This window comes from Lactuca virosa, chromosome 8 (assembly GCF_052849685.1).
Source record: "Lactuca virosa cultivar CGN04683 chromosome 8, Lactuca_virosa_CGN04683_v6, whole genome shotgun sequence".
Lineage (NCBI taxonomy): Eukaryota > Viridiplantae > Streptophyta > Magnoliopsida > Asterales > Asteraceae > Lactuca > Lactuca virosa.
This window is the reverse complement of record NC_136433.1, coordinates 248014911-248086999: the sequence shown is the minus strand read 5'-3', so window position 1 is coordinate 248086999 and position 72089 is coordinate 248014911. Positions and strand designations below refer to the sequence as shown.

The 72089-nt window shown below is 36.8% G+C and overlaps 2 protein-coding genes and 1 long non-coding RNA gene across 5 annotated transcripts; 2 read left to right on the top strand and 1 right to left on the bottom strand.

Moving 5' to 3' along the window:
- The first annotated feature begins 56353 nt into the window (after window positions 1-56353).
- Window positions 56354-57654, top strand: LOC145131401 (uncharacterized). The gene is made up of 3 exons (XM_079066090.1): window positions 56354-56518; window positions 56635-56966; window positions 57066-57654. The coding sequence occupies exons 1-3, from the start codon at window positions 56354-56356 to the stop codon at window positions 57652-57654; spliced, it is 1086 nt and encodes a 361-aa protein (XP_078922216.1).
- A 7224-nt stretch (window positions 57655-64878) lies between these two features.
- LOC145129024 (uncharacterized) lies at window positions 64879-67818 on the top strand. Of its 3 annotated transcripts, none has more exons than XR_013717242.1 (4): window positions 64879-65013; window positions 65266-65307; window positions 66637-66788; window positions 66897-67818. It is a non-coding gene; the product is annotated as an uncharacterized LOC145129024 (long non-coding RNA). The 3 variants fall into 3 exon arrangements; XR_013717243.1 differs by having other exon boundaries at window positions 64879-65163; XR_013717244.1 differs by lacking the exon at window positions 65266-65307.
- Window positions 67819-67925: 107 nt separating this feature from the next.
- On the bottom strand, window positions 67926-70067 carry LOC145131400 (putative late blight resistance protein homolog R1B-16). Its single transcript, XM_079066089.1, has 4 exons — window positions 70011-70067; window positions 69708-69948; window positions 68953-69591; window positions 67926-68818 (listed from the first exon to the last, which is right to left on the bottom strand). The coding sequence occupies exons 1-4, from the start codon at window positions 70065-70067 to the stop codon at window positions 67926-67928; spliced, it is 1830 nt and encodes a 609-aa protein (XP_078922215.1).
- Window positions 70068-72089: the final 2022 nt, after the last annotated feature.

Genomic DNA, 72089 nt, shown 5'->3' with positions numbered 1-72089 from the left:
TTGCCCTAACAAGCTCCTTGAAGAGACCTTCGAATTTGAGAAGTTCACTAGTGTGTAACTTGAAGTGATTTTTGGATAAAAACCTTCTTGATGCTCTGATGATTCTCGAAAATTTGGAGGAAGGAAGAAGATGTTCTTGAGAGAGTTGGAAGAGAAAATTTTCAAGTAGATTGTGTGTGTTTGTGTATTCGGTCGAAGATAAGAAGAAGGAGAGGGGAGAGAAAGCTTGAAGTGATAGTTTTATGGAGGCATGAGAAGTTACATGGATATATGTTGAGTATAATGCTTGGTTATCCTTCTTGTAAAAATGAGGTGGCATGGATAAATCTTTCATTATTTTTTTTTACTTGGGCCGAAATGGGCTAACAAAGGAAAGAAGGAATGGATTAGTTTGGCCCACTTAAATCCTTGGTTCGAGATTATGATGTTTATAGACAAGATTTTCGGCCCATTGGGCCTTTAGGGTAGTTCACGGCCCAATTTTTGTATAATAGAATGGATTTATGGCTCATTAGGGCTAATTAGATTTGTTATGGCCCAACAAGGCCCATTAAAGGTAAACTAATTCATTTTAGGCCCATTATAGCCCAACATGTTAAGTGTCATGCAAGTGGGTCTAATTAGAGCCCATTTAAGGGTCCTAAGCCCAAAATAGTCAAATTGGAGGCTTATTGGTCCATTAGGCCCAATAAGAAAATCCTAGTCCATAATAGACTTAAACCGGGATTTTTTTTTAGGGTTTCCAATCTGTAGTTGACTATTTAAAGTGTTTGTATAGAGTGTTTGATGGAATTTTGAACACCACACATGTTTTCAAATTTTTTATTACAAATGTTATCATCATTATTGTTACAAAGGCATATAATTCCTAGTTGTGACATTCTTAACCTATCAATGTGTGACTTCATCTCTAAGACGTGTGCACACACTGACTTTCCTTCTTCATGTTTACTTGCCAAAAGGGCTTAAGCGAGCTTGAAATTTTCAAGCCTTTGAACTTGTGGGTTAGGGAGAACAGTAGGAGGAGGTGGAGGAAGTGAAGCATGATCTTTTGTTCCTCGATCGAATCGTGGAATATCATCTTCATATGGTAGGCTTGTTCCATGGGATTTGGGAAGACCATAGTTGTCATACTTTGACATCTACAAAACGGGAGAAAATTCAAGTTAGTTAATTGATTGAGTCCTTAATAACACACTCAAATGAGATATTAAGGCTATGACCTAACACAATACTCTACAACTTGGGAGAGGGATGCCGTAACCCAAATTGCAGAACATTTGAAGGTAAGTGAATGACGATTCACTAATTTTCCACCATGAAAAACAAAAAAGAGATTAAGTTTTAAATGTATTGAAAACTCCTAGATCCTTTGAGATTCATTGAACTTTTCAATGGCATGTTTAAATCTCGATATGCCCCTCGATTTGTGACTGGGATGCCGAGGATCACAAAACAGGGTGTGAATAACCATGCAAATTTATATGGTGCCCATAATGTTACAGTCACCTATTCGATGTGCCAGTTAACCACAAACGCTCCACCGAACTATGACAAACATCGAGTCACCCTTCGCTACCTTTGCTTAGAACCCATTTAGTATGCCGATTAACTACACACGCTCCACTAACGTCTTAGCAAGGGTACAAAGTGTAATTTCATGGAATTGCATCAAATTCACTTTTTCCTAAAGTAACTAAGATTGGGAAATTTAAAAACATTTAGTTACTTTATAATTCATTATACTTTTAATGGAAAGGTTTTGCCCTATCCTACCCGTTCGGCTAACGACCCTCCACCAATCAAGGAAGCAGTGGGTGAGAGTGGACACCTATTAAACGGCCATTTTATAGGCCATAACCTTATACCCCCTTATAGATCGGCTTTGTGAATGAGGCCTACTAACGGTAAGACTAGCAGTTTAAGTTATACATATATAATATTTGACTTTTAATGTTATATATAGTATAAGGGTGTATTTTACACTTTTAAATACTATATGGTCTAATTTAACAAATTACACTTTTAATTTAATTAAATGTAAACCATATCATTATGGATTTATTAACTCTCTTTTAATTATACACTTAATTAATTTTAATAAAACCATAAGGGTGCACTTTGAACTTTTTCAAAAAATTAGGGTTTTAGAATTTAACATTTTAAAGTTAAACTTTTAATTAAAATTTAAATTCCAAAACTTGAGGGCAAGTTTTGAAACATTTCAAATCATTAGGGTTTAGAATTTAAATATTTCAAAATTAAACTTTTTAATCAAAAAATTTTAATTCCAAAACTTGAGGGCCAATTTTGAAACTTTTCAAAACTATCAGGATCAAAAATACAAATAAAACAATTAAACAATTAATTGGTGATTATCTGGTTTTTGACCTAATCCAATTTCATGCAAGATATTTGACCAAATAATTCAAATAATTCAACATTTATCAAATAAGTTAACAATTATCTAATTAGATGACCAAAATCTTTTATTTTGACAAAGATAATCATAAGGAATCAATAAAATTCGTATTTTATTAATTTGAAACAATTATGGCAATTATCCTAAGTCAAAATAGGCAGAAATCTCGAAAATCCGTCTGTTTGACAGCCAGACTCGCCGAGTCACCATATAGACTCGTCGAGTTCATCCTACTCGACGAGTGCACATTGGGACTCGACGAGTTTGTCAGGAAGATGTCCAAAAAACTCGAATTTGCAATCAATAATGAAACACTAAGCATCAATACAATAGAAACCAATCAAGGCTCTGATACCATTGATGGGTTTTAGCAGTACATCAGTCCTATGGTGCACATGCAAAACCCTAAACTTTGGATCTAGGTTTATCTAATTGTACATGCAATAATCATCCAAAGCTCTCAAACCCTAGATCTAGCATACTATGAACGAAATTAGGGTTTAGATATTACCTTTGATTGTTATGTAGAAATAACAATCTATTCCTTCTTGTAATTGGCTTTAGAAAGCTTAGTGCCTCAAGTGTTGCATATCTAATGGAGTCACAAACACCATAAGCAATAAGGATGAAGAGGGAGAAGAGAAGAGGCCCCCAAAACGTCTATAAACCCTAAGGAATCAGTTGGCTATGTTTTTGGGGCTTAGGGGTCCTTATTTATAGTTAGGCTATTATGGTTTGCAACGAGGAAACCCTAATCTGACTGCATAAGCCCTAAGCAGCCCATGGACTCCTTTTAGAACATCCCTTGGACGAATTCCTTATGGGCTTCCCATAGAATTCGTCCAACCTATATTCCAAGGTGATCCATAGCCCAATTGCAACTATCTTATAATTACAATTCCAGTCCCCTAAGTTTAATTAATGTCTTTTAGTCACAAAACTAATTCTTAATTAATTCTTGACTAATACTAATTAAACAAGATGATTTCTCCTTTAATATATTATTCATATAATATATTAATAAATCATAATTAATCCTCCTTCTCCATAAATCATCCTATCAAGTTGCTTTGGTGAAGGCAACCCAAAAGGACCATGCACAACCGGGTCAAGTACATACCAAATATAGTTACGGGCTTAGACACTAATCCAACAAATTTCACGGCCCCACTTTCTAATATTTTCGGGGTAAAACGCATGCTAAATATTGTATACACGATAATATTATGTCAATATGATAGTGTATTGATATCAACATAGACAGTTATATTAACCGGGATATAGTTGTTGTAAATATAATATTTTGAATATATACAACTATTATCAACTTATTAGCATGTTATTATACAAATGTAGATCTTGAGTTATACTTAGGATTCTATATATATGTTGTGTGCGATATAGTTCCGAACTTATATTCGGAAGTTCTATATGTTAATTTATAAACTATGTTGATATTAATGGTTTTATGTCAAGATAAAATTTAGTATGATATATGTTGTTATTGTTAGTTTTATGATAAGATAAAACTTGACATGTTATATGTTGTTATTATTGATTTTATGTCAAGATAAAACCTGGTTTTACTTCAAGTTATAGCTGTTATACTGCCTAAATGATATATGAAGTTAGGAGTAATGTTTAAAAGCATAGTCTAGTAACTTAGGGTTTTAGACATGAAAATGCTTTTGTTGTTAGAGCTATAGGAAGCCGTCGAAGTCCACATGAGTAATTGTATTCATCAACTAAGATTGGGGATCTTAGTGGAAATCCTCTGAACTGTAACCGTTAATGTAACATCCGGATTCCCAGGTATCTTATTTTAAGTATTTATTTTGAATTTTAAGGAGGGACTCGGCGAGTAGGCGCTCAGACTCGCCGAGTAGGATCACGCATTTCTTGTCTGATTTAATGAAGGACTCAACGAGTCGATGCGTGGACTCGGCGAGTCCGCGCTGTTAAGTGAAACCCTAATTCTCGGGGCCTGTGCCCTATTTAAAGGCGTTTATAGCCTCCATTGCGGCCACTTCACCCCTGAGAAACCCTAGAGAGAGAGAGAGAGAGAGAGAGAGAGAGAGAGAGAGAGAGAGAGAGAGAGAGAGAGAGAGAGAGAGAGAGAGAGAGAGAGAGAGCGTTTGTGGTGCTAGAGGAAGGCTAATTTACCATTTCTTGAGTGTTTTAGCCAAAGAGAAGTGGTTTCCAACAAGAGGAGGTCAAGGGAGCTGTGGATCCAAGGTTCTCAAGTTCAGATCTACACTATTGAGGTATCAAATCGAACTTCCTTTCTGTTTTGGGTTAAGATCTATGATTTAGGGTTTTCTATAACCTTTGAAGGCTTGAAGAGTTGAGTTTATGGTCCCTTGCTGGGTTAGGCCTCAGATCTGGACCCATAGAGGTCCAGAGAACCTTCCCCATTCTGCTTTTTGTTTGTTCATGGAGGATTGGAGACTAGGTTGCCATATTTAGAGTTATTTCTCCATTTATGACTTGTTGTGGGTTGCATGCACGTAAAGGTTGCACCTTTACGCGACATTTGAGCATTTGAAGGGTAGATCTGATAGTTAGGGAAGCAGATCTGACCTTAGAGGGTCATTTGAGTAAGAACATGGAAGCAACTCGCCGAGTACATAAGTGGACTCGACGAGTCGAGTCGGGGTTGCCCCGCGATTCGTGACAGTAGAAACCCGTCGAGTGGAAGGATGAATCGACGAGCCAAGAGAGGCTGAAAGGATTCAGAGGACCCGCATGGACTCGCCGAGTCGCCCTTGTGCACTCGACGAGCCGGGTCAAAAGTTTGACCGTTGACTTTCGTTGACTTTAGGGTTCTGGTCAAGACTGATTCAAGAGAGTTCAGGGAAGGGTAGAATGGCCTTCTACCCAATCTGTAGAGATGAGGCTATAAGAGAATATTGATCGGGAATGCTATTTGAGTAATAGGAGGAGGCTAGGTCGGGACGTTGAGCACGAGAGCTTATCCGACTTCATTGAGGTGAGTCTTCTCACTATACTGTACCTGGAAGGGTACCTATGTGTGACCGGAAGGTCTTGTATGCTATGATGTGTGTGCTATATGCGGTTATGTGATATATATGTGCTATGTATGTTATGTATGATAAGGACCGAAAGGTCAGGATGATATGGACCGGAAGGTCAAGAGGTTACAGACCGGAAGGTCGATACGGGTAGGACCGGAAGGTCTACCGGGATTTGGGACGGAAGCCCCTGAGACACATGGATCGGAAGATCCTATAGAGTTATGGCCTGGAAAGGCGTATGTGTGGTATGTGGTATTTTGGGGAACTCACTAAGCATTTATGCTTACAGTTGTTATGATATGTGTTTCAGGTACTAGCGAGGATCGCAGGAAGGCGCCGGCATGATCCGTACACACTTATGGAGTTTATGTTATTGAGATTCTGGGACATGTTTTGTTATGACACAGTGAATACATTATGTTTTATGATTATCGTGTGATTGAAAGTATGATTTAAAAATGAAAAATTGTTTTGAAAATTTACGTCGTTACAGTTAATCCCGTGTGAGCGAGGAAGTCGTGTATAATTAGTATACAGGTTGACCACCCCACTTGTGATTGTTAGCTACACTCAACCATAAGCAAGTGACGAACTATCCTTTTACTTGTTATTGTTTCGGCGTCGATGAAGCGTACGATGTTGTTCTCATGGAAATCATGAGTGTATTGTTTCTCATGGAAATCATGAGTCTATTGTTTCTCATGGAAATCATGAGTGTGTTTTATCAGATGTATTGTGTCGTAGCAGCGGTTACAGGCTCATGGTAGCAAATTGTTAGAAACATTATACTTTGTCGTATACAAGTATTAATGTTAAGTATAAGTTTCCCCCTACTTATACCTTAGGCTCAAGAAATGTTTAGGTATAACACTTAATTGATAAGTAAACTATTATACCTAATATATATACTAAATGTTGGAGAGTCAAAATGATACTTTCAAAACTATAGTTTTGAACTTGGAAATTGTATTATTTTTATATGGATTCAAAACATGTGGACTCACCAACTTTATGTTGACGTATTTTAAAATGCATGTGTTTTCAGGAACTTGAAAAGCTGGTATGTATTCGAACAGGAGAAGTTTTACTATTACCTTTCTGTTCATTAAGAAGTATGCTATAGTCGGATATTATGTAATAGGTTCTAGAAAAACAGTTATGTAACTTTCAATTATCAATAAAGGTATGTATTTTCTTTAGTACTGTTCAAGGTATGTTATATAACTGTGATACGAATAATGACGTTACACCACCCGGTGTTTCCGCCGACGGCTGGGGTGTGACAGACTAAAATCAACTAACTTGAATGTAATTTCTCCCTTGTAGATGTCTAGTTCAGACAACTATGGTTTTCCTAAATCTTTAGGAACAAGCTTTCCTAATGAAGATGATATCCCACATGGCAATCAAGGTGAAAGATTAATCCCTTTGTTGTGCATTAATGGGGCTGGAAATCATACTTCACTTCCTCCACCTCCTCTAATTATTCTCCCTATCCCACAAGTTTCAAGACTTGAAAAGTTCAAGGTCACTCAATCCCTATTGGTAAGCAAAGTCTATATGTGCTCGGGTCTTGGAGATCAAGTCACATATTGACAGGCTGGGAGAGTTGGGTGTCGAAGTCTCGAGGAAGCTGGCTGTTGACTTGGTTCTTCAGTCACTCACTGATGACAGATCACGACATGACCCTTATCGATCTTACCTATTTTCTTGTTGCTGCTGAATCAGCAATGATTTGGAGCACTAGTAAAGCAAATTTAAGTGGAAGATCTACTTCCCAAACTTCCATGGACATTGACAATGGTACCATTAGAAGTTCAGAAAAGCTTTCTCTTCCCAATGGAAAAGGGATCAGCCATGGTCAATTCGTTTGACCCAATGGTAAAGAGAAAGGCTAAGTCTGAGATAGTCTCGTGTACCATTTCCAAAGAGTCCATATGCCAAGAGAAGGGGCATTGATTGCGAAGCTGCCGTGGTTACCTGAGAGATGTAAGATATGGTAAAATAAAAAAAAAATGTTTTGACTCTAGTTCAAGTTAACTCCATCATCTAACTCTATTACATTCCTATTCGTAGATTCTTAATACATCATGTAATGTAATTACATTTTGATGTTTTTAAGAATCAAGGAAAAAGCAAGGAAGCTTAAAGAAAGAGTAAGCTGATTCTGGCCGCGGATAGATGGATTTCGATCGCATGGTTCGATGATCAGAATTTTGAGTTGCTTCTTAAGAGTTATGATAGATTGCTTAGGAATAGATAACAACATAGTTTTCACTTGTATTTGCATTGTAAGGACAAGTTTTCCGCAAATTTTTATAAATAAAGAAAAGTTTTTTTTATCTTATTTTAAGTATCCTTACAATGGTATTTGTGAAAATTGTTGTTTATATGTTTCCATTGATAGCAATATTGGAAAATATATATTTGTTTCTTTCGTTTGTGGTAGTGTCATAATTTACCAAATGAGGAAAGATTTTCATCAATCAAGTTTCAGTTGGATAAAAACTTGGAATCATGCAACTTGTAGTGTATGATGAATGAGAATTTTCATCTTTGGGAAATTAAGACTAATTCTTTGTTCACATGTATATGTGAGTCAAGTGAAGGACTAAAGGATTGGGTACGCTTGGTTGTGCACTGGTCAGGTCCACCACAAAAATAGATAAGACTATTCGTCATTATTTACTAAAGTTTAGTAAATATGGTTATGCTTACAAGTTTAAGTGTAATTCTGAAACATTGTAAAAGTTTCAATGTATGGCAGAACGAATGAGAAGAATAAAATTAGGCAGAAAGATAAAAGTTTCTCCAATCTGAAGAGATGGGAGAGTACTTGAGTATCTTGTTTTATGATTATCTTAGTGATTATGAAACCATATCACAATTGATCCTCTAAGGACACCTTAGTGCATTTGTTTCGCTAAGGAGAGGAATCATGAATTGCTGAAATGGTTAGATCAAAAGATAAATCATACTTCGTTCCAAAATCAAGTCATAGAGTCATACTCCAAGATTAAGCCTTGAGTGACATAATCTTAAAGGGTCTATAACACTTATCAAATGTAGAGTAAAATGTTTTCTACTCTTGTACATTTGAAGTTGGTAAGTTGTGATGTCTTGGATAAGACAAAGACCAACTAAGACCAATTGTGTTAAGTGTTTATCTTGATAAGAATCCGCACTAACTCTTGAATATTTGTTTTGTCAAGGAATGGTTCTTGACAAGGGAATCTTATATGTCAAGAGGTCAATGGGAGTCTTAGAAAGATCTTGAGATAGTTTCAAGAACTAACCAAGAGTATTGTTAATCACTAGCTCACGACTTGAGGTTTGTAACCTATCGTGTTGACATATTCTTGTTTCTGTGCCCATTCCAGTTGCAGTTGACTATGCATGTGAGTTCTATGAGTCCTCAATTGTTTGCATGACAACCTGGAAGCAATGGTAGGCCCTTGTGCTACCAAGTGGCAAGAAATTAAGTTCAGTCCATATGAGTTTGGATTTGTCACTAACCTTGTCTTATGATTATGGTTTTGAAAAATTCGCATGAATAGGAACACATACACCATAAAATCTAAGTGCCATAAGGTTCCTCTCCGATTCATGAAAATGATGGTGAGGAAACTCTTTCACTAAGTAGATTTTAAGTAGATAGCAATTGTGATATTTGCATTCTCATAGTAGTTAGTGGAGCGTGTGTGGTTAACCGGCACACTAACACGGACTAGTGGGAATGGAAAAAGGTCTAAACAATTGAGACTATGATTACAGCATACCTCTTCATAGTCCTAAAATTGTTTAGACACACATGTGAGCTATCTAAGGAAAGGTGTATGATTTTGATAAAGTCTTATCAAAGCATCTCGTATCATAAATCTGAACTTTGGTAAGAAAGTCAATAAAGTATTGATTTCTAGAAGTCCAGCTGATCTCTGGGTACTTGTCAAAGCTAGTGGGAGCATAAAGTGTTATGCTAGTTAAATTATAATTATCATGTTAGTGGGAGCATGATTATTATGTTAAGTGTTGGAAGTTAGCAATGTTAATTATAGAAAACACAAGTTTCAATTAGCTTTGAAAAGTTGTTTTGTTATAATTAAGGGAGAGGATTTTATACTTCATTCCAATTCTACAAGCTTAGATTGAGATTTCAATCAACTTTAGTCAAGGATATATATGAATGCTTTGTTAGAATGGTTCAACATAAGGAAATTCTATATATGTTGCGTTCTCAAAATTCGATTATGATTACGACATCCCTCTTCATAGTTCGAATTGTGAAAACATGTCGAATAAAAATATTTTAGCAAAAGACTGGTCAAGTATCACGTCTTTATGTGAGACATCATGAATCGTGTCCCATATGCTTCGGGTATAGGATCGATTACATGTGTTATAATATTCATCCATTCTAAATTTTCCAAATGCCTAGGTCATTAAGAGGGAAAAGGGATTAGAACTGGATATGACTAAAATGATTAAGCAATTGTCGAGGACAATCTGAGGTTTACCAAAGATTGGTTGCTCATGGTCAATTGGAAGTATAGAGTTAGGACCATATTGACATATTCTGAAAAAAGGCAACTCTTGTTCAGAAGTGATAGTCAAAATGGGAATATGGAAATTTTTCCATAGGTAGAAATCATTCTTTGAATCTGTGTAAGATTAGAAAACTTAATGCAAAGAAGGATGTTCAAAGGAATGTACTTTGAATATGAGACTTCTTTTCCATGGAATTCCTCTCCATTGGAATACTTTTTAATGTATGTTGCCAAGTCTTTGTGACTTTTGTGCATAGTCATTACAAGAGGATCATTGCATATAAGTTTAGAATCTAACAGATTGCAGTAAATGGCAAGAGTTTGGTATTCTTAAATTTACAATAAGGATTGGGATTGTGAAATGAGCATCATTGAAATGTTGTCAATTGATCTATTTCACAAAGGAAGGACCATATGTAAACATAGTGTGTATGTTTGGAGCATGGCATAACTATTGTTTTTAATTCAAGTATTAAGTTGATTATCCGAAACATTATACATGAATAATGAGTAATCAATATGGTGCTTAGATAAAAGGTGGTTTATTTACACTCAAAACGTTTTGGGGATGTATAGGATTAGTATTATTCTTGTGTTTCACTTTGCATGTTTTGACTTCCCGAATAACTAGGTTTTTAAAACCATCCATAGTCGATCATACTTTGGAGGTAGGTATTGAGGCAAGACTGTCATGAATGGGTCTGTAGTTTGTCGGGGTGACATAGCTGCAGTGTTCATGAGTGCTCCTGGAATAAGATTCGAGTATTGGATTAAACCCACGCTCATTTGTATCACTTCATGGATTTTATCACGAGTGATCATGAGACGATAATATCTTATATTCTTCAAACTAAAAGATATGAGTTGTAGTCTACAAGTCGGTTGCACATTGATTATGTGAAAACGTACCAGTAACTTGGTGTTATAAAGCGCATTTTTGTGTGTGATTTGATGAGTAAATAGAGCAAGCATATGAGTCGATGTTTATCCATTACTTTTACCCTTAGGGGGGGTAAAAGCGATATCTATGGGCCCCTCGATGATTTAGTGATGACACCCCTAAGTGTTTGGCCAAGCCTAGACTGATTTGATTTGTTCAATTAGTCAGTCGTCATAAATCGGAAATCGGGAAACAACAAATGGACAGAGAGAATGATTATAATCCATGTCTCAGTCCATATGATATCTTGTAGAATGGAGGAATATATGATCCATTATCTAATGGATGCGTCATTGATTTGTTCAGAGTTCGACAACGACTTTAAGAGCTACGATTGCTAGTCGGGTTATGAAGTCGTACTTGCAATAATAGTTATTAGAATTATCCAAGTAGGAGACTGTTGGATTAGTGTCTAAGTCCATAACTATAATTGGTATGTACTTGACCCGAGCCGGCATGGTCCATTTGGGTTGCACTTCCCCGGAACAATTTGTATGGATAGACTTATGAGAAAAGGATATTTATGATTTATTAATATATTATAAGTTCTAATATATTAATATGAAATCATATTATTTAATTAGTATTGATCAAGAATTAATTTGGAATTAATTTAATGATCAAAAAGAGACTAGTTAAATATGGAGTCATATAGTATGGGCTAATATTATTTAGGATGGGTTAAGCCTACATGGAAGTCCATGGAGCTTTTAACCCATGGATATTAAGTAATGTGGAAAGTCATGGGTATTAGGGTTTACCCTAATCATGCATACTATATAAAGGAGTCCTTGGCTCATAAAATTGGCACTAGTGTGTGAGATATGAAGGTGTGGCTGATTTTAGTGAGCTCCATATTCTCTCAAGTTCTTCCAAGTTGTTTTGGTGATTTGTGATTCCACTTGAGGCATTCACATTATTAGTGCTAGGCTCTTAAAGCTCCAAGGAATCAGCCACAAGAAAAAGGTATGTAATTCTATCTAGTTTTGTTATACAAGTACCTATGATTATATGCTAGTTAGGGTAATACCTTGGAAACTTCAAGTTTGCATGTATAATAGAGAAAACATAGATCCAAGGTATTTAGGGTTGCATGTACACCTTAGGAGTGTTAGAATGCTCAAAACCCATCACACATATCATCAGACGATAAATTAGGATACAATCCAAAGGGCCGACCTTGGTGCCTTAGACCCTGTTGGTATAATGAAGAAAACTCACCTCGAGTGCAGAAGCTTCTCGAAATAAATCCCTAGTTGCTGCCCTGCCGATTTCCCGAGCTATCAATACCAAACAACACACCCAATTAGCAATTGCGTTCCATACCAAAATCCATAATTCTTACTTGGTGTAAAATGACCATTCTACCCCTGACCCAACCTACACCAACATTGCGGCCCAAAACCAAAAGATCCACAAAGGCCCACTAATGGCCCAATTTTCCAAATTGGGCCCAACCCTATATGGCTCTTATCCTAAGCCCATATTTCCCTTAAATCCAAATCAGGTTACCACAAACACCCCTTAGGACAAACTTGGTCAAAGACATAAGTCAAAAGTCAAAGTCAACGGTCCAGGTTAACCCAACTCACCGAGTTGTCCTTCAACTCGTCGAATTTCTCCATCAATCAGCACAGGTCGAGAAAACCCAAGTCAGCTAGCCGAGTTTACCCACTAACTCGTCGAGTTCCTCTATTCATCTGAAAATATCAGGGAAAACCGAGCCAACTTGTTGTAACGATGTAAAATTTCAAAACAAATTTTTCAATTTAAAAACACATTTGTCTCAATAAATAACATGCAAAATATCACAATGTCCAATCATCAAATCTTATATCAACTATTCACAACTCAAAACTCCTGGATCCTCTAAATCATAACTTAATTGCTGACGTGTGTACAATCAGGCCGACGTTAGCCACTCGAAATACCATGGCAAGCAAAAACCTTAGTGAGTTCCCCAAAATACCACACATATCGCGTTAGCCACTCGAAGCTAACTCAATACGACCCTCTGGTCAATGTGTTCCAGGGGAGACCCTCCAGTCCCACTACTCGGGAGGACTCTCCGGCCCTAACTCAATAAATTCATAACAATAAGCATAAACCACAAGGACAAAATACAAAGCAATAGTAATACACACATATGCACATAAGACATCTCAGTCACACAAAGATACCACTCATGGTAAGTATAGTGAGAAGACTCACCTCGTAAGCTAGTAGTAAAAGTCTCATGCCCGGAAATCTTGAACTAGCCTCTGACTAATACATAGGATAACCATCCCTAATTAATACTCTATGTCTACTCAATTACACCAAAGGTTGCTCTCTCTTCTCTCAAATCCTTAGAATGGATAAAAGACCATTTTACCCCTCCATGGTCCTCATTACTTCATGTTGACCAATCCTAAAGTCAACAGATGTCAAGCTCGAGTCATCAGTTCAAGTTTGACCTGACTCGCCGAGTGCACCCATGTGACTCGTCGAGTCCATTCGTTCCTCAGAAGTGTTTGTGAAGGTACAGCTCGTCGAGTTAACCCCTAACTCGCCGAGCTATAGCATGGCCAACACATTAGAACAAACCCTAACTGACTCGTCGAGTCGGCTCATCGACTCAGCGAGTCCATTCAGACTCTTTTCTCATTCAGACGATTTCAAGGCATAAAACTTTCCCAAACTCTAGATCTAAACTCCTAAGGCTCGTGTATCACGTAAATCCACGAGCTTTACGTCCATGCATGGCATTTAGGGATTAAAATGCCAAAAACATAATCCATCAAGGTTTTTCACTTAAGAGCCTTATTATGTCTGAATAAACCAGGGACTTTTGGACTTTAGGGACCTCACATGGTCCAGATCTGAAGTCCAAACTTCTATATGAACTCAAAACACTCAAAGTCCTCATATTAGATGGTAAGAGCCCAAAACTCCCAAAATCATGAGATCTAGTCAACAAAATGAGAAAGATGTGAGCTTTATACCTCTCACAGAAGCTCTAAGGTGAAATAACCACATATCTAATAGCCCCCTTCTCGTTCCTTGGCTTGGAATCCTTCCCTTCTCTTCAAAAGATGCACCAAACACTCAAAGTTAGCTCAAATACTCTCTTCTTAGCTCAATGGCCGATAAGGGTTTTCTCTCAGTGAAGGTGACAGTTGGTGAGCCGCAAATGAGGATATAAGTGTCCTTAAATAGGCCCTAAACCCGGGGATTTAGGGTTTCCTTACCCAACGACAACTCGGAGAGTCGGCATACTGACTCGTCGAATCCACTCATTAACCCACGCAGTGATTCTCGACTCTACTCGCCGAGTCGAGGCACCAACTCGTCGAGTCAATCAATAGATCTCAAATAAGCAATTAATATAGTATACCTGAGAGCCCGGATGTTACAATTCTCCCCCACTAGAATCATACTTCGCCGTCGAAGTCATGCCCTGGAAATAGCTCCGGGTACTGCTCTCGCATCTCAGATTCCGGCTCCTAGGTCAGCTCGGACCCCTTTCGATGTTGCCACTGCACCTGAACCAGGAGCACCTCTTTGTTCCTTAGAACCTTCACTTTTCGATCCAAAATCGCAATCGGCCTCTCAATATATGATGAAACAAAGAATCGAGTATTGTATTAATCAGAGTATGAATTGAAGTATGAATGCGAGATTTGAACACAGAAGTAAATATGATCTTGTTTCAGCTCTATTACGCTCACAAGTTTTACAGAGTACAAGTGAATATTCTGTAAAGACTTCGTCCTTATGACTCTAGTAAACACTCCTATTTATAGGAGAGGAAAGCGTACAAAAAATATACTAAGGACTAAACGTTAAGCTTCGAATATAATGCCTTAGTAAAATAGATTACAAAATGTTCGAAGACACCAAAACATACTTCGACTAATTACAATACTTTGACTCTAACAATCTCCCCCTTTGTAATCATAGTCGAAGTCTTCAGTTTGTAAGAAGTGTGATGGAGTACAGCAAAACTCTTCGAACCTCTGTATACCATGAGATAATTTTCTTCAACTCTTTCTTGTCTCCTTCATTATTCTTCTTGCAGTGATTCATACGAACAATCAAGTTCGTATATTGAGACGTTGAGTACCTCTCCACTTCACTTGCCTGGAACAAAAATCGCTTCGCTTTCCCAGCTTTGTCTTTTCCCGCGAAGACTAAACCAAAAGGCTTTAGACAAATTTCTCCATCAGCATATTTCTTCAATTCAGCCTGAGTCTTCGAAGGAGCCATTGGGGCTTTTATCTCCATTCCCTTGGCAGTAGCCAACTCCACATCAGTTAGTGCTAAGCACTCATAGTAGTTTTCAATAAAGATCTTGATGTGTGCAACTCCAAGCTTGAATTCCTCTGGTTCTATGTTTTGGAGATAAGAGAATGATTTGTCTTTCAAGAGTAATGCAACTTGTATAAGGTCATACAAGTTCATCAATGGAAAATCTACAATCGTAAATTCACATGTCTTTCCATTCTCCCTGGAAACCACATACTTAATGTTTTGGACTGTGTTTTCAAAAACCACATCCTTTTTCATACTGATCACTTTCTTGATTTTAATCAGTGACCATAATTCCTTAGGGGCTTTTCCAAGTACAGCATGAAAACGAATTTTCATGTGTGTGCCTTCATCTTTTTCCTTGAAATTCCCTTCAGCTTTGAACTGTGGCATGATAAACATCATTTCGTTTATCGGGAAATCCAACTGGCATACATCAGTATGCGTGATCACATAACTCTACTTTGGCTTCTTTTCGAATGTGTACATGGGATTGAAAGCAACCTTGGCTTCGATTGTATCGTAGTTTTAGTGTTTTGCTGGATCACCTTTATCCATTCCCTTCGGATCACTATCCCTCTGAGTCATAATGCTTTGTATGATCCTTATTTTTTCCAATTCAGCCTCTGCTTCAACTTTCTTTTCTTCTTTTCATTTTTCAACAAGTATTGATTTCCCTTTATCTTTTGAAGCAGGTTTTTCAATAACCTCTTTTGGCTTCGAACCACTACCACTAGTTTCCAAGGGTTTACCAATTACAATCTCTTTCGAAATAGGTCTTGCAATTGGCATTGTTGTTAGAATAGTTGAGGTCACTGGTTCAGCAGAAACAATCACCGGTTTTGTTGTTGGAATTTTCGAAGAAAATACTTTGCCTACCACTTTCGCATCTTCTTCTCCTGACTTCCTTTCTCCCCCTTGCACCCCTGTGACAGCAGGAGGGGCATTTGTGGTGGGAAGAAGACTTGATATGCGAAAAAGCGGTGCAAGCTGCTTGTTGAGTATGGCTTCGAATTGAACAAATTTTTGTGATAAAAATTCCGGAGTAATCAATGTAGACGAAACCGGTCTTTCTGAAATCTCCTTTAGCTCCTTGAGCAGCTTTATCACTTCCTCAAAACTTGTAGTTTCGAATGTTGAGATTTGAGTTATCTGAGGACTCAAACCTTCTTACAGCTTAACGAAGAGAGTGACTGCATCACAAATGATATCGACCTTTTGATTCAAAGAAGCATAATCTTGTTGAACATAGATTATTTCCTTTTTCATATCTTCATGAAGTTCGTGAATCTGTAAGTTGACATCTTCCCTCGCCTTCTTGACTTCTTGAACAAAAAGAACATGACGTTCTTTTGTTACGCTTTTCAAATTCTTGACCTCACCCATAAAATCAGATCTTTGATTCTTAACACGAAGTTCGTTATTCTGATCAGTGTAGTCAACCTTCTCCAAAATAACAGATTCAGAAGCTTTCGTCATCCCAGAGACTTTGCTAATGATTCTTGATTCGAACAGCTTCAGCATGGAATCAACCTCCAAACTCGAAACAGATGAACCACCTCCAAGATCGGCTTGAGATTGAATGATGGAGTTCAATTTCTGATTAAGAATTTTATACTGCTTCATAGTCATCAGCATATGATCAGGAAATTCTTCTTCTTCTTCGTGAAACTCCAACTCTTCGAATGTACCACCAAACCCCTCATTATCAGTTTCAGTCTCCATTTCAATGGGTTCTTTAATAGGTGAAGGTGGTTTGGGTGTGTCAGTGGATTGAGAAGAGAAAATGGAAGTAATGGGTTGATTGATAATGTGTTCGAATGTGGGTGAGTCTGTGGTAGATGTAATGAGAATAGTAGAGGGTGAGACAGAAACAATGGTTTCGAAAGGAGTAGAAATAATAGGACCTTAATCTTCATGAATCGAACCTCCTTCACCCATGTCGACATTTGCATCCGTATCAGATACGTGTGCAGGGATACCTGAAGTTCGAACCTCCTCAAAAATTGATTTGGCAATCAAAACTTCGGGTGGTATGACAACTGTCTTCTCAGGAGTGGAATTTTGAATAAGATGAGTGAACTCTGGGGTTTCGGGTATTCTTTCATCTTCTTCTGTTGACTCAGTAGATAGAACAAGTTTTCGAGTCTTCTTCTTCTTCTTTGTTTGTGACAAGTGTTTTGCCATATCCTCAGCTATTCGTTTCTTAGACACAGGAGAAACAGGTGCTGGCACTTCTCTAATTAACACTCCTTGGTGAGAAATCTGAGGTTTTCGAACCATTTTCTGTGTAGGAGACTTGCGTTTGTGAGTTGATTTCATCTTGATTCTTCGAAACATCCCAGTCTTCGAAGGAATGATAACATTTTCTTGTGTTTCTTCGATGATTGGCTCAATCACCTGAGTCTCAGCAACAGAAACTTCAACATTTACAGGCTTTTTCTTTGGAGACTTTGAGGATTTCAAATCCTTGATGTTCTGTTCAGATGAAGCAGGATCAGCCTTCTGCGACTTTTTGGACTTCTTCTCTTCCCTAGGCAACAAGATCCCAGTCGAAATCGAAGAATCGATTGTCTTCAGATATGCTACCAAAACCGGATTCGTAGGATCCACCCTTTTAAGCATCGCATCTGGAATCCGAGCAACAATTGGGAATTCATCAGCATCATCTACAACCTCCTTCGGATAATGATAAGATTGAAAAGTAACATTCTCTTCGTCATTTGGTACCAAAATTCCTTCCTTATTATAAAAATACTGCAAAATAAGGCTCCAGTATCGTGCACACGAAATACCATGAACAACATTCGTATGTTCTACACCTTTTTGGAATTCCTTCCATAATTGTGTAGAATAGTCTGTCGGAAGATCGTAGTATAAGCCTGCCACCATGGCATAAACCTCCATCCTTCCTTTGTCTAACCAAACTGTTCTTCCGGTTAAACATCGTAGAAAGATCCCAAACAAGAAATTCCATAATCTTGGAAGTCCAGACTTCTTAAAGTCACTTATCTTTGACAATGGGGGCTGATATCCCATCTCATTAAACATATGGACTATTTGTGGGAATTGGAAATCAACAAAAGGAGGTGAATTCAGAATAGCAAGAATCTGGCAAAATAGTTTCTTGGAAAGCCTAACCTTTTTGTCATTCACAAGATGGAAAGTGATCATATCGGATGCTTTGTTGTATGTTGCAGTGGATCCTGCTTGAGAAAGCCAAGATAATGGAACGAAAAAGGAATTGAACATCGCTGTGGATAAAACGGAGTGTTTTAGAGCAACGATGAGCATCTTTAATTCCTCTGGGCAATGAGAAATTTCACCATCCACATAGTAGTTTGTGGATTGAATCTTCATAACTGCTGCGGGTGAAATATCTTCAGTGGAAGGATCAACATGAGCAGCAGTCGCCATTGTTAGGGGTTGAAGATGATGAAGAACAAAGAATTTGGGAATTTTTCGTTCTGATCGCATAAACGAATAATGAACTCTTGAATCCCCTTTTATATGTAACGCTGAATTTTGAATTTGAAGCGAGATGTAATTAATGACAACCGATGTGGCACCTTGAAAATCGGACCATTACTGCGGAAAAGTAGCCATGCGTCAAAAAGTTGCTGTCACATCACCTTGAAAACCGGACAGAATACCATACGTCATTTACACAGCCTGTCATTATTTCCCCAAGAGAATTGTAACCGTCAGAACCCTTCGAATGGAAGCAAGGCTCTTTCACTTTTGGGATAAAAAGCGAAGTCATATGCCAGATGTTCGAAATCATCAGCTTGAGTTGGTATTACTCAGAACCTCAAGGATTTCGTGTGTGCAGTGTTCCAAAGAAAGTTAGACAAGAAACAATGAAATAAAAATTTTGGGATTTTGTGATGTCAAAAAAATTAATTTGACACGAAAGCAGTTAAACCCCGCGCAAAGGCTGCTTCGTTAATCATCAAGAGAGATGATCAACTGCTTGTGTATGTTCCCGTGAATTACAATCGAATACTTTTTGATAAGTATCAAAGGGCTTCTTTTGAGAATGCTTCGTGGGTAGGTTCAAAATTTCGTTACATGTCATCCTAAACATAAGGTGAGAAATTGTAACTGAAATTACTTGTTTGACCAGTGTAGTCAGTGACAAGTTGGCTTTGATAAATTTGAAAATGACTAGGACATTCGAATAAAACTCACACGAAAATCATATTCAAGAAAAAATTGTTGTACTGGATCTTGTTGGGTAACAAACATCGTGGGCTTCGAATGTTTGACCAAGACCACTCATTCAAAATGAATATGATTTGGAGTTTCGAATCTTGGTACATAAACAAAAGTTTCGTAAATTCTGGAACATAGTTCCCCGTCAATTCCTTAATTTGCAAGAAATTTGGGTTTCACTTGCATCACGGTCTCATGATGTCAGATCATAAACACAGAGTGTTGATATGTCTAAGTCTCGATGGGTTTGATCAGAGACCTCTTGGACATATGTCTTCGTGTGTGATCGTGTAAGAACGTTATGGATGAAAAAGATTGGTTTAGACACGAAGTGTACCTCTGTTATATTTGGACAAAACAGGAAACTCTTTACTCATATGAGAAGAGTCAGGTAGCTCAGGAGACTAATGTGAATACAAGCCTGATTGGGAAGAAATCTTCATATGAAAAGTTCATTAAGGCTTTCGTACACACACATTGAGTCATGGAGACTTTGATCAACATGTAGCAGCATGCTTCTAGGGACAACCTAACTAGTTCGAATAATGAAAAATTGATCAATTCAAAAAAAATTTACCTGACCCTTGTACTGCTTGTATAATCCCTTCTGAGTCATCATGAAAGACTGCAACAAAATACTAAAAAGAAATAAGAATCAAAATTTTTTTGTTGTTTTGAAATTTTCGAAAATAAAGTCATAACAAGCTAAAATCTTTTTGGATTTTTGATGTTTTGAAAATTTAAAGAACAAAACAAAAGAAAATCTTTTTGGAGTTTTAAATTTTTCGAAAATTTGAAAAAGATACTATATTTGTTGCAAACAGACGAAATTTGATAGTGACAAATGTACGAATTCGAAGCGGTCGAAGCGTTGACTATGAACAGTAACCACTGAATCAACCCTTAAAATAAGTGACAAACGTGCAAATTCGAAGCGGTCGAAGCGTTGACCATGAACAGTAACCGCTGAATACTGAATGACTTTGCGTTATCTTTTATTCAGCGCCTCTGATTCATTCTTTGTCACCCATCAGTCTTCTTTTTCGCATGGAGCAGAATTTCCATCAATCATTCCAAGCCTTTCTATTATTCTCACAAGTGACTTTTCTTCCAAAGGTTTCGTGAAAATATCAGCTAACTGATCAGTTGTTTTAATGAAATGTACTTCAATATTTCCATCCTCCACGTGATCTTTAATAAAATGATAACGAAGAGCTATATGTTTAGTCTTCGAATGCTGCACAGGATTATGACAAATTCTTATCGCACTTTGAGAATCACAATATAATGGAATCTTTTTCTTATTTATTGCATAATCACGCAATTGCCTTTGGATCCATATTATTTGTGAGGTGCAAGCAGCAGCAACCACATATTCTGCTTCAGCTGTGGAAATTGATACGCATGTTTGCTTTTTCGACTGCCAGCTCACCAATTTGCCATCAAGAAATTGACATCCACCACTTGTGCTTTTTCGATCAAGATTACAACCACCCAAGTCAGCATCTGAGTATGCTTGAACAAAGAATCCACTTTTCGAAGGATACCACAATCCTAACGAAATTGTTCCTTTAAGATAACGAAATATATTCTTCACAGCAGTGAGATGTGGTTCACGTGGATTAGACTGATACCTGGCACAATTACACACAGAAAACATGATATCAGGTCTACTTGCTGTAAGGTAAAGTAATGAACCAATCATGCTCCTATATAACGTGATATCAACAGCAGGTTTTTCTAACGAAGGTGTTAACTTTATGCCCGTTGCCATTGGCACACGAAGTTTTGTCCTATTCGTCAACCCAAACTTCTCTAGCAGATTTTTCGTATATTTTTCCTGATTAATAAAAATCCCTTCTCTGCTTTGACGAATATTCAATCCAAGGAAATTATTGATTTTTCCCATCATGTTCATTTCAAACTTGCTTTTCATCAAATCTTCGAATTCTCTAGACAAGGCAGGGTCAGTCGAGCCAAAAATAATATCATCAACATAAATTTGAACAAGCATTAGATGATTCCCCACTTTCTTTCGAAATAATGTGGGATCAACTGATCCTTGTTTAAATTTAGATTGTTTCAAAAATGATGTAAGAGTTGCATACCATGCTCGTGGTGCTTGTTTCAAACTATAAACTGACTTATCTAAAACATAAACGTGATAAGGATATTCTTCGTTAACAAAACATGGGGGTTGTTCCACGTATACTGTTTCTTCAAGCTCTCCATTTAGAAATGCACATTTCACATCCATTTGATAAACATCAAAATCTTTGTGAGCTGCATAAGCCAAAAATATACGAACCGCCTCGAGTCTTGCGACAGGGGCAAAAGTTTCTTCATAATCGATTCCTTCTTGTTGTGAATAACCTTTTACAACAAGTCTGGCTTTGTTTCAAACAATGTTTCCATATTTGTCGGTTTTATTTTTGAAAATCCATTTTAACCCGACAATCGAAATATTTTCAGGTTTAGGAATTAATCTCCAAACCTTGTTTCGTTCGAATTCAGACAATTCAGATTGCATTGCAACAACCCAATCTGAGTGTTCCATTGCCATCTTAACTGTTTTTGGTTCAATTTTAGATATAAAAACATTGAACATGCAAAATTCTTGATGAGTATTCAATACCTCATTCTTTGCACGAATTTGAGCTCTTGTTAAAACTCCTTCTTGTGGATTCCCAATTACTTGATCCTTCGGATGATCACTTGTCCATTTTTCCATTGGTGGATATGCTGGATCAAATTCCAAAGGTGCATCTTCGTACATTTCATCGTTTTCGAAGTTGAGGGTATATTAGTTTTATTTTCAACCATCAAATCCTTAACTTTTTCTTTCCCTTTAGATGTTGAAGCAACATTAACAACAGAAAACTGAGAACAATCAATATCTTCAAGCTCACTAATTTCACTAATATTATCAGAATTATCTTCAATATTAGCAAAATTAGATTGAGAATCAGATGTTGAATTCTCAGTCTTTTTTAAAATTTGAGTTTGTTCAGATTTAGTCAAAGTAACATTCACAATGTTAACTAATTCATTTGCATCAAGACATTCATCAACTTTGACTATTCCATATCTATACTTATCATTCGGAACTTTGTTAAAATCAGTTATTTCCTTTTCACAATCATACGAAATGTTATCTACCGTAGCTCTTTCATAAGCTAAAAATGGCAGCAATTTTCTATGTTGTTCTTTACTGATTTCACATGAATGATGTAGTTCAGTTAATTTCCCATACAATCTTTTAGCCGAATTACAGTAAATGTTCCTCTGGGCTAACAACAGTTTAGTTTCACTAGACAAATTATCCCTATCAACCATGATATTAGTTATTTGAAGTTCTAAACAATCTATCTTAGTGATTTTCGAATCTAGCTTCTTCTGTGTTTCTAGCAACTGCATAGACAGCTTCTTAGCCTCATTGCTAGTAGATACCACAATTGAATTAAAATAAGTAACAGTTTCATCGAAAGATACTAATTCAGAATTATAAGCATGTACTGGAATATTGAAAGATTCAAGAATATTTCGTACCTTTGTGGTCATCGGAGACTTGTCAGCAGCTTTTGATACGAAGCATCTCCCATGCACTTCGTATGCCTCCTCATCTGATTCTTCCTCCATCTTTGCATACATTGCACCGTGGGTTGGATTTCACATCTCCTCATCGTCTGATCCAGATGACCAGATTTGATAAGTCCCTTCTTCATCCTCATTCGCACCCTTGGCAACTAATGATAAATTTTTGGCTTTAGCACGAACCACCTCTAGCTTCTCTGCATAGTACGCCTCATCCTTGACCTTATTCTTCCTTTCATCCTTCTTTCGAAGCATACAGTCATTCGCAAGGTGATTAGCACCGTTGCAATAATGACAATCTATCCCAGCATCTCCCTTTAACTTTTTCTCTATTTTTCCCTCAACAGCCTTCGTATCTTTCATCTCTTCCTTCTTCTTCTCATCCCCAGCACTTTTACTCATAAAATTCCCTTTTGTCTCAGATGACTTTGCCTTCGGATTGAAAGGCTTTTTGAAGAAAGGCTTTTTGAAGAACTTTTTCACATGATTGTTTGAATAAAATGCAATTGCCTCATCATCTGAGTTCATGATGAACCCTTCATCTTCATCCGAAACATCTTTATCAGCTTCCCTTTCAGAGATCTTCGAAACCAAAGCTAGTGTACCTCCCAAAATTGCCTTCGTTTCTTCAGCAATTTCATTCACTTCGCTTTCATGAGTCTTTAGTTGATTGTAGAAGTCATTCAAAGTTGACGTATCAAAGCTCTGTTGATTCTTAACCATCATGCTCACACTACGCCACTCCTTACGAAGACCCATAACAAAAATTAAATTGAATTTCATGGCTGATCTGGTGATTCCATGTCGATTGCATCGATAGATAAGTTCATTAAGACGATCTTAGTAAACTTCAATCGTTTCACCATCTTTCTGTCTGAAGTCCTTCAGTTCCACTAAGCATTGCTTCACAGAGTTAACTTTTGTCTTCTCACTTCCCTGAAATTTCTCCTTGAGATTGTTCCAGATTTCCTTTGCAGTTGTACAACTCCTCACATAGTTGTAAACAACTTGAGGCAAAGCACCTCTTAGTTCTCTTATGCACCTCTTTTCTAGTTTTTTCAGACGATCAGTCTGATTCTCAACTTCATAATTACCAGAAGATGATCCGATTGGATGAACATTTGTTGGTGGATTGAGATTGCCATAAATGCAATTCCACAGTTCTTCATCCAATCCATTGAGGTAATCCTACATACGATCAGCCCATTGATCGTAATACTCAGGGATTAGCATAGGAATTTTGGTGGATGATCCTAGAAGATGAGAGAATGAAGTCATGGAATTAAGACTGAAAGACGCCATTGATGTACGGAATAATTCGTTGAAATTTTTTTGAAGAAACTTTGAGAATTTGACTACAAACTATATGATTCAAATCAGAATTACTAGTAGAACACTCGATTCAATGAATTAAGTGCAGAATCGAATCACAGACTAAGATCTAGACAATTTTTCACTTTCAAAAAGTGCGGAAACTTTTGAATCAAAAAGTTGATTCAAAAACCTTTTGAACAATGTGAAAATCAGATCAGAGATATGATTCCTGCTCTGATACCAATTGATGAAACAAAGAATCGAGTATTGTATTAATCAGAGTATGAATTCAAGTATGAATGCAAGATTTGAATACAGAAGTAAATATGATCTTGGTTCAGCTCTATTATGCTCTCAAGTTTTATAGAGTACAAGTGAATATTCTGTAAAGACTTCGTCCTTATGACTCTAGTAAACACTCCTATTTATAGGAGAGGAAAGCGTACAAAAAATATACTAAGGACTAAACGTTAAGCTTCGAATATAATGCCTTAGTAAAATAGATTACAAAATGTTCGAAGACACCAAAACATACTTCGACTAATTACAATACTTTGACTCTAACAATATAATTCAGACCCACATCCACCTGAATGTCTTCTAATGGCACCACTGACATCTCATCGGCTACACACTTCCTTAGCTAAGACACGTGGAAGGTGTTATGGATCTGACTCAACTCTGCTGGTAGCTCCAGCCGGTAAGCTACCTTACCCACTCTGGCAGTCACTCTGAAAGGACCAATGTATCAGGGCCCCAGCTTGCCCCGTTTTCTGAATCGAATCACCCCTTTCCAAGGGGATACCTTCAGGAGTACAAAATCTCCAACTTGGAATTCCAGCTCAGATCGTCGTTGGTCCGCATAACTCTTCTAGTGACTCTGGGTCGTCAGTAACCTCTGTCTTACCTGCTGAATCTGCTCAATCATCTTCAGCACTATCTCAGTGCCACCCATCACTCACTGCGCCACCTCACCCCAAAAAATGGGAGTCCGACACCTTCTCCCATAAAGAAGCTCAAACGGAGGCATACCAATACTCGAATGATAATTTTTGTTGTAAGAAAACTCAGCCAAAGGTAAATAAGTGTCCTAACTTCCTCCGAAATCCATAACACATGCACGTAGCATGTCCTCAAGCGTCTGAATCGTCCGCGCGCTCTGCCCGTCTGACTGCGGATGTTATGCGGTACTGAAGTGTAAATAGGTACCCAACTCCTCATGAAATTTCTTCTAGAATCTGGAAGTAAAGCGCACATCTCGGTCTGACACTATTAAGGTCGGCACTCCATGCCGAGCAACCACCTCCCTCACATAAATCTTGGCCAATTTCTCTGCAGAAGAACTCTCACTGATAGCGAGGAAGTGAGCGCTCTTCGTCATCCGGTCCACAATCACCCAAATCACGTCAACTCCACGCGTAGTCCTTGGTAACTTGGTGATAAAGTCCATAGAAATCTGTTCCCACTTCCACTGGGAATCTATAGAGGCTGCAATGGACCATGCGGACGCTGGTGCTCTGCCTTAACCCGACGGCAAGTCAAGCACCTCTCAACTACCCAAGCCACATCCCTCTTCATACAGGGCCACCAATAATCCCCTTTTAGGCCCAAATACATCTTGGTGGCCCTGGGATGGATCGAGAATCTCGACCTATAAACCTCCTCCATCAGTATACGCCGAGCTCCGCCTGTATAGGGCACCCAAATCCGCCCTCGGAAAGTTATATGCCCACGACTGTCCGTCACAAACTCAGACACCTGTCCAATCACCCGTTCCCTCTTACGGTTTTCCGGTCTCACGGCCTCCACCTGGGCCTCTCGGATAGCATCCAAAGCCGGAGTTATCACTGTCATCCTCATGCACACATCTCGAATCGGAGCACCCTCTACCTTACGACTCAGGGCATCGGCTACCACATTGGCCTTGCTCGGGTGATATAAGATCTCGCAGTCGTAGTCTTTCACTACATCCAACCACCGCCTCTGTCTCATATTCATGTTGGGCTGATCCATCAGGTACTTCAGGCTCTTATGGTTCGTGTATATGGTGCATCGGAAACCATAAAGATAGTGACGCCAAATCTTGAGGGCGAACAACATCGCTCCTAACTCCAAATCATGGGTGGGATACCTCGTCTCATGAGGTTTCAGCTGCCTCGACGCATATGCTATCACGTGACCCCTATGCATCAACACTGCACCCATCCCTGAAATAGATGCATCGCAGTATACCACAAAATCCTCCACTCATTCGGGAAGGGCTAACATCGGGGCTTCGCACAATCTCTGGCGAAGTGTCTCAAATGAGGCCTGCTGCTCGCGACCCCAAATAAAAGTAACAACCTTCCGGGTCAACCTGGTAAGAGGAACCGCAATCTTGGAGAAATCCTTGATAAATCTCCGATAGTATCCGGCCAATCCCAGAAAACTCCTGATCTCGGATGGGGATCTCGGCACCTCCCATCGCATCACTGCCTCAATCTTGGCCGGATCGACCAATATCCCATTCTGATTAACGAGGTGTCCCAGGAACTGGACCTCTCGCAACCAGAAATCACACTTGGAGAATTTGGCGTACAGTCTCTCTGATCTCAAAACCCCAAGAATCTCTCTCAAATTCTCCTCATGATGCTCTCTGGATCTAGAATACACCATGTGACAACCGTCAGTTTTCGGTCAAGTCAAAGTCAAATAAAGTCAACAAGTCAAACCGGTCAACTCATTTAACCCTTATATATTAGGGTTTACATCGTGCTTAGTATTGTACAACACACTATCTTAATGCAAACTATCATTTTGAGCCTTCACGTGTTCAGAAAATCTAAACCCTAATCAGGGTAAGAGATGTAACTACTCGATAAAAACATTAATACATACCCTTCGGGGGCGTATAACGCTCATAACAAGGCAAAACGAGGTTTACAAACCTTGCATTTCGAAGTTAAACACTCACAAAAGTCACAACTAAAGTGTCTCTAAATCTCTCTCGCTCTATCTCTCTCTATCTCAAATCTCTCCCAAATCTCTCCAAGTATGTCAAATCTCTCTCAAATCTCTCTAAGTATGTGAAATCTCTCCAAGTATGTGAAATCTCTCTCAAATCTCTCCCAAATCTCTCTCATAACCTCCCTCAACTTTTTATAATCATTTGGGGACATCCCGACCCATATCGAAGCCAAAAACCGCGCGAAACGGGAAGATTATCAATGAAACAACTCTATAGAAGCGAAACCCTCTTAGAGGCGAAACCCTAAGAAGCCTCTTTGACCGAAACCCCTTGCGACGACCGAAGGCAGCCTTAAGAACCGAACTAGGAGGACTGAACCTGCATGAGACCGAAACTGCATATGGGACCGAACCTCGCATGGACCGAAACCGAGACTGCTTCGGACCGAGCCTTCGCCTTCGCTTCTCTTCTCTCGCCTTCGCTTCCCTTTCGCTTCTCAGCACCATGGACTGAACCAACCTCTCGGCTCTCATCAGCACCCGAACCTCCCTCTCGGTTCTAAGCATGTTAGGACCGAACTTCGGTCCTCAGCTCAGAATTTCGCAGATTTCGCATCTTTTTCCCGGTTTTCGACCACAACTTCGTTTTAAGCCCGTTTTTCATGATTTTAACGCGGGATTTTTACCCAAACTTGTATTTTGGCATATGAGACCCTATATAATCATATTTTAATCATTTTTGGAGGAAAATCATTGTCTAGGAATAATATCTAGTGGATAAGATATTAAGGTAGAGTGTTGACTTTGCCTTAAAGTTATGACACAAGCAACCTCCCATACCCACTCCATATCACTATTCATGCTTTAAGTCACCAATCCCATCATCCCTAGTCTATTCCTTGTCCCCTCACACCCTTCCCCAACAAGTTATCTTGCACAAGGGCTGGGAATTCCTTATCTCACCTCCAAGAAGTCCTTCCTTTCACTTTAAGCTAAACACTTTTCTCTCTCCACTTCTCTCCAAGATTTCGAGATTCTCCAGAGATATTGAGCTTTTCATCCTCCTTTGGTAATTAAATTTCATCCCTCACTTGATTATCTTACACCCTTCACTCAAATCATGGGTTCCTTACACAAATATCATCATAATTGTTGCTAGATCTTCGAATCTTCAAGCATCTCCCAAGTGTTCTTGACTTGGAAAATTCTTCTATTCATCATCCATCCTAAGAAATCACTCAAGGTGAGTTCATACCCCCACATTTTCATGTTTTCTTCAACTTTTAGGGGGAGAATACAAGTTAAAATACCAATAACTTAACTAAACTCAAACATCAGCTTTCATCAGGAAAGTTTAGTTCCATTCATGGACTGTTTTGAACATCTTAAACTTTTTAGTTTTCAAAACTCTATTAGACAGAAATATCTCAGGTTTATACCTTTAAAATGACTACTTGCACATACTCACACGATTTTTCTACTATTTATGGTGATTTTTACAAAACTGCCTATCACTGTAGCTACGAATTCGGACCAGTATATGAATATGAACGTTTTCACACCAGTTAGAGACTTCTAAAAATCATAATAAAATTTATGAACAAACTAGACTCATTTTCTAGACTCTCATAGTTTACAGATTCAGTTTTTGACTTCGTATGATTTTTCTGTGATTTTTCCAAAACAGTGCAGAAATATTAGAAACAAGTTAACAACTTATAACTTTCATCACACTTTGTAACATGTTGAGCAAAGTGTTAATCTTTGATGATTTCATATTTTACATGTGTTTCCTATTGTGGTATAATTATATGACAGAAAATACTCACTGATTTGTAAGAGTCCTCTATCATTACTAATAGTACAAGACAATGCATGATAAACATAGTTATATTTTTGCTATACATTCGACTTACATAGAAAAGGGTACTTTTACATTACAAACGTTTTGGATAAACTATAATAGGTATAGTTTATGTTTCATATACATTACAAACACTTATGATAAACTAAATTAAGTATAGTTTATTAGTATAGTTTATTTTTCATATACATTATAAACAATTATGTTAAACTATAATAGATATAGTTTATGTTTCATTTACATTTCAAACTCATTACCAAAGTTTTCCAGTTCATATAAACGGGATGCGAATACAAAGTACCGGGTTTATACAAAAAGGGCTTTTCAGTTCAGTTCACGTAAATCTGTTAATGAATAAATTTGTGAGACATTCGCTTCGCGTTACTTCCAAAGTAGCGAAATCAAAAGTCCTGAAATTGTAACCAAAGTCTCTTGTAGGGAGAGCGTGATAGTTGTGTATAGATCTATATTGGGTCTGACAAACCCACACCTGAGCTGCATGCAATAGCTAGACCGGCAGGTCTGGGGTGACAAGTGTCATTTAACTTTACGACGCTTGAAGAACGTCGTATTACGAGGCCGTCTAAGTCATAGTATGGTTATAATAACTCACATGTGGTATTAACAAAACATAAGATTTACGGGTTTTACTTCTAAATTAAACGAGTTTATGTCGATTTAAACTTGCATAAATTACTTTAAGTATGGAAAAATTCTTGTACATTTCGGTCTTGACTTTTAAGACTACAATGCATTTTATAAGGGAAATATTGGATTTTTCTTGAACAAACATCACTTTTACAAAGAAAAGGATTTTAGCATCACCTTCAAAAGCTTATGAAATCACCAACTTAGTTGTTGACACTTTTTTGAAACTACTTGTATTCTCAGGAATTCAGTGAACCAGATAAACAACAACTTTTGAGGATGGGACGCTCAGACGTCAAATATTTCACTTTGTCATCATAAAGTAATTGATTTTGAAATATGTGAACACATGCTACAATGTAACGGTTTCAATTATATTTATGACGGTTGTATTTACTTTGAGCACTATTATACTCGTTGTTATGATACTACACATGAAGTCCGCCACCCCCGGACGTTTCCGCCATCCTTGGTTTGTGTGACAACCCGAAATTTTCATTCGTTTTAACTCCGCAATCAAGCACTTCTAAAGTTAGCAAAGTTCATCTCAAAATATTTTTGGCCGGATTTAATCCCGTTGGAATATTTTAAATAATATTCGTCAAGCGAACCAAAAATAAAGAAATGTAAATTTAGAATTGTCGTGTTTAACGTAAGTCGCGAAACTCCAAAAATTTGGAGTTTACAGACGTAAAAACGGAAATTTACTCCCGTAAAACCCAAAGAGTATAAATATGACACTTAGTCATTTTTCTCTCATTTTTCCAACTCCCACCTCAAGAACACTCAAGAAATCCTCTCAAGTATCATAAATTCATCCCGTCGAATCCGCCAAAATCGATCATTCAAGCTTCCTATACGTAAGTATACTTCTCCTAGCTAGTTGTTTACTTAGAATACATGTCAAAACCTTGAAGAACACCAAGAACAAGGTGTTTACGGTCCAAGGTGTTCTTGGACCGTAAACCCTAAAATGGGTGCCAATGTGTGCCTCGATTCCTTCTAAGCCTTGACAACTAGCATAGATCCCTTCCTTGATGAATTTAACACTCGAAAATCATCATTTTCCCAAGAAAACATGAGTTTACGGTTTGGGGAGATCATCCCAAAACCGTAAACACCTCCAAAAGGTGTTTAGATGCCCCTAATGCCTTCCAATGCTTGGCTAATGACCTAGAAACTTGCATGAATGATATAAGAACCCCAAGAGCATGAAATGAAGGGAAAAACATGAGTTTACGGTTTGGGAAGGTCTCCCAAAACCGTAAACACCTTTCCAAGGTGTTTAAATGCCCTTAACACTTTTCTATGCTTGTTTAAGAGACTAGAACCTTGCATGCATAGCCTAGAACCACCAAAGCACAAGAGAAATGGACTAACATGGGTTTACGGCCGTAAACCCATGTGTTTACGACCGTAAACACTCAAGGGAGTGGTCCAAGGACCGTAAACTCCATAAAGTGTCCATTTCAAGCCCTAATCACTTCCTATGTCCTTCATTCGAGTCTAGCATAATTCCTTGAGTGAGTTAGGACCTTTGAACACTCAATGACACCATTCCCATGAGTTTACGGCCGTAAACTCATGGGGGAAATGGTCCTCCAACCGTAAACACCCTTAGGGGTGACCATTTGAAGTGTAAGCTCCATAGTGAGACCATACACTCCTTAGATGCAACCCCTAGCCCTCATAACACTTGAAGCAAAGTGTTTCCACACATTAGGATGTATTTACTTGTTTAATTAGTGGTTAAATAACTAATTGGATACATGTATGCATCATTACATGTTACATAGGATCCGTGTGTGTGTTCAAGTCCTCACTTAACACCTAGCTTCCTACCCGACACTTCCATTAAATCCACTCGCTACAGGTGGGTTCATACCTCTTAATTAACCTTTTAAATGTTTTTAAATGCTTTTATGGGGGGGATACAAGTTGAATCATGTTAGTTATTATATCAATCACCTGTGATTAATAACCCCCATGCAAAAGGATTTACGACACTTTTATCTGTTTTACCAAATGTATTACTTTAAATAGCGTTCTAACACGTCTTTACCCGTTTATAACTCTTTCTCAAATCGTTTTATAAACTGACTTCAAGTCATCTTTTCTTAGTTCTTAAACTTTTCAAAGGTTTACAAAGCTTCTTTTATACTTTTAAATTGTTAAATGCATGCCTATATATGTATAGTTATATAAGTAATGTTTAAAGGACTTAGAACGGCTAGCTTGCCTTGTTTCCTTTTCCTCGTTGGGATGTGGTCTGATGGGTATAGGTTATCCGTTCGAAGGTTGTCTAAATATTAGTTATATATCATGTATACACATATGGTCATAAAAGTTCCATCAGTCAGTTCAGTACCTTTGGGTAGCAAAGGTATACTTCCAATTATACTCGTACATTACTAGTAACTATAACAGGTATAGTTAGGAGATACTACTTGCCATTCCTAGTACAAGGAATCACACAGATTCAGTTCATTCATGAGTCTATACTAAATGTTATATGAAGAGATACACTTACATGAATACTCTTACAGGGATACACTTACATCGACACACTTACGTAGATACACTTACATGGATACACTTACGTAGATACACTTACATGGACACACTTACATAGATACTATATATTGAGATACTATTACATACTATATGTGTAGGAACTAATATAGTAGATCTGTCTATCCTAGTACAAAAGGATACTGTAATGGATTGACCATTCCTATAACCCCTGCTAGCTACAGAGGTAAATGCACATCTACGGATGTCTACGGTTGGTACCATTATAGGTATACGAAAGGGATTAACTATTCCTACACCCGGCTGTTAGCAACAGAGGTAAATGCACATCTACAGATGTCTACAGTTAATACATTTACGGCGAGTTTCCACGCCGTGTTTATTTCTAGTATAATACTTATATAATTATATTATTACCTTTATTTTGTGATATATTCACATAACCGACAAGGTAGATTATACTAGAATATCCTAGTACCAAAGGATACAACATAAGTTATTCTATTATTACTTCTATAGTTTTATAATAATAATTAAACAGAGAAAAACCGTCACATTTTCAGTGATGCGTACTTTCAAAACATTCGGGTCTTGGTAGAAGACTACTCTCATACTAGTAGGAAATATGGGATTTTCTAGAGTTTTCGCACTTATACGAAACTGCTTTTCTCAAAGGTTTACAAATCTTTCATAACAACTCTTCAAAGTAATGACCCTAAAATACTTATGAATTCACCAGCTTTATTGCTGATACTCGCTTTCAAAATAACTTGTATTCTCAGGTTACAAATAGACATGTACCGACGCAAGGTTTAGAGAAGACGGAGCAGTCAAGACTCGTCTTTTATTTTAAGTATTCATTATATTGTATATGCTATGAAAGAACACACTTGTAATCAAAATTATACTATTAATGCAATGGATGATGTTGTTGCTTGTTTACTACTTTACATTGTTGTGATACATTACCTGACGTCCTCCACCCCAGAACGTATTCCGCCATTCTCGGTTTTGGGGTGTGACAGTTTGGGGGTGTGACACGCCAAGATATCGTCGATGAACACGATCACCAAACTATCCAACATGGGCCTGCACACCCGGTTCATAAGATCCATGAATGTCGCCGGTGCGTTGGTGAGCCCAAAAGGCATCACTACGAACTCGTAGTGCCCATAACGAGTCCTAAAGGCCGTCTTCTGGATATCCTCCTCACGAACCCTCATCTGATGATACCCCGACCTCAAATCGATCTTAGAAAACCAAGACGCCCCTTGCAACTGATCGAACAAATCGTCGATCCTTGGAAGTGGATAACGGTTCTTGACCGTCAACTTCTTTAACTCCCGGTAATCAATGCACATCCGGTGTGAACCATCCTTTTTCTTTACAAAAAGGATCGGCTCCCCACGGTGAGTTACTCAGTCTAATAAATCCCTTCCCCAGCAGCTCCTGGAGTTATGAGGATAACTCCTGCATCAATGGCGGCGCAAGGCGATAAGGTGCTTTGGCGATAGGCGCCACTCCCGGAACCAAATCAATCCGGAACTCCACTTGCCTCTCAGGAGGCACGCCAGGTAACTCCTCGGGAAAAACATCTGGAAATTCTCTCACTATCGAAACCTCAGCAGAAGAACTCGGTCTTTCGTTAGCAACCCGTGTATCCGACACATATGCTAGAAAACCCATACAACCCTGTTGTAGACCCTACCTTTCCCTGGCAATAGAGCATAAGGCTGAACCAGATCTGGTACCCTCGCCATACACTGTAAGCACTTCCCCAATAGGGTCTCGTATAGTCACCAACTGACGCTCGCAGTCGATCACGGCTCCAAAATGACTTAACCAATCCATGCCCACAATGACACAGACATCCCCCATCGCAATCGGCACCAAATCAATCGGAAACTCGACATCGAAAATCTCCAACACACACCCTCGGTACACATCAGTAGAGAAAACCGCATGCTCGTCCGCTATAGAAACCCTCAAGGGTCGACTCAATGCCTCACGCTGGATACTGATGTGACGACTAAAAGCTATGGAAACGGAGGATCGACTCGCACCCGAGTCAAATAACACTAAAGCAGGTATGCAGTTCACAAGAAATGTACCTAAACAGAACACCGAATAAGCACAATAAATCTCAAATAATTAGATAAAAGGGGAAAATACGTACCAGCCGCGACATCAGGTGCTGCGCGGACCTCCTCCGTCGTCAGCTGAAAAGCTCTACCACTAGCCCTCGGAACCTCGGCCTTCACTGGCCGACTATCAGTAGCACGCAAAGCAGCAGGTGCAGATGCCTATGTTGATCCCTGACGAAGCTGGGGGCACTCGGCCTTATGGTGGCCGGTCTGGTTGCAGTGGAAGCAAACTTCAAACCCCTTGGGGCAATCCTTCGCCATATGTCCCTCCTTGCCACACTTGTAGCAAATCCCCGTTCGACGTGACCCCTTGTGACTCTTGCCGCACTTTCCACAAGTGCGGCCCTTCTGGCCCCTAATCCTCGAATCAGCGGGCTTAGCCCGTTTAGGTGCCGGATGCGACTGTGCCGGCCTCCGATCTCTCCCCTGAGACTCCGTATCCTCCCTAGCCCGAGTCTCCAGCTCGATCTCCCTCCTCCTGGCATTTGCATGAAGCTCTGAAAATGTCCGATAAGACGAGTTCGCCACAAACTCGCGAATATCCCTTCTCAGAATACTCAAATACCGACTCATATGCGATTGTTCTGTCGACACATGCTCATGGCAGAACAGTTCCCTCTCATGAAACATCCGTGTAATCTCAGTAACCGACTATGTCTTCTGCTTGAGAGACAGAAACTCGTGGGCTAACCGCTCCCTCTCCACCGGGGGAACATACTCATCTCGGAACATCACAGTGAACCTCTCCTAAGTCACTACAGTGTGCTCTGCAGGAGTGAAATTGGCCGTTACAAACTGTTGGATTAGATGTTTAAGCTCATAACTATTATTGGTATGTATTCGACCCGAGATTAGCATGGTCCATTTGGGTTGCACTTCACCAGAACAATTTATATGGATAGTCTTTTGAGAATAGTATGTTTATGATTTATATTAATATATTATAAGTTCTAATATATTAATATGGAATCATATTATTTAATTAGTATTGATCAAGAATTAATTTAGAATTAACTTAGTGATCAAAAGGAACTAATTAAATATGGACTCTTATATATATATAGCATGGGCCAAGTTCATTTAGTTTGGGCTAAGCTTGCATGGATAGTCCATGGAGTTTTAACCCATGGATACTATGGAAATGAAAGGTCATGGGTATTAGGGTTTACATGAATGTAACCCTAATCCACCACACTATATAAAGAGGTCCTTGGCACATAAAATGGCACTAGTGTGAGAGAAAACAAGAGTGGGCCAATGTCTAGTGTGCTTACTATTCTCTCAAGTTTTCCAAGATGTTCTTGGTGATTTGTGATTCCACTTGAGGCTTCCACACTATTGGGGCTAAGCTCTTAAAGTTCAAGACTTCAAGCTTCATCAAAAAGGTATGTTATCTAACTAGACTTTTGTAGTATAGTTGCTTCATATTATGCTAGTTAGGTTAAAACCTTGGAATATCAAATATTTGCATGTATAATAGAGAAAACATAGATCCAAGGTTTTTAGGGTTGCATGTACACCATAGGAGTGTTAGAATGCTCAAAACCCATCAGTGGTATCAGATCCTAGGCTTGTTTTCAATTATACTTGATGCTATTTGCAAGAAAAATCATTTTTTTTTGGAATCTGCCAGTTCACCACGAGGTGGTGACTGTTCAGTGATTTTTTTTAGTTCTTTGACCTGTTTTGGATTAGAATCATTACCACAAAGTGTTTTTGTTCATAAAACTTGATTTTGATGTTATGGTAATGTTTATTCTCATCCAAATAAACGATAATTGTTAAAGTTTCAAGACTTGTTTTAGTTTATGTGATTAGCTAAGTTCTTGAAAATTATTGATATGAATTATCTTCACTTATGAGTTTGATCTTGTTGATAGAAAAATTACTTGATTATTGTGTTAATTGGTAATTTGATCTTAATGGTTTTTATGAACTCCATAATTTGTTCTCAAGTTATGGAAAATGAAGAGTTTTTCTTTTAAAGTGTCATTAAAAGTCATAGGTTATGAAAATGGAAGAGTCTCTAATTTTAATGTCATCATAAAATATTTTTTATGTCTTCCATAACTTGTCCTCAAGTTATGGAACTTGAAAAGTTTTTCATAAAAACCATATTAAACTCATAAGTTATGAAAACCAAAAGTTTTTGAATTGTTCAAAACTTTCCCTCAAGTTTTGGAATTTCTAAAGTCTCACACACACTTTAATTCCAAACCCTAGAGTTTTAAAAGTTAAAATTCAACCCTTATACTTTATAGTATTATAAGTTAATAATATATATATATATATATATATATATATATATATATATATATATATATATATATATATATGTATGTATAAGATCAAGTCAGTCTTACCGTTAGTAGGCCTCATTCACGAAGCCGGTCTATAAGGGGGGTATAAGGTTACTGCCTATAAAATGGCAGTTTAATGGGTGTCCACTCTCACCCACCGCTTCCTTGACTGGTGGAGGGTCATTAGCCGAACGGGTAGGACAAGGACTATAATTTTCATTATAAGTATAATGATAAATATAAAGTAACTAAACTTTTTTTATAAATTCCCAATCTTAGTTACTTTAGGAAAATGTGAATTTGGTGCTAACCCATGAAATTACACTTTGCACCTTGCTTAAGTCGTTAGTGGAGCGCGTGTGGTTAACCGGCACACTAACTTGCATTTAACAAGGTAGGCAAAGGGTAACTTAATGTTTATCATATGATCGATGGAGCGCTTGTGGTTAACCGACACATCGATTGAGTGATAAATATTAAGGGTACCAAGTATATTTGCATGTTTATTCACACCTTGTTTTGTGATCTTCGGCATCCCAGTCACAAAACTTGAGAGGGCACAATTGAGATTGAAACATGCCATTGAAAAGTTCAATGATTCTCAAAAGATCTAGGAGTTTCAAATCCAATTAAAACCTAATAAATTACTTCGTTTTTCATGGTGGAAATTGGTGAATCGTCATTCGCCTACCTTCAAATATTCTATAGCTTGGATTACGGCATCCCTCTTCCAAGTTATAAAATATTGTGTTGGGTCCTAGCCTTAATATTTTATATTGGGTGTTATATTAAGGACTTAAATCAACTAACTTGATTTTCTCCCATTGTAGTTGTCTGGTTCAGACAACTATGATCTTCCCAAATCTCATGGAAATCATACTTCTCTTCCTCCACCTCCTCCAATTATTCTCCCTAACCCACAAGTTCAAGGTCACTCAAGCCCTATTGGAAAGCAAGGTCTATGTGTGCTCACATCTTGGAGATGAAGTCACATATTGACAAGCCGGGAGAGTTGGGTGTCAAAGTCTTGAGGAAGTTGGATGTTGATTAATCACTTCCTAAGTCACATAGTGAGTTTTTTTACGGACTACTATGTAACAGACTATGACATGACCCTTAGTGATCTTATCTATTTGCTTGGTGCTGCTGAATCAGCAACGATGTGGAGCACTGGTAAAACAAATTTGATTAGAAGATCAACTTCCCAAAATACCATGGACATTGACAATGGTAACATTGGATATCCAGAAAAGCTTTCTCTTCCCACTGGAAAGGGATTGGCCATAGTCAACTCGGTTGACCAAATGGTAAAGAGAAAGGCTAAGTCTGAGATAGTCCTGTGTACCATTCCCAAATGGTCCATATGTTTCTATTGCCAAAGGAAGGGGCATTGGTTGCGAAGCTGCCCTAACTACGTGAAAGATCTGAGAGAAGGTCAAATCAAAAAGTTTGACTCTGCTTTAGGTAAGTCCACTATCCAACTCTCTTAAGTTCCTATTTGAAGATTCTTAATACATTTTGATGTATGGCATGATCAAGCAAAGGAAAGGAAATTTAAAGGAAGAGTATGTTGAATCTGATCGCGAAGATGGATTTCAATCGCATGGTTCGAAGATCGGATTCTTGAGCTACTACTTAGGAGTTATGATAGAATGCTAAAAGATATGTAATAGCATAGTTTTCATTTAAAGTTGCATTGTAAGGAAAAAGTTTTTCCGCATTTTATAAATAAATAAAATTTTGTTTTATTTTATTATATCTCCTTGCAATGGCACTTATGAAAAATTGATGTTTGTGTGTTTTTAGCAATAATGGAAATATGAATTTGATTCTTTCATTTGTGGTAGTGTCTAAATTTACCAAATAAGGAAAGATTCTTATCACCCAAGTTTTCAATTGGACCGAAGCTTGGAATCATGCAAGTTGTATAGTATGATGAATGAGAATTTTCATCTTTGGAAAATTAAGACTAACTCCTTGTTCACATGTATATGTGAGTCAAGTGAAGGACTAAGGGATCGAGTACACATTCTTGTGCACTGATCAAGTCCACCATCAAATATCGATAAGACTATTCGTCATGATTTACTAAATTTTAGTAAATATGGTTATGCTTAACAGTTTAAGTATAATTCTGAAACATTGGAAAAGTTTTGATGTATGGCAGAACGAATGGGAAGAATCAAATTAGGCAGAAAGATAAAAGTTTCTCAAATCTGAAAAGATGGGAGAGTACTTTAGTATCATGTTTTGTGATCATCTTAATGATTTGGAGACCATATCACAATTCATCCTCTAAGGACATCTTAGTGCATTCCTATGGCTAAGAAGAGGACTCATGAATTGTTGAAGTGGTTAAATCAAGATGAGTCATACTTCGTTCCAAAACAATTCTTAGAGTCAAACTCCAAGATTGTAACTTGAGTGACATATCTTAAAGAAAGGTTTATAACACTCGTCAAATGTAAGAGTAAAATGTGTCCTACTCTTGTACATTTGAAATTGGTAAGTTGTGATGTTTTGGATAAAACAAAGACCAACTAAGGCCAATTGTGTGAAGTGTTTGTCTTGATAAAGAATCCGCACTATCTCTTGAATATTTGGCAAGGGAGTCTTATATGTCAAGAGGACAGTCGGAGTCTTAAAGATCTTGAAAAAACTTCAAGATCTAATCAAGAATAAAAACCTATAGTTTATCACTAGCACACGACGTGAGGTTTATAACCTATCGTGTTGACATATTCCTATTTCTGTGCCCATTCCAGTTAAAGTTGGCTTTGCATATGAGTTCTGAGAGTTCTCAATTGGTTGCATAACAACTTGGAAGCAATGGCAGACCCTTGTGCTACCAGGTGGCAAGAAGTTAAGACTGCACAAGTTGAATCCATATGAGTTTGGATTTGTCACTAACCTTGTCTTGTGATTATGGTTTTGACAAATTCGCATGGATAGGAACACATACACCATAAAATCTAAGTGTCATAATGTTTCTCTCCGATTCATGAAAATGATGGTGAGGAAACGCTTTCACTAAGTAGATTTTAAGTAGATAGCAATTGTGATATTTGCATTCTCAAAGTCGTTAGTGGAGCGCGTATGGTTAACCAGCACACTAACATAGACTTGTGAGAAATGGCAAAGGTCTAAACAATTGAGACTATTATTACAACATCCTTTTTCATAGTTCTGAAATTGTTTAGACACACATGAGTGTTATCTAAGGAAAGGTATATGATTTTGATAAAGTTTTATCAAAGCATTTCGTATCAGAAGTCTGGACTTTGGTAAGAAAGTCAATAAAGTATTGATTTCTAGAAGTCCAGTTGATTTCTGAGTACATGTCAAAGCTAGTGGGAGCATAAGTGTTATGCTAATAATCATCATGTTGGTGGGAGCATGATAATTATGATAAGTGTTGCAAGTTAGCAATGTTAATTATAGAAAACAAAAAGTTTCAATTGGGAAAAGTTGTTTTGCTATAGTTAAGGGAAAGGAAATTGTACTTCAATTCAAATCTAAAAGCTTAGATCGTGAGATTTTAATCAAATTTAGTCAAGTATATATGGATGTTATGATTGGAATGGTTCAACATAAGGAAATTCTATATATGGGTCCATTATTTGCGTTCTAAAATTCGATTATGATTACCGCATCCCTTTTCATAATCTGAACTATGAGAACTTGGCAAATAGAAATAGAAATATTATAGCAAAAAGACTGGTCTAGTATCATGTCTTTATGTGGGACATCATGAATCGTGTCCCATATGCTTCGGATATAGGATCGATTGCATGTGCTATAATATTCATCATTTCTAAATTTTCCAAATGCTTAGGGCATTAAGAGGGGAAAAGTCTAGAATTGGATATGACTAAAATGATTAAGCAATTGTCGAGGACAATCTAAGGTTTACCAAAGATTGGTTGCTCAGGGACAATTGGAAGTATAGTGTTAATTTTGGAAGGACCATATTGACATATTCTGAAAAGAGGCAACTCTTGTTCATAAGTGATAGTCAAAATGGGAATATGGAAATGTCTCCATGGGTGGAAACTATTCAATCTGTGTTAGATTAGAAAACTTAATGCAAGAAAGATGTTCAAAGCAATGTATTTTGAATGTGAGACTTTGTTTCCATGGAGTTGATCTCCATTGGAATACTCTATAATGTCTGTTGACAAGTCTTTGTGACTTTGTGCATAATCATTACAGAGGATCAGTGCATATAAGTTTAAAATCTAACAGATTTCGGTAAATGGCAGGAATTTGGAATTCTTGCATTTGCGGTAAGGATTTGGGATTGTGAAATGAGAATCATTGGAATTATGTTCAATCGATCTATTTCACAAAGTAAAGATCATAGACAAACTTAGTGTGCATACTTGGTGTATGGCATAACTAATGTTTGGACAAACATAGTGTGCATACTTGGTGTATGGCATGACTATTGTTTAGAAAAACATAGTGTACATGCTTGGAGCATGAGACAACTATTGTTTTAATTCAAGTATAAAGTTGATAATTTGAAACAGTATGCAATGAATAATGTCTAATGAATATGGTGATAAATAAAAGGTGTTCTATTTATATTCATAAGTTTTGATACCATATTAGATTCGATTATTCTTGTGTTTCACTTTGCATGTTTTGACTTCTAGAATAACTAGGTCGTTCTTCCTGAATGACTAAGTTGTTCAAACCATCCGCAGTCGATAATACGTTGGAGGGAGGTATTAAGGCAAGACTATCATGAAGCTGGTTTGTAGATGTCCAAGGTATTGGACATAGCAAGAGTTGCTGCAACATTCATGAGTGCTCATAAGTTCTGAGTATAGGATTAAACCCACGCTCATTTGACTCACTTCATGGAATTTATCACGAGTGATCATGAGACAATAATATCTTATATTCTTCAAACGTAGAGATATGAGTTGTTGCCTATGAGTTGGTTATACATTGATTGCACAAAAACGCATTTGGTAACTCGATGTTATAAAACGTGCCTTTGTGTATGATTCAACAAATAGTAGAACAAGCATATGAGTCGAAGTTTATCCATTCCGTTTACCCTTGAAGGGATAAAAGCAATATTTGTGGGCCCCTCGATGATTTAGTGATGACACCCCGAAGTGTTTGGCCAAGCCTGGACTGATTTGATTTGTTAAATTAGTCAGTCGTTATAAATTGGAAATCGGGAAACAACAAATGGACAGAGAGAATGATTATAATCCATGTCTCAGTCCATATGATATCTATAATGGAGGAATATATGATCCCTTATCTAATGGACGCGTCATTGACTAGATCAGAGTTCGACAACCACTTTAAGAGATACGATTGCTAGTCGGGTTTTGGAGTCATACGCAATAATATTTTTAGACTTATCCAAGTGGGAGACTATTGGATGAGATGTCTAAGCCCATAACTATTATTGGTATGTATTCGAACCGAGATTAGCATGGTCCATTTGGGTTGCACTTCACCGGAACAATTTATATGGATAGTCTTTTGAGAATAGTATGTTTATGATTTATATTAATATATTATAAGTTCGAATATATTAATATGGAATCATATTATTTAATTAGTATTGATCAAGAATTAATTTAGAATTAATTTAGTGATCAAAAGGAACTAATTAAATATGGACTCTTATATATATATATATAGCATGGGCCAAGTTCATTTAGTTTGGGCTAAGCTTGCATGGATAGTCCATGGAGTTTTAACCCATGGATACTATGGAAATGAAAGGTCATGGGTATTAGGGTTTACATGAATGTAACCCTAATCCACCACACTATATAAAGAGGTCCTTGGCACATGAAATGGCACTAGTGTGTGAGAAAACAAGAGTGGGCCAATTTCTAGTGTGCTTACTATTCTCTCAAGTTTTCCAAGGTGTTCTTGGTGATTTGTGATTCCACTTGAGGCTTCCACACTATTAGGGCTAAGCTCTTAAAGTTCAAGACTTCGAGCTTCATCAAAAAGGTATGTTATCTAACTAGACTTTTGTAGTATAGTTGCTTCATATTATGCTAGTTAGGTTAAAACCTTGGAATATCAAATATTTGCATGTATAATAGAGAAAACATAGATACAAGGTTTTTTGGGTTGCATGTACACCATAGGAGTGTTAGAATGCTCAAAATCCATCACAAACTTCCACCAGTCCTTCGCTCCCAAGCGAAGCTTGTTCAGCGCAAACCGCACCCTCAAATGCTCTGGGCATTAACAAGTGTAGAAACACCCCTCGATATCAGAAATCCATCTCATTGCAGCAATCAGATCCTGTGTTCCATCAAACTCTGGTGGCTTCGTGTTGCTGAACTCCAGGTACAACAACGAGTCACCTCCCTGGGGCCTGGCTGCAGCAACAACTGCAGTGGCTGCAGCAGCAGCAGCCTCGGTAACAGCAGCATAGCACTCATCAAATGTCTCGATCAGGGTGGTCTTAATAGACCCAAACATCTTCGGTATCTCCTCTCGAATGACTGAGGCCACCTCCTCATGAATCATCCTGCGAATCTCCTCGTCGTTAGTACCACTGCCTCCCGGGTTATGGCGCGTACCCACCATGATGTATCTGAAACTCAACACAAAAATTATCAGAGACCCGCTCAAGTATACTCACACTCGATTTCCCGCTCCTACGAGCTCCTTAGTACCCTAAGGATTCTTACTTGGGTTGCATATAAACCTGGTGTTTTCAGTAGTACGAGCCCAATACTACCTTCCACACCAAACCAGTAGTCACCCCAAGTCCTCATCCTAGGATCCTAATTCACAAGTACTCTATCTTTCACAAAATCAGACTACTCTCTCAGTAGGCTACCTTCAGGCTTATCTAAGTATCTCTCCTAGATTACCCCCCCCCCCACACCCGACCCAAGACTCAGCACATACTCAGATAACACTAATCAATAGCACCTCCTACACTAAGGCATCACAAATTAGGCAACTCTAGCCCTAGAATATGACATACCTAGCCTACCCCCTAACATGCAATTCTAATAATATCTCAAAATATTGCATAACACAAAAATAAGGTATTTTGGGAAGTCATCGTTCGGGCTCTGGCTGATTGTACACACTGCTCCAGCTCGTTTTCTCATAAAACTCTTTCTCGTTTTAGAAAAATCATTTTTTTAAATTTCTCTCAAATCCTCAGTTTGAGTCCATACACACCCGAAGGGTGCATCCGAATCCCTCAAACCAAGGCTTTGATACCAACTTGTAACGACGTAAAATTTCAAAACAAAATTTTCAATTTAAAAACACATTTGTATCAATAAATAACATGAAAAATATCACAATGTCTAATCATCAAATCTTATATCAACTGTTCACAACTCAAAACTCCTGGATCCTCTAAATCATAACTTAATTGCTGACGTGTGTACAATCAGACCGACGCTTTCCCGTGATCCTTAGAAGTACCTGGAACACATAACACATAACACGGTAAGCACAAAGCTTAGTGAGTTCCCTAAAATACCACACATATCGCGTTAGCCACTCGAAGCTAACTCAATACGACCCTCTGGTCAATGTGTTCCAGTGGAGACCCTCCGGTCCCACTACTCGGGAGGACCCTCCGGCCCTAACTCAATAAATTCATAACAATAAGCATAAACCACAAGGACAAAATACAAAGCAGTAGTAATACACACATATGGACATAAGACATCTCAGTCACACAAACTTCTATATGAACTCAAATGGTCCAGATCTGAAGTCCAAACTTCTATATGAACTCAAAACACTCAAAGTCCTCATATTAGATGGTAAGAGCCCTAGCTCCCAAAATCATGAGATCTATTCAACAAAATGAGAAAGATGCGAGCTTTATACCTCTCACAGAAGCTCTAAGGTGAAATAACCACAGATCTAACAGCCCCTTCTCATTCCTTGGCTTGGAATCCTTCCCTTCCCTTCAAAAGATGCAGCAAACACTCAAAGTTAGCTCAAATACTCTCTTCTTAGCTCAATGGCCGATTAGGGTTTTCTCTTAGTGAAGGTGACAGTTGGTGAGCCACAAATGAGGTTATAAGTGTTCTAAAATAGGCCCTAAACCCGAGGATTTAGGGTTTCATTACCCAACGCCAACTCGGCGAGTCGGGATACTGACTCGTCGAGTCCGCTCATTAACCCATGCGGCCAATCTCGACTCTACTCGACGAGTCGAGGCACCAACTCGTCGAGTCACTCAATAGATCTCAAATAAGAAATTAAAATAGTATACCTGAGAGCCCGGATGTTACACTCGTCGAGTTTATCCATAAACTAGACGAGTTCGCTCAAAGTCCAGCAGCTTAATTTATTAAGCACCTAATCCATAAAGGCATGGTCACAAAGCGTAGATCTGACTTCCTTAAACTGGAAAACCACCTAAAGTTGCTAACTTTACGTCCATACATGTTTAGATGAATCTCTTGAGCCTCAAATGCACTTAACACTCGACTTAATGCATGCATGACATCAAGATCCTTCTAAATTTTGCACCTTTAAGCTCAAGGGTAGCAAAACGAACTCAGATTTGAAAGGATGAACCCGTACACCACCTATCTTATCCATAAACTCAAAAAGGAGGCCAAAATCACAACAAAACCCAAATGAGAAGATCTAAGCTATAAACCACCAAGTTCCAGACTTTTTACCTCAAATGGTTGCCAAAAGTGTGATAGATTCTGGATCCCAAAGCTTCCCTACAAGCTAAACTAGTTCAAGCTCTTCCAAACCTTCACCAAGCACCCAAAAGCACACAAAATCCCCACAAAATCGCAAGATTTCCAACAAGAGGCTCACAACTCGATTTAGGGTTTCAGGAGGAGAAGGAGGGTGATAAGGAAATTTAAGGCCTTTAAATAGGGTGCAAACCCCTAAAAATTAGGGTTTCCTTCTAAGAGGCCAACTCGTCGAGTTGCCTCATTAAACTTCACGGCCAAGCCAACTTCTACTCGCTGAGTTGAGGCTCCTCAACTCGTCGAGTAGACCCACTAAATCCCATGATTCTTCATCTTTAACTCGCCGAGTTGGCTCTACCAACTCGCCGAGCTCAACTTGAATTTGGCATAATTCCACAATTAACCTTCTAGATTCCGAGTGCTACAACTCTCCCTTACTTAAATTAGATTTCGTCCTCGAAATCGCTCCTTGATAACACTCATATCAAAGCAACCGCCCCGATGACCATAATGGAAAATCCTGCACACAAAATGATCTTCCAAGGAAACCATAACCCAAATCGAAACTTATATCCCCCAAGATAATAATCAAAGCTTCAGCCCATGCAAACCACTTTTATACTTCTGAGACCTGAAATCTGTAATGGTCTGACTCCCCAACAGACCGCCCATGCTGAAACAAATCCATGCCAAAATCTTAACGAATAACAGACCAACCATAATGCTTCTAACTCTTATTATACCATGGTATATCCAGATCTACTGAAACCATTTTTAGATTAGTTCTCCAAGTCGGATGGCAAAGGAATCCTCAATCATTTGAATAAAACCAATCTTACCTCCCCTAAGATCTAGAACCTAAAGTCTTAATGGTAGGACTCCCTGTCAGACCTCCCTCACCGAACTGTCGCCAAGCCAACCTCGTAGAGTCTTGTACCAACCAAAATGCTTCCGACCCCTGATCACATTGCTGCTTCAAAGGGAAACAAAGTCACTGACCATACAGAGCGACATAACATTGATACTCGACAGAAGGCTCAGATAATCCTTCGAGTAAAAGATTCATCCCTGCATCATTTAGACTCAGATGAGAGCTGTGCGACAAGGTCAAACCAATTACTCTGAGATTATTTAATCCTACTGCGAGTGACTTAACATTTCCCAAACTCTCAGATGTTCCACACATAAGCATAATCTCACACCACTAATATTGCTTGAAACACTGACATTGCCCAAAACACTGATACTAGGAGCCTGAAACCTCCTTGCCTGCCCAACTTCCACAATGGTAGAACCATCCATTTGAATCGACCCCCAGTCCCCAATTGGGGCATTACCCAAACCATGAAGAATGATCCTCGAAACACACTGACCGCAACTTATCCCAAAACCAAACCATATGAAGAACCCAAAATCTTAACACCCTTGACTATAATTGGTATGTCTAAGTCTATAACTATAATTGGTATGTACTTGACCCGACTCAGCATGGTCCATTTGGGTTGCATGGCATCGGAACATTTGGATAGACCGTTTGTTAGGAGAGGACATTTGTGACATATTAATATATTATAAGTTCTAATATATTAATATGAAATCATGTTATTTAATTAGTGTTGATGAATAATTAATTTGGACTTAATTTACTGATCAAATAAAGACTAATTAAATATATGGGGATTGATTGTGTAAATCATTCATTCTTATATATGTGGGCTTATGATCCATGATTCCTTATGTTGGATTTAACCCATGTGGTGGTCCATGGATACTCCATGGAGGTTAAAACCCATGGAGCATAAGGAATGGGTAAAGTCATGGGTTACATGGTGTAACCCTAATGTGCACACTATATAAGGACCCCTTTAGTTCAAGAAATTGGCACTAGTGATACATATGTGAGAGGGCTAGCCGATTTGAACATGTATGTCTTCTTCTCTTGGTTATTCCATGTGTTGGTGATGTTGTGTGAACCATTTGAGGTGTCATACTTGGGGCACTAGGCTCTCGAGCTACATGGAGTCAAGCTACATCAACAAGGTATGTATTTCTATCTAGTTTATTACCCAAGTATCAATGTTTTGTATGCTAGTTAGGGTAATACCTTGGATATTCATATTTGCATGTATAATAGAGAAAACATAGATACAAGGTATTTAGGGTTGCATGTACACTTAGGAGTGTTAGAATGCTCAAAATCCAACAGTGGTATCAGAGCCTAGGCTTGTTTTCAATTATACTTGATGCAAAGTGCTGAAAAATGCTGAAAAAATCGATTTTCGGGCTGTCTGGGCACTGGACTCGCCGAGTCCACTGATGAACTCGCCGAGTCCATGAAGAAAATCGTCCTACTCGTCGAGTAGGTTCGTACATCTGACGAGTAGGAGCCCCAGACAACATATTTTCGAGGTTTTTGGCTGGAATTGGACTAGGAACATTACCCTAAGCTATTTTTCAACTTATAAACCTGTTTTTGATGTGGTAATGTTCATGCTAATCCAATTTCAAAGATAATTGTCAATAGATTCATGTTTTGTATTAGTTTAGTGATTAGGCTAATTACATGAAAAAGTTTGATTAAATTATCTTGTTCTTATGATTTGCTTAGATTAATAGGAATGTTATGTGAAATTGTTGTTTTCAATCCAAATTAATCTAAGAGTTGATTCTAAAATGTTTTTTTGTAACTTGTCCTCAAGTTATATGAAAAGTTACATTTAAGATTCATAAAACTCATAAAGTTTTCCATAAGTTATGAATAAGGAAGAGTCACATTCTTTTAATGGTTTAAAGTCTTCCATAACTTGTCCTCAAGGTATGGAACTTGAAGAGTTTTTTGAATTAAAAGTACTTTAAACACATAAGTTAAGGAATTGAAAAGTTTTTGAATAGTTCAAAACTTGCCCTCAAGTTTTGGAATTTGAAAAGTTTTCTTTCATGAATATTTTAATTCCAAATTAAGCCCTTAGGATTTTAAAAGTTAAAATTCAACCCTTATACTTTATAGAATTATAAGTTAATAATATATATATATATATATATATATATATATATATATATATATATGTATAAGAGCAAGTCAGTCTTACCGTTAGTAGGCCTTATTCACGAAGCCGGTCTATAAGGGGGGTATAAGGTTACTACCTATAAAATGGCAGTTTAATGGGTGTCCACTCTCACCCGCCGCTTCCTTGACTGGTGGAGGGTCGTTAGCCGAACGGGTAGGACAAGGACTATAATTCTCCCTTCATTAAAAGTATTAATGATAAATACTAAGTAACTAAAATCTTATTAATACCCAATCTTAGTTACTTAGAAAAAATGTGAATTTGGTGCTAACCCATGAAATTACACTTTGCACTTTGCTTAAGTCGGTTAGTGGAGCACGTGTGGTTAACCGACACACTAGCTTTACTTAACTAGGTAGGCAAAGGGTAACTTAATGTTTATCATAGTATCGATGGAGCGCGTGTGGTTAACCGGCACATCGATTGAGGGGTAAACATTAAGGGTATCAAGTATATTTGCATGGTTATTCACACCTTGTTTTGTGATCCTCGACATCACAGTCACAAAATTTGAGAGGGCACACTCGAGATTGAAACATGCAATTGAAAAGTTCAATGAATCTCAAAAGATCTAGGAGTATCAAATCCAATTAAAAACCTAATAATTTATTTCGTTTTTCATGGTGGAAATTGGTGAATCATCATTCGCCTACCTTCAAATATTTTATAGCCTGGATTACGGAATCCCTCTTCCAAGTTATAAAATATTGTGTTGGGTCCTAGCCTTAATATTTCATATTGGGTGTTATATTAAGGACTTTAAATCAACTATCTTGAATATCTCCCAAAAGATGTCTAGTTCAGACATCTATGATCTCCCCAAATCTCTTGGAACTTCACTTCCTCCACCTCCTCCAATTATTCTCCCTAACCCACAAGTTCAAGGTCACTCAAGCCCTATTGGCAAGCAAGGTCTATGTATGCTCACATCTTGGAGATGAAGTCACATATTGACAAGCCGGGAGAGTTGGGTGTCAAAGTCTTAAGAAAGTCGGATGTTCAATCACTTTCTAAGTCATATAGTTAGTTCCTTGGGACTACTATGTAAAAGACTGTGACATGACCCTTAATGATCTTATCTATTTGCTTGTGCTGCTGAATCAGCAATGATTTGTAGCACTGATAGAGCAAATTTGATTAGAAAATCAACTTCCCAAACTTCGATGGACTTTGAAAATGGTAACATTAGATATCCAGAAAAGATTTCTCTTCCCAATGGAAAGGGATTGGCCATAGTCAACCCGGTTGACCAAATGGTAAAGAGAAAGGCAAGTCTGAGATGGTCCAGTGCACCATTTCCAAAGAGTCCATATGTTTCTCTTGCCAAAGGAAGAGGCATTGATTGTGATGCTGCCTATTTACCTGAAAGATCATAAGGTTGATCAAGTCAAGAAGTTTGACTCTACTTAGGTAAAAGTCCAGTATCTAACTCTGTTAAATTTCTATTCTGAGATTCTCATTACATGATGTGACTGGGTCACATGTTGATGTTTTAAGAATCAAAGAAAAGTGAAGAAACTTAAAGGAAGTATATGCTGATTCTGATCGCGAAGATGGATTTCGATCGCATGGTTCGATGATCAGAATTTTGAGCAGTTGCTTAATATTGCTTAGGAATAGATAACAACAAAGTTTTCATATGCTTTTGCACTGTAAGAAATTGTTGCTTATATGATTCCATTGATAGCAGTATTGGAAAATGGATTTGTTTCTTTCATTTGTGGTAATGTCTAATTTACCAAATAAGAAAAGATTCTCATCACCCAAGGTTTCAGTTGGATAGAAACATGGAAATCATGCAAGTTGTATAGGATGATGAATGAGAATTTTCATCTTTGGAAAATTAAGATTAATTCCTTGTTCACATGTATATGTGAGTCAAGTGAAGGACTAAGGGATCGAGTACACATTCTTGTGCACTGATCAAGTCCACCACAAAAGATCGTTAAGAGCATTCGTCATGATTTACTAAAGTTAGTAAATATGGTTATACTTACAAGTTTAAGTATAATTCTGAAACATTGGAAAAGTTTCTATGTATAGCAGAACGACTGAGAAGAATCAAATTAGGCAGAAAGATAAAAGTTTCTCAAATCTGAAAAGATGGGAGAGTACTTTAGTATCAGGTTTTGTGATCATCTTAATGACTTAGAAATCATGTCACAATTAGTCCTCTAAGGAAATCTTAGTACATTCTTATGACTAAGAAGAGGAATCTTGAATTGTTGGAATGGTTAAATCAAGAAGATGAGTCATACTTCGTTCCAAAAATAGGTCTTAGAGTCATACTCAAAGACTGTAAGTTGGGTGACATATCTTAAAGAAAGGTTTTAAACACTTGTTAAATGTAAGAGTAAAAGTGTCATACTCTTGTACATTTGAAATTGGTAAGTTGTGATGTTTTGGATAAAACAAAGACCAACTAAGGCCAATTGTGTGAAGTGTTTGTCTTGATAAAGAATCCGCACTATCTCTTGAATATTTGGCAAGATAGTCTTATATGCCAAGAGGACAGTGGGAGTCTAAAAGATCCTGAAAGTATTTCAAGATCTAATCAAGAGTAAAACCTGTAGTTAATCACTAGCACATGACGCAAGGTTTATAACCTATCATGTTGACATATTGACATTTCTATGCCCATTCCAGTTGAAGTTGGCTATACATTTGAGTTCTACATGTTCTCAATTGGTTGCATAACAACTTGGAAGCAATGGCAGGCCCGGTACTGCCAGGTGGCGAGAAGTTAAGATTGCACAAGTTCAATCCATATGAGTTTGGATTTGTCACTAACCTAGTCTTGTGATTGTGGTTTTGAAAAATTCACGTGGATAAGAACACATACACCATAAAATCTAAAGGTCATAAGGTTTCTCTCCGATTCATGAAAATGATGGTGAGGAAACACTTCCACCAAGTAGATTTTAAGTAAGATAGCAATTGTGATCTTTGCATTCTCAAAGTCGTTAGTGGAGCGTGCGTGGTTAACCTGCACACTAACATGGACTTATGAGAAATGGAAAAAGTCTAAACAATCGAGACTATGATTACGGCATCCCTTTTCATAGTTCTGAAATTTTTTAGACACACCTGTGAGCGATCTAAGAGAAGGTGTATGATTTTGATAAAGACTTATCAAAGCAATATCGTATTAGAAATCTGAACTTTGGTAAGAATGTCAATAAAGTATTGATTTCTAGAAGTCCAGCTAATTTCTGGATACATGTCAAAGCTAGTGGGAGCATAAGTGTTATGCTAATAATCATCATGTTAGTGGGAGCATGATAATTATGATAGGTATTGCAAGTTAGCAATGTTAATTATGGAAAACAAAGTTTCAATTCATAAAGTTGCTGGGGTTGAAAAAGTTGTTTTGCTATAATTAAGGGAGAGGAAATTATACCTAATTTCAATTCTAAAAGGTTTAGATTGGGATTTTAATCGTCTTTAGTCAAGGTTATATATATGAATTTTATGTTGGAGTGGCTCACCATAAGGAAATTCTATATATGGGTCCATTATTTGCGTTCTAAAATTCGATTATGATTACGGCATCCCTTTTCATAATCTGAATTATGAGAACTTGGCAAATATACATAGAAATATTGTAGCAAAAGGACTGGTCTAGTATCATGTCTTTATGTGAGACATCATGAATCCTGTCCCATATGCTTGGATATAGGATCGATTGCATGTGCTATAATATTCATCCTTTCTAAATTTTCCAAATGCTCTGGGCATTAAGGGGGAAAATCTAGAATTGGATATGACTAAATTGATTAAGCAATTGTTGAGAACAATCTAAGGATTACCAAAGATTGGTTGCTCAGGGACAGTTGGAAGTATAGTGTTAAATTTTGGAAGGACCTTATTGAGTTATTCTGAAAATAGGCAACTCTTGTTCAGAAGTGACAATCAAAATGGGAATATGGAAATGTTTCATAGTTGGAAGTTATTCAATCTGTGTAAGATTAGAAAAACTTAATACAAGAAGGATGTTTCCATGGAGTTGATCTCCATTGGAATACTTTGTAATGTCTGTTGACAAGTCTTTGTGACTTTGTGCATAATCATTACAAGAGGATCATGCCTATAAGTTTAAAATCTAATAGATTTCGGTAAATGATAGGAATTTGGAATTCTTCCATTTTCGATAAGGATTTGGGAGTGTGAAAAGAGAATCATTGAAATTATGTTCAATCGATCTAGTTCACAAAGTAAGGATCATAGACAAACATAGAGTGCATACTTGGTGTATGGCAAAGCTATTGTTTAGAAGAACATAGTGTACATGCTTGGAGCATGGGACAACTAGTGTTTTAATTCAAGTATAAAGTTGATAAAACCGAAACAATGAATAATGAGTAATCAGTATGGTGATAAATAAAAAGTGTTCTATTTATATTCATAGGTTTTGATACCATACTAGATTCAATTATTCTTGTGTTTCATTTTGCATGTTTCGACTTCCAGAATAAACTAGGTCATTCTTCCCGAATGACTAAGTTATTCAAACCATCCACAGTCGGTCATATGTTGGAAGTAGATATGAATCAAGACTGTCATGAGTTGGCTTGTAGATGTCTAAGATGTTGGACATAGCAAAGAGGTGCTAAAACACTCATGAGTGCTCATAAGTTCTGAGTATTGGATTCAACCCGCGCTCATTTGAATCACTTCATGAATTTTATCACGAGTGATCATGAGACAATAATATCTTATATTCTTCAAACCTAGAGATATGAGTTGTTACTATGAGTTGGTTGTACATTGATTGCGCGAAAACGCATTGGTAACTCGATGTTATAAAACGTGCCTTTGTGTATGATTATACAAGTAGTAGAGCAAGCCATATGATTCGAAGTTTATCCATTCTTTTTACCTTCGGGATAAAAGCGATATCTGTGGGCCCCTCGATGATTTAGTGATGACAAATGTAAGTGCTCGGCCGGGCCTGGACTGATTTGATTTGTTCAATTAGTCAGTCGTCATAAATTGGAAATCGGGAAACAACAAATGGACAGAGAGAATGATTTATAATCCATGTCTCAGTCCATATGATATCTAGAATGGAGGAATATATGATCCCATATCTAATGGACAAGTCATTGACAAAGGTCAGATTTCATCGACAAGGTCAGAGTTCGACAACGGCTTTTGAGAGCTACGATTGCTAGTTGGTTCTTGAAGTCATACGCAATAATAGTTTTAGACTTATCCAAGTGGGAGACTGTTGGATTAGTGTCTAAGTCCATAACTATAATTGGTATGTACTTGACCCGACTCGGCATGGTCTATTTGGGTTGCATGGCATCAGAACATTTGGATAGACCGTTTGTGAGGAGAGGACATTTGTGACATATTAATATATTATAAGTTCTAATATATTAATATGAAATCATGTTATTTAATTAGTATTGATCAAGAATTAATTTGGACTTAATTTAGTGATCAAAAAGAGACTAATTAAATATATGGGGATTGATTGTGTAAATCATTCATTCTTATATATGTGGGCTTATGATCCATGATTCCTTATGTTGGGTTTAACCGATGTGGTGGTCCATGGATACTCCATGGAGGTTAAAACCCATGGAGCATAAGGAATGGGTAAAGTCATGGGTTACATGGTGTAACCCTAATGTGCACACTATATAAGGATCCCTTTAGTTCAAGAAATTGGCACTAGTGATACATATGTGAGAGGGCTAGCCGATTTGAACATGTATGTCTTCTTCTCTTGGTTATTCCATGTGTTGGTGATGTTATGTGAACCATTTGAGGTGTCACACTTGGGGCACTAGGCTCTCGAGCTACATGGAGTCAAGCTACATCAACAAGGTATGTATTTCTATCTAGTTTATTACCCAAGTATCAATGTTTTGTATGCTAGTTATGGTAATACCTTGGATATTCATATTTGCATGTATAATAGAGAAAACATAGATACAAGGTATTTAGGGTTGCATGTACACTAAGGAGTGTTAGAATGCTCAAAACCCCACAATAATTTGAACCAACAGCCCCAATCCCCTCTTGCTCTGCTCACAAGGAGCACCCCATAATCTCATCCGAAAAGAAAAGAAATGCCAAAGATAATCGAAATGGCCACCTTACTCAAAACAGGAAACATCCTCATGATCGGTCAAACGAAACCCCATACTTGTGAGACTGAACGGACTCCGTACACCACTAGCTCGAGAAGACCTCCGAGATGATCCTGAAGGTTACCAAAACCTGAGTCTACTATAAACCAAGCCCCCACTCTACCAGTGGGGTAAATATACCTGAAGTCCAAAGGAACAAAGAATATACTGAACAAGAGGGTAGCTGACGCATTTCTTGACCTTTAGCTGTCAGCCTGTCACCACTTAAATCTTTCGGAGAAGTCTCGCTGAATAACAAACTCAACGACCAATGGTCTAGGACACCTTGACACCTAAACCAGAGAAACTGATGGGTTTTATGCATAAGAACAATCCTATGTGCTCATACAAACCCTAATGCTTGGATCTAGGTTTCTCTATTGTACATGCATTGAATCCAAGACTTGCAAACCCTAATCTAGCATACATAATTCCTAAATTAACTTAATACATTAGATCTAGATGTTTACCTCTTCAAAGATTGGCTTAGATCTTCCTTTCTTCTTCTCTTGAGCTTAGAGTCACAATTGTAACTCCTCTAATGGATCACAAACACATCAAGCAAGAAGGCAACTTTGAGAGAGGATGGAGGATGCTAATTTTCGGCCCTAGGGTTTCTCTTGGAAGCAAGTTGCCGAAAATTGGAGCCTTGGGGTCTTATTTATAATGCAGGCTGCTAGGGTTTCAGTCTAAACCCTAATGGACAGCTTAGTCACCAAGCAGCCCAAGGAACCTTCTAGAATAAGGCCTTAGACGAAAATATGATGATCCTTCATCATAATTTCGTTCCCCCTTAGTCCATTAGGTTTCCCAGCCCAAAACTCAACTATCATACATTTGACAGTTTATGCCCCTTTATTTAATTAATCTCTTTTAGTCACCAAATTAATTCCTAATTAATTTATGACTAATACTAATTAAATAAATATGATTTCTCCTTTAATATATTATTCTTATAATATATTAATAAACCATAATATCCTCTCTCTCACATCAAATTACCTTGTCAAGTTGCTTTGGTGAAGGCAACCCAAAAGGACCATGCATAACCGGGTCAAGTACATACCAAATATAGTTACGGGCTTAGACACTAATCCAACAGAAACCAGAACCAATGTTATGTTATATATATATATATATATATATATATATATATATATATATATATATAGTGCAATATCAAATACGTTTAAGTTGTGTTTAGATGAAAATAAAGATCAAAGGTGTTTATAATTCTTGGAATTCATATTTTTCGAATAAAATATGTTACTGAGCAAAAAGGATCTCATAAAGACCAAAGAAACAAATAGGGATTAATGCTAGAAAACGTGTCGCGTACGTGCCAAACACGCGCCGCATTGGATGGCAGGTTTTGAGTATAAGGCTTGAGGGAGTGGCCGCGGTTTTGCCACTTCAGCCGCGCACACCGCCCCCTGACCGCGGTCTCCTGCGGTTTAGTCCATGGTGCGACCCTTTATAGTCGTGCAATTTGATTGGTTGGGGAGGAATCTTTGAACTGTCAACAAATCGACCGTTTAATATATTTTTTTTCTTTCCTTTTTCCTTTCTTTCCTATAAAATACTACATACACTTTATTTTTTTTTCAAACAAAAAACACCCTTCTCTCTCTAATTTATTAAAAAAAATTCACCAATCTCTCTTAAAAATGTCATCTTCTGAAGAATTTCAAGTTATTTTTGATGACGTTGTTGTGTGTGCTCAAATGGCAGAACAAACATATGAGGCTTTATGCAATAACGCAGCTGAAAGTTCTCAACAGAGAACACGAAGATATATTTTCAGAAATCGTGAAGAAGCCAACCAACGTTTGGTACAAGACTATTTTCAAGAGAATGCCACTTATCAAGGGTACTATTTTCTTAGGCGCTTCAGAATGTTCAAACGTTTATATGAACGTATAGTTGAAGATGTAACGAGGGAGTGCAGTTTTTTCAACAACGGTACGATGCTAGTGGTACACCTGGTTTCACTCCCTTACAAAAATGCATGGCCGCACTTCGTCAGTTAGCATATGGCATTCCGCCTGATGCGTTAGACGAGAGTTTTAGGATGTCTGCTAAGACCACACGAGACAGTCTCCACTATTTCTACAAAACTGTGATTCAGTTTTATGATCCAAAATATTTACGTAAGCCTACACGTAATGACATCTTACAATTGCAAGCTCATCATGCTAGTGTGTATGGGTTTCCTGGAATGATAGAAAGTTTAGATTGTCTCCATTGGGCATGGGAAAATTGCCCTACGTCATATCATGGGCAATTTACCCGAGGTGATCATGGTCACCCAACGGTCATACTTGAAGCAGTTGCATTACAAGAACTGTGGATTTGACATGCTTTTTTTGGTTCTCCTAGTTCGATTAACGACATCAACGTTCTGAATCGTTCACCTATATTTGACAACATATATGATGGATCTGCACCAGATTCTTCTTTTGAAGTGCGTGGAACGCCATATAAGTATGGTTATTATCTGGTCGATGGAATCTATCCTGAGTATGTTGTGTTTGTTAAATCGTTTACGTGTCCACATGGTTCTAGACAATTCAAGAGAGCTCAAGAAAGAGCTAGGAAGGATGTTGAGTGTGCTTTTGGAGCTTTGAAGAAACGGTGGTTCATATTGAAAAAACCAGCAATTAATTTAGGCGAGGAAAAACTTCAAGAAATCATGTATACATGTCTCATATTGCATAACATGATTATTGAAGATGAAGGAAGAGCGATATGTGCGTTTGACGAGAAAGAAACCATACCAGAGACACAACCAATAGAAATTGGTGGCGAAGAGTATATGAACAGGAGAGCAGAGATACGTTGCACTGAAATATTTCACAATCTTCGCAATGACTTGGTGGAACACATTTACGGGATTCAAAACATTAACCTTAATTTGGATCCACCGGATGACTCGGAAGACGAGTTCTCGGAGAACGACTTTATGTAGTATGCTTTAGTTATTTTATTTGTGTTTTTTAAGTTTCTAGGATTATTTTAATGTCATGTGTGTTTTTTTAAGTTTCTAGGATTATTTTAATGTCATGTGTGTTTTTTTTTTCGTAATGCAATGTAATGTTTTTTTTAATTTTCAAGTAATGAAAAATTATGTTTTTTTATTAAAAAAGAAGTTTTATTAAATTAAAATAGTTAAAAAAACACACAAAAAAATAATAAATAAAAGTGTGGCAAGAAACCACACTTGTGTGGTAAAAAGTGAAGTGACGCTTATGTAGCGGTGAAAGAAGTACGGTTTCGGTGGCACGACTCCCTCCAGCCTAACACAAATACTTATACATACATGATCGTATGCATATAGTCTACACGCCACATAATTACATGTACATATATGTTGAAGGCTTGATAAAATAGTGATGGAGACTATGTTTACAATAATAACATGTGTTCTTCAAGTAATTAAAAAAAATTCCACGTGGACGCATGCCTGCAAAAAGTGCCAACAAGGATGTTAACTCAGCAATATAATTAGTTTGCCCATTTCGTTTGTTATAAAACTAGATTATGACCCGCGTTAAACGCGAGCAATAATAAAATACATATCACATTAATAGGTGGCTTTGTCTTAGGTTGAATTTTAATAAAAAAAAATGTTAGTTAGATTGATTTTTAGAGCTTTTGAACCGAACTTATTAGATAAGAATATTTAATATTTATATTAGAGCAATTTGGTTTTTTAATACAGAAATTTTTAACATAAATGATCATTGTGATCTTTATTTTATCACAACATAATGTGACTTCTTGATTAAAACATGTTGTGTAGTAGCTTTATGAATTGACTATGTTTGGGCATGTAAAACCAAAAGCAACAATAAGTTGTTACATGTACCAGCAACATTAAATTCTGCAAAGAAATTCGATAAACATTACAAATAAAGTGAGTTGTCATAACCATAAACATCAAATTCAGACATTATAACTTGGTCGATTTCAAAGTATTTTTTCCTTATAAAAATTAAAATATGATATTTCAGGCTACACCCAATCACATATACATATCTTCCCATCAAATAAATTATTACAAAAAAAATGTTATTAACAAAAATATAATATTAGTTTCATAATTTGCTAAAGGTTAACGCTAATAAATAATAATGAACTTTCACAAATCTTGCATTCTGGTCACTACATCCAACTAACAAATGAAATTCAGTTTAGAGCATTGATTCAAAAAGTGCATCCATGACTTCTTGTAGCTGAATTTTGGGAAATGTTAAGACCTACTGAGATATGAGGGAATGGTCTGTGAGGCTACGGTTGGTTTCTATAGGGCAATACACATTCAAAATCGTTAGCACATATCTTTCCTACCTGCTTCAATTATCAAATTTAGATCAAACTTGTCAAAATCAAATTATAAAAAAAAAAACAGATATGTAACCTTGCAATCAAACAATATATTTTTCGTTGAAATAAATATCATATATCTACAATTTACACTTTATATATTATTCTTAAATTATATATTACCTTTTCAGCTTTAATGGTCACTCACACCTCTTTCTGCCTTATTGTTGTGACACGCATCCATATCGAAAATAAAAGAAAGAACTATAGAGAAAAATGTTAACAAAGTGATACTTCATTGAAAACGTAGCAAAATTCTTCATAAGGCCACTAGGATTCTTCTATAGAGCGCTAAAATGTCTATATAGTGACAACCGGTGTGACATCCATGAGAACGCACCACTTAAAATAACAGTTTTGATTACTGTAAGTGAAAAATCATTTAGAATGCTTACCAGTTTTGATTGTTTCCACTTGGATGTGAACATTAACATTCTTGTAGGGAAATGGAATTTCAAATGAACCCTACATAGTCAAATCAACAAGCATGACAACACAAAAAGAAGCCTAACTTGGCATATAACCAAATTTCCAACAAATTTCAAAATTTTAAGGTTTTGCTGAACAATTTTTTCAATTTATCAGAATTTTATTTTATAACAACCTTATATGAGTAATCAAGAATCTAAATCAAGTGAAAGAAGTAATTATTCATTTAAATCCAGTAAAAAAATTACAATATTGTGAAATTGCATATAATTTACATGTTTGCTTATTGTCTTGAAGATACCCAACCACTTGGATATGTACTATTATTTGATTAATTAGTACATAAATTACATTATTGAATATGAAATTTAACGATTGTTCAAATTCATTTACACTTGATTTAACAATAGAAAATGGACAAATTTATAATCATAAAAGTATGCTTAATTCAACAAATTTGTTATCAAAATTAATAGAAAACCGAGTTTCTTGAAGAAACAAGTCAAATACACAAAAACGAATAAAAAACAAAAAACATTTGAAGATCATGTCAGAAATGTATGACCAATAAGATCCGTTTGGCACTTTTCAATATAGACATGGTTAAACTTTTCTCATCTTCAAGATGATAAGTACAAGTGAGTAGAGAAAACAAATTTATAATCATAAAAATATGTTTAATTCAAAAAATTTGTTATCAAAGTTAAAGGAAAGTATTTTTGTCGAAATAATCAATAATTAAGTATGTAGGATATTACCACTAAGGGATTTTGAGTTTTGCATCATCCTCAAGCTTTAATAAAAACATCAACTAATGCTCATCACTTTCAAGTAAAAATCTCTGCAATTTAAATTTAATTATAGTAAATCTAATCAATAACGCTATAGAAAAAGGTAAGTTTAAGAATAATTACATAAAGTTATTGAGTTGGATAGTTGGAAATCGAGCAATTGTAATTTAACATGTATGAGACCGATTATTATATTCAAAATTGGAAGTATTTACTATATTAATAAGAATTAAATACAAGGTGACTGTTTTAACCTTGATGAATTTTGGTATCATCGATGTACACTGAGAAAGAAATAGAATAATTAAAAAGATATATCACGTTGATTTGCAAACATATAGGATGGTTAGTGCATAAGTTATGGCTTTAAATTTGGGGAGGATTTTAATTTTAATTTAGGGATAACATAAATTGGTGAAGGTTTGAGCGGAAACATTGATGGACAACGTGTTTGACCAAACATTGGTCAAGATGACGTAAACAAATTGATCTAATGGTGGAAAAGGTATAAGTGAAACACAATAAAAAATATTTATTGCTTTAGATGATGAAATAAAGTTTCTCTTTTAGACATAGAATTCAATCTTCTATTTTGTATATATGTCTTACACTTGGGTTGCGGTGACTTAGTAAGACATGTGGAAGATATGGTGGATAACCTATTGACCCATGTTCAAATCCTAGCACTACTCAGCCTCTGTGGCTATGGAGGTTCGCCTGCAGTGACTCCGTGTCATGAGGCATAGCCTCATGTTCGCAGCGGGGGATTAGTCGGTGCGTGAAAGTTGGCCTGGAAACCCTCGTTAGGGAAGTTCTCTTTCCAAAAAAAAATGTAAAAGTCTTAGTCTTTGCCTCTCTCTAGCGTCATTGTAATGGGTTTTATTATTTAAATTTATAAAATTGTGGATATCATTAATATCAAAAAATAATAATATTTCAATGGTAAATGTTTACTAATAAAATTTTCAATAAATTCACAAGGAATTGTAAATATATGTTTTAGAACGATTAAAAGATTTATAAAAGTTTATAATTTCATAAAAGTTGTAGTTTGCTAATATTTATATTGAAGTTGTAATGAATAACATTGTAACAATACTGACAAATTCACATTCAAACGGAATAATAGAGTAAAAAATGATTAAAATTCTAAATTCATATGAGTTTAAACCCAAAATGCAAATAGATGAATAATTCAACATTTCATAAAACCCAAAATGTATTTAAATGATCAAAATTCTAACCCAAAAAACGAATAGTATGAAACAAAGTAATCAAAAACCAAATAGTATGTAAACATAATATGAAATCAACCGTACTCAAATCACTCAACTACTCATATAAAATCATGAAAATCATATATTATTTGTCTTTCTTTGGAATTAACAGTTTTGGTTTGCCTTCTCCAGAAGTACGACCTGTCATTGATGTTAATGATCATTTGGTTGAGGACATTGTTTCCATATTATCAACATCGTAAACATCTTCCAAGTTGTGTTTTAATTCTTCATGTCTAGACGCTTTTTTAAAGGATGTCCACTTAGTTAGTGGACTTGTTACAATACTTTTATCAAGATTCGAAGCCAGTGCGACGTTATCACCAGTAAACGAAACTGCATCCTAAATATAGAAAATAAATTTATACGTCAATCTAAAAGTTAATAATATTTTAAGTTATTTAAAATATTAGATTTAGTTATATTATATTTAAAACTTTTAAATTTAATGTGTCTTGACATCCGAATTTCGCCGATAAAACGTTAAACGAATTGGATTACGGCGCCTATATTTATAGTACATAGACATATGTTAGTTGATCAATTAAAATATAAAAAACGAATCTAATAAGTGTAGTGTTTGTAGTATGTTTCGTAAAAGAATGTTACCTGTTCGATGTTAATTTTTTTTTCCAATTCAACAGTGATTTTATTATCAACATTGAAGTTTGAGATGACATAACCATCAACATTGTTCTTCAAATTATAATGAGAAATTTGAATTTTGAACAGCAACTTTTTATCCAAAAGTAATTTCAAAGCAGACGGATAAATCTTCATAATACCCTCCTAAAAATGGAAAAATTAACGGTTATAAAAATAGACAGACAAAAAGTACAAATTAGTTTTATGTAAATGAAGTTAATACTGATAACATCATTAAACTTTTGAAGCAACTATTGTGTGTTTTTTTTCCAGAAGCTTCTTTGCGTCACGATCAAATAACGTAAGTGACACCACGCCGGTAAAGTCTTGTACCATAATGGTGATTTTGAAACTAAAACCATTGATATAAACAAATTCAATAATATAAAATTTGAAAATTTAATCGAAGATTTTAATAATATATATAAAAGAGTTACTGAAAACCTTAGAACAACAGATACGTCTTTGTTCATGCAAGTTGAAGTGTAACAATAAAAAACTTCTTTATCTTGCTTTTGATCCGTTCCACTAGCTTTGTCATCATGCATTAAAACGACTTTTATGGTTTTCTCTTGACAAACATAGGTCAACACATTAAAAAATCGATATAAAGGGTGTAATTTTGTTTCTGTAACTAAATGAATGAAACTAATATGCTTAAAGTATATTGATTATTTTTTTATGACCTCTCAACAAGAACACAGTAATAACAAATAATAAGAACATAGTAAACGCAAAAAATTGAAGAAGAATAAGGATAATAGAGTAAAGTAAGAGCTTGGAAAAAAGAATTGGAGAAAAAGATTGCTCAAGAAGAACACTGTAAATCATAGGACTCAATCCAAAATCGTAAGAATAACCACTTCAGTGTAATCGTATATATATATATATATATATATATATATATATATATATATATATATATATATATATATATATATATATATATATATATATATATATGGTGTTTTTGAAGAAGGAAATCATTATCTTCTAAAAAAATTGGGATCCTAAGATATCATCTTGCAGATTTTCGTCTATTCATTTGGAAAAAAAAAATATCAACTATATTAATTCAAAACTTCAAATTAACTGACTTTCTTATTTAATCAGTTTTAAAATTCAAACAATACTCTCAAATTGATTCATTTTATGTGTGATATACTGAGAGATAAATTATGAATAATATTGACTTTAATTTTGACTCTTAATTATATTAGATTTTATAGGTTAATAACTTAATTATTGATATTCTTGTTTAATTAGTTTTTTTAAATAAATAAAATATAAAATATAAACGAGTTTGAATTTGGAAATCAAAAGCTATAAATAAGGGAGTTAAATTAGGAACAATATTAATTAGAGAAATTGATATCATGTATATAAATAGATAGATATGTTTCAATTGATAAAATAATTATTGAATTTAAAGATTCTATAATTATTACAGATTCTATAATTAAAGGTAATTATGTTAGAATTTTATTTGGGGAAGATGATGTCAGCAGTTTGATCTAATGGTGGAAAATATATGATTAAAACAAAATCAAGGGCCCTGATTGCTTCATTGGTGAATTAATGGTTCTCTTTTAATAATATTTAGAGATGACGTTTTTAACATGGTAAAATGGACTTTGATCTCTTATACTAAAAAAAACATTAGGAACCTTTTTTTTTGGTAAGGTCATAGTGACATCATATACTAACAATAATATACATATAAAAATATACTTACTGATTGAGATTTGTGCCTGAGCTATTGGGTTGTATATATGGTATTGAATGGATTGGTGACTGGACTAAAATATATAACTATTTAAATAACACTAATCTAATACGAGAATAAAATACAGAGAATCCCGTATTGTATAAGGACCGATAAGGTGATAACTTTGTTATTTATTGAGGTAAATAGTACAAAAGACATTCACTTTAAACCAAAATTCATATTGACACTGTGTTTTTTTTGTCTCAAATTTGACACTGTGTTTTTCAATTTGTTACAGTTCTGACCACTTGACCGGTCAACCATGTTACATGCTGACGTGGCATGATGACGTGTCAGTTTATGATGACGTGACATGCTGACATGAAATGCTGACGTGCCAAAATTGAATTTTTTCCACAAAAAAACACTAAGTTTTCATTTTTTTCGATTTTGACACTAAATTTAATTTTTTCTTTCAATTTTGACACTATGTTTTTTTTGTTCCAAATCGAACATCATTTATCAAATTTTGTTCAATTTTGACCATTTTCCATTTGAAACCTTATAAATATATTTTTTATGTTTAAAAACCAAATTTTTATTTAAATACAATGTGTTTTTTTTTTTTTTTTTTTTTTTTTTTTTTTTTTTTTTTTTTGATTTTACATTCAAAGCATAATGTATAAATATGCATTAGTTATATCATGAGAATCAAACTAACCATAAGCTTATAATAAGATGTAAAAATTTCATTGGTTGCAAACTTGATATCCGGATTTTGATCGACTACACACCTCCAAACCTCCAAACTCATTTTAAAGTTGCATATTTAATATAAAATACGGTTTTTATATAACTAATACATATTTATACATAAAATTATATAAAATTATAGTTTTTATATAACTAAGTCAGAAACGTCGTATATAATGTGAGCCCAATTTATAAGCCCAAAACTGAAGTTACCAACCAAACAAAGTAAATCTCTGAAGTTACCGTTACCTCTAGCCCTAGTATTACTACACTGAAGTTCATCCGGTTGCTCGCCATAACCGACCACCACTATCAACGGCCTTTTTTCTCAGAATTTGGTACGAATTTCGTTTTCTTTGTTAAATTTTAGCATAATTCAACGCTTTTGTAGTTCAATTTGGTACGAATTTATGGAATAACTCACTGTTTGATGTTATGAGTGAACAGGATGAATTGAGCTGTTCAATATTTGTCTTTGGCTTCTTTTAGTAATTGCTTCAATTCCTCTAATTATCAACGATTAGTTTGTGTAAAATCGTTTTTGCTTCTTTGAAATACTATAATTTTCGTTTCTGCTTTCCTATGGTTAGGTTGATCTTCAAGCAACTCACGGAATTGAAGTTTATTAACAGGTAGTTTGTGTATAAGATAGTCTCAAAGGCTGATTATTGTTTTATGAGAAACTATTCCAGATGTAAGGGCTAATATACTAAATTAATCATTTATCTGTACCTTCAAACTTAAGTTCTTATGTATGAATTTCCATTACCTCTTTGTAAATTTCCTTTATTTCCTTTATTCTTTTGGTCTGCCTACTAAGAAACACATCATAAAGAGTCTCTTCATTCAATTTAAATAAGTCGTCTTTATTTTTCAATTTGTCTGTTTCCCTAAAGCCTGAACTTTGTTCATGGTTACTTGTTCTTATCGAAAATAGATGGTTGATCTGTATACTAGGTTAAATTCTAGAAATAAAAATTTGCATTTTCAAAGTACAATGCTATAATTGGATTAAATTTTCAAAGTACAATGCGTTAATAAGAAAATTTCAAAGTGCAATACTATAACCAAGTATTTTTTTTTCAAACTGCATGGTAAATGTCCCCTGAGGTTTACTTACACAAGAAGGTCAAAGATTTAGTGATGACTAGTTTAAGAGTATTTCCTGAATATAGAATAAGTGTTAACAGGCCTAAGGGCATTTTTTGTCATTTTCTGTCCCTTGTCTGTTGCAACAGTATAAATAGTGGTGAGGTTGGTCGGAAGTTATCTTTTTGATTGTTTGGGAAACTCATTTCCTTTGGAGAGCCTGTCCTCTCGAATGGCAGTTAGTTTGTAATCAAGTAGTTTGTGCCCTAATTCTTGTGTTCTAGATCTACAGTATACAACTACAGTAAGAAAACATTGAAAGTACAATGCTATATTGGGTAGATTTTCTTCATAACAATTCCTAATTAAGAAAAAATAGAAAGTACAATGCTATAATTGGGTAGACCTTTCAAAGTAAAACGCCTTAATTAGCAAAAAGATCAAAGTACAATGCTATAATTGGATGGATTTTTTAATAAGAAAAAAATGAAAGTATAATGCCATACTTGTGTAGATTTTTGAAAATGCAATGTCTTAATAAGATAACATTAGAATTACAGTGCTATAATTGGATAGATTTTTCAAAGAAAAATGCATTAATAAGAAAAAAGTTCACAGTACAATGCTATAGTGGGTTAGATTTTTCCAAAGTACATTATCTTAACATAGAATGCTATAATTAATTGGGGATATTTTTCTAAGTACAATGCCTGAATGAGAAACTTTTGTAAACTAAAATAGTAAAATAGAAATATATGAAAGTTTGTGTTTAATGAACAATGAGATATATGAAGTAGGATGCTATAATACACAAATAGATGGAAGCACATTGCTATATTTTGTGTTTTATGATGCAAGTTTGCAAATTCCAGGGTTCTGGTGGAGGTGGCTGGTTGGGTAGTGGGTGGAGGATGATAAAGTATATAATTGGTTGGTGACGACCCAAATCCATCATCATAAATGAAATTTCTTTGTGGTGAAGGAAACAAGGGCAAGATTTGGATTTTTATTAAAAAAAACTTATGTATGTAATGTATCTTCTTTTTTATATTCTACTTTATTAAAATGTCTTAATGCTACCAAAAACCTTTCGGAGAAAGGTACTGATTTACTTTCTTTGTGTATCCGTAAGGTGGGGGATGGTGCCAAGACCTCTTTTTGGGATGACATTTAGTGTGGGGTTCAAAGTTTTAAAGTTCAATTTCCTAGGATTTATGCTTTAGATGAAGATAAGATTTGTAAAGTTGTGGACCGGTTGCGGTGTTTGGATTGGCTCTCAGCTTTTAGAAGACCTCCGAGAGGAGGTGTGGAGGCTCTTCAGTTCTCGGCTTTGAGGGCTATTACCAATCAGGTTAATCTTGTTTCCCAACATGATACTTGGGTTTGGTGTGTCTTCGGGTTTTACTGTGGCTTCGGCAAGATCTCTTATTGATTCCAAAATATTTGAGGTTGCCACAGTTCCTACTAGGTGGAATCGCTTTGTACCATCCAAGGTTAATGTGTTATTTTGGCGGTTGACTTTGAATTAAATCCCTTCTAAAGTGAATCTGGATAGGAGAGGGATTGATATTGGTTCGCTCATGTGCCCCATATGTGATCTTGATATTGAGACAGTTAGTCACATTTTCTTTTCCTGTGGCATGGCATCGGATTTGCGGGCCCTTTTGCGAGATGGGGGGAATTGGATTTACCTGTTTTCCCGTCTATATCGGAGTTGTTGTCTTGGGTTGATCAAGCTCGGATGCCTGACAAAGCAATGAAATGTTTGGACTTTGGATGTAGCTTGCTTGACTATGTTATTGTTGATTTGGTCTTTTCAGAATAGATTGTTGTTTAGCCATCACAAACCCCTCAAGGCGTTGCTTTGGGATTCAATTCAATCATGGTTGTTTTTTAGGATTAGTGTTAGGAATCCAAAGTTGTGTTAAGTGGGTAGATTGGGTGAAAAATTTTTCTTTTCAAACTCTTGTTATGTAATTATCTAGCTGTTTGCTAGTTTTCTTAATATTAATACATCAGCCAAAAAAAAAAAAAAATATCAAATTGAACACTAACAGATTTTGGGTAAAGAAAATCAACAAACATCTAGGTAGCAAATACACCAACTAATTATGTACTAAACATTAATGCTGTTAGTTGCCTACTCCACAAGTAAAATGTATTAATCGTCATGCTGGGGTATATAAGAAGGCATATACCTTCCATCAACTTTGATGTTTAGTTCATAGTTTCCCACATCATCTTGCTCCTGTCGTATTTTTCGAAAGGATACGAGAAGAGAAGCACCACAATTCTCAATGTGAATACGTTCAAGCGTTGAGATGTCCCCTAATTCAAGGGGTATCTCTTCAAGATCAATGCAATTCAACACCTCTAATCGTTCGAGACATGGAAAGTTGATACTTGAGGCTTCCCACTGTCTGGTATTTAACTTTTTAAGTCTCAAGAATTTTAGTCGTTGAAACTGCTCATCATCTGTTTCCCACTGGGTTCCCTCAAATCCATTGCCTTTTATTGGAAGAACCTCAAGATTAGGCAACGATTGAATGATGGACATGTCGCTCCATGGTAGACCACACCTTTCAAGAGTAAGTTCTTTCAATGTTGCTGGGAACCTAATAATGTGATTCTTTCCCAAGTTCGGTTCACCTCTCACAAATTCTCGCTCAACTGATCTCCTTCTGTTGTAACCTGACCCAATTAACATCAAGATTTGAAGGTGATGAAGTACTTCAAAATCACTTTCCTCGTCAAAGTAAAGAGTAGTTGAAAGTTCCCTGATCATGGGAAAACATTTCTGAAAATTATCTACCCCATCTCCCAACACCACATCTGAAATATATTCCAATTTCATCGGTTTTCCAATAGAAGGAAGATAAAGATCTATGTTACAGTGTAAATACCTCAGATTCACCAAATTTGATATGTTACTAGGTAAAACCATAGAACTAGACCTTGTGCTAACAATGAGGGTTTGAAGATTCCATAAATTGCATATTGATGGTGGTAATGATGACAGACAAATGTCAAGGTACCTTAAGTGAACTAGTAATGCTAAATAGGGGGAAAATCAATCATTTCACATTTTTCTAGATCTAATACCCTAAGAAGTGCAAAGGAACAAAAAAACTTTGAGATATTGTTAGTTAAGGTTGTGTCCACATGATTGCACAAAAGTGATCGAATACTTGGGGTGGGCGGACTAGGCAAACTCATACTGTCGATTTCTGGATTTATGACCACACGGCGTTGCTTATGTGTGGTCATTACCTTACATAGATGATTAGATGGTAGTGAGTCTATTTTCAAGAAGAATCTTTCTTCTTTTCCTTTTTCCACACATACCTGCCTCACAAGAACATGGACTTCACAACAAAGGACATCACCGATAAGATTACATTTTTCTACAATAAGAAGATTTCTGTCAACAAGATCCACCAGGTGACCATTAGCAATTTTCTCCAAGCTTCGACTTCCATCTCCTTGTATAAATCCATCAGCTTCCCATAACCAAAGCAACCATGGTGAATACATCCGAAAGTCTTCTGAAAATCCTCCCAGATAGAGAAAGCACTCTCTCAAGTGAAGAGGCAGATGGTGGTAACTTAATGCTATTGTTTCCAGACATCGTTTCTCGTCACTAGCAATGTACGAATGGACACTGCAAGAAATTTTTACCCACAAATCTTTAGTCCTTGGTTCTTTTGCTAGAACTCCTACCATCACAACCATAGAAAGCAGCAATCTATGATAGTTTTTTGCAATTTTCTTTCCAGGATCAATCAACCATTTGGGACATTCATCTCCTTGGAACACCTTCCTATTAGCTGTATATATTATTTATATAATAATATTCTGTTGTATCCTAGATCAGAATAGTTGTTTCCTATTTTATAGATTTCTGTTGTATATATTCAGTATTCCTATCAATAAAATCTTTGACCTTTTCTAAAGAGTTTACATGGTATCAGAGCCCAGAGCCACGACTCTGTATCGATCATCTCTTGCCCTAATCTCGCCGCCACCAAGCCACGGCTTGACTTCTGCCACCGACCTGTGTCTTCTGTGAACAGTAATACTCTCTTCAGTCCTCTTTTGTCTATCCTACTTTTCCGGCAATTTTTTTTTTCAATGACAGAAGACAAATCTGCATCTTCTTCTAATCCTAAAGCAATCCACCCTGTCTATACCCCTGACCAACATTCAGAATAAGGTCAGGGTACTAGATGGTGTTAAGGTTTCATACTCTTCTTGGGTTCGTCTCTTTCAACTTCATGCCAAGGGCTATAGAGTTACATCTCATATTGATGGTACTACTCCACCAAAAATAAAAGATCCTGGTTATGAAGAATGGGCTGAGATTGAAGCCATTGTTTTTGCAGTGGATCTATGGCACATTATCTGATGATATTCTCATGCGTGTTCTTGTTACTGACTCCACTGCCCATCAAGCCTGGCTCCGCATCCAGACCATTTTCCTTAACAACAAAGGTGCAAGAGCAGCTGCTCTTGAGTACGAGTTCAATAACCTTACCCTCAAGTCCATGCCATCTCTTGAATCTTACTGTCAAAAGCTTAAGGAACTTGCAGATCAACTTAATGATGTGGACAGCCCTGTTAATGAACAAAGGTTAGTCTTATAGCTTGTTCGTGGCTTACCCTCAGAATATGAAACTGGTGCCTCATACATCAATCAAACTCTTCCCTCTTGGGAATCAGCTTGTAGTATGTTGCAACTGGAACACCACCGCCAATCTGCCTGGGAGACTTTGTCCCCCTCTGCTGCCTTAGCTGTCGCATCTCAGCCAAATCTGAATGGTGGTAACTGGAGATTTAATGGTCGGGGCCAGACCCAGCAACCAAACCGCAGGTCAAACACTTCTGGTCCTTCATCAGGTCTTCATCGCACCTCTTCCAATAAACCTGCTCCAGGTTCCTCTCGTGGTGCTTCTCGTTCCCATGCTCCATGGCATGTTCCACCTAGACCACAAAACTTTTGGCCACCATGGTGGGTGCCCCCACTGTGCGCATACCCAACACAACCGGGTTGGTCTTCCTCTTGGTCTGGACCAGCATACAATGGAACCAAACAGCAGCCCCTATAGCAGCCCTGGTCATCCCTCTTCACACCATCCCTCAGCGAATTTCTTATCTTGTGACCCAATAATAGCCACAACTACTCTTTTCTTGACTCAGATGAGTCCCCTCTGCTATTTCAACCCCACACCACCCCATCCCCACCTACTTCCTCAAATAACTCCCCATCCTCTTCTCCTCCCTCGCCCACTATCCCTCCTCGGACTCCCATTACCTACCAGGACAACGCCAAACCTCTACCCATCCCTTTCCAACCCCCACTCCTCCCTCTCCACCGCTAAATTCCAGTGATCATGATTTAAACCCACAACCGCTAAATTCCAGTGATCATGATTTAAACCCACCTCCTTCCGCTCTCGCCCCATCCCACTCCATGACCACTCGATCTGAAGTGGGAACAATTAAACCCAAGCTTCCCTTTAACCTTTCTGTCACCTCATCCTTACCCGCTTCCCCCCTCCCCACCTCCCACCTTAAAGCCATGTCCGATCCAAATTGGAACGCAGCAATGTCCGATGAATTTCGACCCTTGACGGATAATAAAACTTGGGTCTTAGTACCCCGACCACCGGATACTAATGTCATCCGTTGCATGTGGTTATTTCGCCATAAGTTCAATGCAAATTGCACTTTACAACGTTACAAAGCTCGATTGGTTGTTAATGGAAAAAGTCAACAGGTTGGAATAGATTGTGACGAGACTTTTAGCCCAGTTGTCAAACCAACCACTATACGAACAGTTTTGAGCTTAGCCGTATCTTGCGGTTGGCCGATTCACCAACTTGATGTGAAAAACGCTTTCCTTCACGGGGACCTCCATGAGACGGTCTATATGTTTCAACCACCCGACTTCACGATCCACACCATCCTAATCATGTATGCCTCCTTAAAAAATCTCTATATGGTTTGAAACAGGCACCCCGCGCTTGGTACGATCGATTTGCTACAAACATTACTAAGTGTTGTTTTCGCAGCACTATTAGTGTAACATCCCAAAATTCAAGACCAAAAATTTCATTTTAATTAAGTTATTACATAAAACCATCAGTATAAAAACATTCATAATAATATCTCATGTCAAAATCAAAGTGTCAATAATCAAAACATAGTATCATAAAACCATATCAGAGTGTAATACCAAAGATCTCGTGTGCGGAAAACATGGTGTGATGCGCTGCGATCGAGCCGACTCCTTTCCTTGAAAACGAAGTATCTGAAACCAAAACTG

What these genes read in the sequence shown, in the direction of transcription:
- LOC145131401 (XM_079066090.1), top strand. Translation starts at nt 56,354, where the DNA reads ATGTCATCTTCTGAAGAATTTCAAGTTATTTTTGATGACGTTGTTGTG. An exon ending in AAGAAGCCAACCAACGTTTG is followed by an intron (nt 56,519 to 56,634) that starts GTACAAGACTAT and finishes GAGGGAGTGCAG; the next exon opens with TTTTTTCAACAACGGTACGA. An exon ending in TGCCCTACGTCATATCATGG is followed by an intron (nt 56,967 to 57,065) that starts GCAATTTACCCG and finishes TGGTTCTCCTAG; the next exon opens with TTCGATTAACGACATCAACG.
- LOC145131400 (XM_079066089.1), bottom strand. Translation starts at nt 70,067, where the DNA reads ATGAGATGTAACTCTATAGCCCTTGGCATGAAGTTGAAAGAGACGAAC. An exon ending in ATGTAAACTCTTTAGAAAAG is followed by an intron (nt 69,592 to 69,707) that starts GTCAAAGATTTT and finishes TAATATATACAG; the next exon opens with CTAATAGGAAGGTGTTCCAA. An exon ending in GCCTAGTCCGCCCACCCCAA is followed by an intron (nt 68,819 to 68,952) that starts GTATTCGATCAC and finishes CCCCCTATTTAG; the next exon opens with CATTACTAGTTCACTTAAGG.